The 72,089-nt window shown below is 46.4% G+C and overlaps 1 protein-coding gene and 1 pseudogene across 1 annotated transcript; one reads left to right on the top strand and one right to left on the bottom strand.

The window, feature by feature from the left end:
- The first annotated feature begins 16,677 nt into the window (after positions 1 to 16,677).
- On the top strand, positions 16,678 to 64,358 carry LOC139229888 (zinc finger protein 850-like). Its single transcript, XM_070861519.1, has 3 exons — positions 16,678 to 17,352; positions 29,645 to 31,013; positions 61,525 to 64,358. Exons 2-3 carry the CDS (start codon positions 30,007 to 30,009, stop codon positions 62,450 to 62,452), a joined length of 1,935 nt encoding a protein of 644 aa, XP_070717620.1. The 5' UTR covers positions 16,678 to 17,352; positions 29,645 to 30,006; the 3' UTR covers positions 62,453 to 64,358.
- A 3,661-nt stretch (positions 64,359 to 68,019) lies between these two features.
- Positions 68,020 to 72,089, bottom strand: part of LOC139230236 (zinc finger protein 665-like) — a 167,064-nt pseudogene continuing 162,994 nt past the window's right edge.

The raw sequence follows: 72,089 nt of genomic DNA, 5'->3' as shown, positions 1-72,089 counted from the left end.
CCTGACCAGGTGGATGCAGCGAGGCTATTTCCACTCATAGGAGAAACTAAAACTAGGAGACATAGTCTTAGAATAAGGGGCCACCCATTTAAAACTGAGATGAGGAGAAATTTCTTCTCCTATGTATGGAATTCCCTGCCCCAGAGAGCAATGGAGGCTGGGTCATTGAATATATTTTAAGTCAGAGATAGACAGATTTTTGAGCGATAAGGGAGTAAAGGGTTATGGGAAGCGGGCAGGGAACTGGAGCTGAGCCCATGTTGAGATCTGCCATGATCTTATTGAATGGCGGAGCAGGCTCGAGGGGCCAAATGGCATACTCCTGCTCCTATTTGTTATGTTCTTATGTTAACTGAACCCAGCCAGAGTCAACACCCTCTGGGATTGAGCGGGAGGGAGGGAAACCAGTGAGTGGAACTGAACCCCGCCAGAGTCAGTACCTTCAGGAGATGAGAGTGATTGGGCCCATTGAACCCAGCCAAGAGTCAGCACCTTCAGGGGAGGAGAGGGAGGGGAACCAGTGAGTGTAAAACTGACCCCAGCCAGAGTTGGTGATGAAAATTGGGAGCGGAGGACAAGCTGCCTTCAGACGTGCGATGTGTTTGAATTTCAGGACAGGGAGGGGGAAGTGTATAGGGCGGGGATTTTCAGCTTTGGAGGAACGAGAGGAGAAAGAATGTTCCACAGAATTGTCTGTTCTGAATTTCTGTCCTGTACTTGCAGTAATGATTTTTGTAAACTCCTTTTCCAGGGCATTCGAAGGGCAGGATTTGCAGACGGGAAATTCAAACCAAACATCACGTCAAGATCTGATGAAATCAGTCGATTCCTCAGGACCTGAATATCATCGGCCTTTGAATGAGGAAGGAGAAATGTTTGTCTGTTCTGTCTGCGGGAACAGATTTCAAACATCAGTGTGACTGGAAAAGCACCGAGACACACATACCCGAGTGAGAGTGTTCCAGTGCACTGACTGTGGAAAGAGCTTTAACCAGTTACACAGCCTGAAAAAACACCGCACCATTGACAGGGGGGGAGAAACCGTACACGTGTTCTGTGTGTGGACCAGGCTTCAACCTGGAGAGACACAAGGGCACCCATACCACGGAGAAACCGTGGGAATGTGGGGACTGTGGGAGGGGATTCAATTACCCGTCTGAGCTGGAAGTTCATAGGCGCAGTCACACTGGGGAGAGGCCGTTCACCTGCTCTGAATGTGGGAAGGGATTCACTCGGTCATCCATCCTGCTGACACACCAGCGAGTTCACACTGGGGAGAGGCCGTTCACCTGCTCTGAGTGTGGGAAGGGATTCACTGCCTCATCCGACCTGCTGATACACCAGCGAGTTCACACTGGCGAGAGGCCGTTCACCTGCTCGGAGTGTGGGAAGAGATTCATTCGGTCATCCCACCTGCTGCAACACCAGCGAGTTCACACTGGGGAGAGGCCATTCACTTGCTCTGAGTGTGGGAAGGGATTCACTCGGTCATCCACCCTGCTTACACACCAGCGAGTTCACACTGGGGAGAGGCCATTCACCTGCTCTGAGTGTGGGAAGGGATTCACTCAGTCATCCACCCTGCTGGAACACCAGCGAGTTCACACTGGGGAGAGGCCATTCACCTGCTCTGAGTGTGGGAAGGGATTCACTCTGTCATCCCGCTTGCTGCAACACCAGCGAGTTCACACTGGGGAGAGGCAGTTCACCTGCTCTGTGTGTGGAAAGGGATTCACTCAGTCATCCACCCTGCTGGAACACCAGCGAGTTCACACTGGGGAGAGGCCGTTCACTTGCTCAGAGTGTGGGAAGGGATTCACTCAGTCATCCACTCTGCGGAAACACCAGCGAGTTCACACCGGTGAGAGACCGTTCACCTGCTCCGAGTGTGGGAAGGGATTCATTGTATCATCCAACCTGCTGATACATCAGCGAGTTCACACTGGGGAGTGACCGTTCACCTGCTCCTTGTGTGAGAAGGGATTCACTCAGTCATCCAACCTGCTGACACACCAGCGAGTTCACAAGTAACTGCAGGGTTTGGATTCTGCTGTTGTCCCAGACTGAATTGTGTCCATTCTGACAGTTGGGCTTTATTTCTGCTGATATTGATACCCCCTATAACTGGGCTGGAGTTTAATATTCTGGATATTTGACAAATTAATCAACGGGAAAAGGCTCAGATTGAAAAATAACGCTGATTGTGTTTGCATCCTTAATTCACCCTTTAAAAAACATAAGAAATAGGAGCAGGGATAGGCCATTGGCCACTCGAACCTGCTCTGCCATTTAATAAGATCATGGCTGATCTGATCTTGGGCACAGCTCCACTTCCCTGTCCACTCCCCATAATCCTTCACTCCATTATCGTTCAAAAATCTGTCTATCTCCACCTTAAATATATTCAATGACCCAGCCTCCACAGCTCTCTGGGGTAGAGAATTCCACAGATTTACGACCCTCAGAGTAGAAATTTCTCCTCATCTCTGTTCTAAATCCTATATTCTTAAACTATGCCCCCTAGTTCTAGATTCCCCCACGAGTGGAAACATCCTCTCTGCATCTACCTTGTCGAGTCCCTCAGTATCATATGTTTCAATAAGATCACCTCTCATTCTTCTAAACTCAAACAAAAACTGACTGTAAAAGCTTCTTTAGATATGTGAAGAGACAAAGATTAGTGAAGACTAATGTAGGTCCCTTGCAGTCAGAATCAGGTGAATTCATAATGGAGAACAAGGAAATGGCAGACTATTTGAACAAATACTTTGGTTCTGTCTTCACTAAGGAAGTCACGAATAACCTTCCGGAAATACTAGGGGACCGAGGGTCTAGCGAGAAATGGGAACTGAGGGAAATCCTTATTAGTCAGGAAATGGTGTTAGGGAAATTGAAGGGACTGAAGGCCGATAAAACCCCAGGGCTTGATAGTCTGCATCCCAGAGCACTTAAGGAAGTGGCCCTAGAAATAGTAGATGCACTGATGATCATTTTCCAACATTCCATGGACACTGGTTCAGTTCCTATGAATTGGAAGGTTGCTAATGTAACCCCACTTTTTAAAAAAGGAGGGAGAGAAAACAGGGAATTATAAACCAGTTAGCCTGACATCGGTGATGGGGAAAATGCTGGAATCAATTATTAAAGATGTAATAGTAGTGCATTTGGAAAGCAGTGACAGGATTGGTCCAAGTCAGCATGGATTTATGAAAGGGAAATCATGCTTGACAAATCTTCTAGAATTTTTTGAGGATGTAACTAGTAGAGTGGATAATGGAGAACCAGTGGATGTGGTGTATTTGGACTGTCAAAACGTTTTTGACAAGGTCCCACACAAGAGATTAGTGTGCAAAATTAACGCTCATGATATTGGGGGTAATGTATTGACGTGGATAAAGAACTGGTTGGCAGACAGGAAGCAAAGAGTTGGAATAAACGGATCCTTTTCAGAATGGCAGGCAGTGACCATTGGGGTGCTGCAGGGTTCAGTGCTGGGACCCCAGCTATTTATAATATACATTTATGATTTAGACAAAGGAATTGAATGTAATATCTCCAAGTTTGCAGTTGACACTAAGCTGGTTGGCAGTGCAAGCTGCGAGGAGGATGCTAAGAGACTACAGGGGGACTTGGACAGGTTAGGTGAATGGGCAAATGTATGGCAGATGCAGTATAATGTGGATAAATGTGAGGTTATCCACTTTGGTGGCAAAAACAGGAAGGCAGATTATTATCTGAATGGTGACAGATTAGTAAAAGGGGAAGTGCAACGAGACTTGGGTGTCATGGTACATCAGTCATTGAAGGTAGGCATGCAGGTACAGCAGGCAGTAAAGAAAGCAGATGGCATACTGGCCTTCATAGCGAGGGGATTTGAGTATAGGAACAGGAAAGTCTTACTGCAGTTGTACAGGGCCTTGGTGAGACAACACCTTGAGTATTGTGCGCAGTTTTGATCTCCTAATCTGAGGAAGGACGTGCTTGCTATTGAGGGAGTGCAGCGAAGTTTCACCAGACTGATTCCCAGGATGGCAGGACTGACATATGAGGAAAGACTAGATCGGCTAGGCTTATACTCACTGGAATTTGGAAGAATGAGAGGGGATCTCATAGAAACTTATAAAATTCTGACGGGACTGGACAGGTTAGATGCAGGAAGAATGTTCATGATGTTGGGGAAGTCCAGAACCAGGGGTCACTGTCTAAAGATAAGAGGTAAACCATATAGGACTGAGATGAGGAGAAACTTTTTCACCCAGAGAGTTGTGAACCTGTAGAATTCTCTGCCACAGAACGTTGTTGAGTCCAGTCCGTTGGACATATTCAAAAGGGAGGTAGATGTGGCCTTTACGGCTAAAGGGATCAGGGGGTATGGAGAGAAGGCAGGTGTGGGGTACTGAGGTTGCATGATCAGCCATGATATTGAATGGCCTGCTCCTGCACTTTTTTCCTGTTTTCTATTTTTAATTCTTCTAAACTCCAATGAGTATAGTACCAACCTGCTCAACCTATCCCCATATGTCAACCCCTTCATCTCAGGAATCAAACTAGTGAAGCTTCTCTGAACTGTCTCCAATGCAAGTATATCCCTTCTTAAATAAGGAGACCAAAACTGTACACAGTACTCCAGGTGTGGTCTCACCAATACCCTGTACAGTTGTAGCAGGACTTCACTGCTTTTATACTCCATCCCCCTTGCAATAAAGGCCAACATTTCTATTGGCTTCATAATTACTTGCTTTACCTGCACACACAAGGACAATCAGGTCCCTCTGTACTGCAACATTTTGTAATAGCTCTCCATTTAAATAATAAATTGTATTTTTATTTTTCCTGCCAAAGTGGATAACCTCACACTTTCCCATTCACTTAGCCTGTCTACATCTATTTGCAGATTCTTTGTGTCCTCCTCCAATTTACTTTCCCATCCATCTTTGTATAATCAGCAAACTTGTCTACATTACACTCTGTTCCTTCATCCAAGTCATTAATATAGATTGTAAATAGTTGAGGCATCCCACTAGTCACCGTTTGCCTACTGGAAAATGACCCATTTATCCCGACTCTGTTTTCTGTTGGTTAGCCCATCCTCTATCCATGCTAAAATATTACCCCCAATCCTGTGAACTTTTATCTTGTGCAGAAACCTTTTATATGGCACCTTATCAAAAGCCTTCTGCAAATCCAAATACACCACATCCACTGGTTCCCCCTTATCCACCCTGCTCATTACAGCCTGAAAGAACTCCAGCAAATTTGTCAAACATGATTTCCCTTTCATAAAACCATGCTGACTCTGCCTGACTGTATTATGCTTTTCCAAATGTCCTTCTACTGTTTCCTTAATAAAGGACTCCAGCTTTTTCCCACCAAAAGATGCTGGGCCAACTGGTCTATAGTTTCCTGTTTTCTGTCTTTCTTTTTAAATAGGAGTGTTACATTTGTGGTTTTCCAAACCTCTGGGACCTCTCCACAATTCAGGGAGTTTTGAGAGATTTCAACCAATGCATCCATTTCTTTTAAGACCCTAGGATGCAGGCCATCAGGTCCAAGGAACTTATCCACCTTTGCTCAGGGGACTTGTCTACCTTTAGTCCCATTATTTTACCGAGTTCTTTTTCTTTAGTGATAGTGATTGTTTTAAGTTCCCCCTTCCCTATAGCCCCTTGATTATCTATCATTGGGATATATTTAGTATCTTCTACTGTGAAGACCGATACAAAATATCAAAAGGGTTTTATACAAATATTGAAAGTTGCAACAAATGGAGCTAAAGTTTATTAAACAATTGATAATAAAATAAATTGAATCTGCAGGTTGGTTTTGGATTTCTCTGGGATGGAGCCGGACATGATGTGCCTTGAAATACCACCGGTGTACAGTAGATACAATGTCCCTCCAATTAATTCGGACTGATTGGAGCGTGACTGCCCCTTAGAACAAGAAAAATGAGGGCAGATCCGGGTCAGACACAACATACTGCACCCCACGGAGACATCACACATTGCCCCCTCCCTGGGGCAGCTCAGGGTCAGACACTGCACCCCACGGAGACATCACACATTGCCCCCTCCCTGGGGCAGCTCAGGGTCAACACTGAACATCCTGCACCCCAAAGGGACATCACATATTGCCCCCTCCCTGGGACAGCTCAGGATCAGACACTGAACATACTGCACCCCACAGGGACATCACACACTGCCCCCTCCCTGGGACAGCTCAGGATCAGACACTGAACATACTGCACCCCACAGGGACATCACACACTGCCCCCTCCCTGGGACAGCTCAGGATCAGACACTGAACATACTGCACCCCACAGGGACATCACACACTGCCCCCTCCCTGGGACAGCTCAGGATCAGACACTGAACATACTGCACCCCACAGGGACATCACACACTGCCCCCTCCCTGGGACAGCTCAGGATCAGACACTGAACATACTGCACCCCACAGGGACATCACACACTGCCCCCTCCCTGGGGCAGCTGAGGGTCAGACACTGCACCCCACAGGGACATCACACACTGCCCCCTCCCTGGGGCAGCTGAGGGTCAGACATTGCACCCCACAGGGACATCACACACTGTACCCTCCCTGGGGCAGCTGAGGGTCAGACACTGCACCCCACAGGGACATCAACACTACACAGGGAGATTACTACCTTTAAGGTCTTGCTTTTTAATCTCTTTCCTAGCTTCCTAAAATCTGTCTCGAGAGCCTCATCCCTTTTTCTACCTACATCGTTGATACTGATGTGGACCATTACTGCCCTGTATCCATACCATGCTGTGTGTGTAGTTGTCAGAGGAGTTGTACGCTTCACTGGCCACATGCTGTATCTGAGTTCACTGTGCTTAATGAACAATTTTACAGTGAGGTTTACACAGTATCTAAACCCTGTCTACCTGCCTGGTGTGCTTTTGATGGGACAGTGTTGTGTGGGTTTTATTGTGTCTCAAACATGCTGTACCTGTCCCCATACCTGAGTGTTTGATGGGACAATGTAGTGTCGGTTTTATTGTGTCTCAGACATGTTGTACCTGTCCCCAAGTGTTTGATGGGACAGTGCTGTGCGAGTTTTACTCTGTCTAAGACATGCTGTTCCTATCCCTGAGTGTTAGTAACTATGGAAACCAAAACTGCACGCAGTATTCCAGGTGTGGCCTCACCAATACCCTGTATAACTGTAGCAAGACTTCCCTGTTTTTATAATTGCAATAAAGGCCAAGATTCCATTAGCCTTCCTGATCACTTGCTGTACCTGCATACTAACCTTTTGTGTTTCATGCACAAGTACCCCCCGGTCCCGCTGTACTGCGGCACTTTGCAATCTTTTTCCATTTAAATAATAACTTGCTCTTTGATTTTTTTCTAACAAAGTACATGACCTCACACTTTCCAACATTATACTCCATCTGCCAAATTTTTGCCCACTCACTTAGCCTGTCTATGTCCTTTTGCAGATTTTTTGTGTCCTTCTCACACATTGCTTTTCCTCCCATCTTTGTATCATCAGCAAACTTGGCTACATTACACTCGGGTCCCTTCTTCCAAGTCGTGAATATAGATTGTAAATAGTTGGGGTCCCAGTACTGATCTCTGCGGCAACCCCACTAGTTACTGATGCCAACCCAAGAATGAACCATTTATCCCGACTCTCTGTTTTCTGTTCGTTAACCAATCCTCTCTCCATGCTAATATATTACCCCCCACCCCATGAACTTTTATCTTGTGCAGTAACCTTTTATGTGGCACCTTGTCAAATCCCTTCTGGAAGTCCAAATACACCACATCCACTGGTTCCCCTTTATCCATCCTCTTCATTACATCCTCGAAGAATTCCAGCAAATTTGTCAAACATGACTCCGCCTGTCCGAATTCTGCTTTTCCAAATGTCCTGCTACTGCTTCTTCAATAATGGACTCCAACATTTTCCCAACCACAGATGTTAGGCTAACTGGTCTATAGTTTCCTGCTTTTTGTCTGTCTCCTTTTTTAAATTGGGGCGTTACATTTGCAGTTTTCCAATCTGCTGGGACCTCCCCAGAATTCAGGGAAATTTGGTAATTACAACCAGTGCATCCACTATCCCTGCCACTACTTCTCTTAAGACCCTAGGATGTAAGCCATCAGATCCAGGGGATTTATCTACCTTTTGTCCCATTATCTTACTGACAACACAATCACAATCACTAAGGAGGTGGTAAAGTTCCTCCCCACTATAGCCTCTTGACTATCCACTGTTGGGATATTGTTAGTGTCCTCTACTGTAAAGACTGATACAAAATATTAGGTCAGAGTTTCTGCCATCTCCATGTTCCCCATTACTAATTCCCTGATCTCGTCCTGTAAGGGACCAACATTTACTTTAGCCACTCTTTTCCTTTTTATATACCCATACAAACATTTGCGATATCCCGTGCTGTATCTGCCCTGGGAGTGTTTGATGGGACCGTGTAGAGGGAGCTTTACTCTATCTAACGCCATGCTGTACCTGCCCTGGGAATGTTTGATGGGATAGTGTAGAGGGAGCTTTACTCTGTATCTAATCCGTGCTATACCTGCCCTGGGAGTGTTTGATGGGACAGTGTAGAGGGAGCTTTAACTATTATTGACCATGATTCCCCTCCAACTATTGTTCATATGGCCCCAGCCATTGCTATTCCTGATAAACCCTACAATGCGCCTCTGACACCCCTTCCTTTTACTGGGGATCTCTTGGCCCACCCTGTTACGTGATCGTAGCTCGGAGATCACAACTAATGTCGTCTCAAAGGACACCGAACTTGTCGTTAAATTGACCTCCCAGTGACCTTAGCAAAACAAACAAATCGAACAGTCCTCTCCAAAGAAAACTGCATGTAGGCCCAGCCATCTGAACATGCCAACTCAATATTGAAGGCATCTCCCATTCAAAATGCGAATACTTCCAAAGGTTATTCAAGGAACACAGCGTCTATGTTCTGTGCTTCAAGAAACACACATTTAACACACCCACCAGTTTGACACAAGAGGACGGATCACAGGTTGTGAACTAATCGCATTCAATAACCATCCCACATATGTCCTGCCATGCTATGTTAAACGAGGCATTGGAGGCTGCACTGAACTGGTGCATACTAGTATTGCCGGAGTTTTCACTTCAGCAATGGGCATAGGAGAGCTAACAATCTCCGTGTCTACAAACCACCATTTGTGCAGTGACCTGACCCACCGCTCCCTCCTAATCAACATCCATCCATCCATCTCAGAGACTTTAATAGCCACCACACAACTTGGGGCTATGCAAACGCCAATTATAATGGAGAAGTCATTGTGGGCTTCACTAGAGAATAAATTCCTCCATTTTGACGCTAAAGATCGAGGTAAGTTCCATTTGCCACGGTTATAATCTGACACCCCTTCCTTTTACAGGGGTTCTCGCGTCCCACCCTGTTACATGATCTTAGAGCACAACCAATATCATCGCAAAGGACATTGAACGTCTCTGCAGATTATAACCCAGACCAATGTTTGCTCTCTCAAGACATCAAAGGAAACCCAATCACGGTCTCCAGAACCGTTCTCGATAACTTCCCCAACAGTCAACACAGGCCCTCGATCATCAATATCGGGATCGCAATTCCTGTCATTACATCAACACCAGAACTACATTGGAACTTCAAAAAAGCAGAGTGGGAAACCTTCCAAAGGTCAGTTGACACCATCAGGTGGATTCTGCCAACCACCAATGCCTTCAACTGATTAATAGGAATTATTAAAGCTGTTGCATAACGCAGTATACCTCGGGGGTTTAGGAAGACATATATTTCTTGTTAGACAGAGGAAAGTGATGCTCACTACCCAGAGTATTCACTGAACAAGAACCCAGACATATATTCCTTGTTGGACAGAAGAAAGCGATGCTCACTACCCGGAGTATTCACTGAACAAGAACCCAGACATATATTACTTGTTAGATGGAAGAAAGTGAGGCTCATTACCAGGGGTATTCACTGAACAAGAACCCAGCACATCTGCTACAATGCTGGAGTCCGTGAACTCAGCGAGATGTGAAAGGTGGAGGAGCCTTGTGGAGAAGACTAACTTCACTCACTCCGTCAGGAAAGCAAGGACTCTGCTCAGTCAGCAATGGTGGGACAAACCCCACCTATGCAAACAGGATGACCATTAGAGCGGGCACCATCCCACTCGATAGAAACATCAAAGACTCCGGTGGACAAAGACTTTCATCGGCAGATGAAGTGGCAGCTTTCAACAGACTTGACGGCAGCACCGAGATGGTCAACTATGTCTGATCCATTCAACCGGGATGCACTAAACGCAGCCCTGTCCACAACCAAATCTTTTAAGCTGCTGGTCCAGATGGTGTTTACCCTGAATGCTTTAATACACTGGGATCCAAATTGAAGAGATGGTTGACCACCTTCTCTGGCAACTGGTAAAATTCCACCTCTTGGGTGGGAGACTAAATAATTGCCCTCCTGAAGCCAGGGAAGAATGCCTGTGAAGCCTCCAGCTACCATCCGATCTCCTTACTATGTACTTGTTATAAAGTGCTGGAGAAGCTACTACTCCACAGACTAGCCCCCATCATTGAGCCAACTATTCCTAAGGAGCAAGTGGGCTTCCGGAGTGGCCTTATCTGCTGCAACCAAGTGGTAGCTTTAGTAACGCACATCGAAGCAAGTTTCCAGCGACAGCTCAATACTGCCGCAGCACTCGTGGACCTGTCAGCGGCGTATCACACAATATGAAAGCATGGACTGCTTTTCAAGCTCTGCATCATTTTACTCTGCACAACAACGATCCATCTCCTAAACTCCATGCTTAGCAACCAACGCTCCCGACTCTGGCACCCAGAAGCGCAGAGATAGGTCATTGGACAATGGACTCCCACAGAGTTCTGTTCTGGCACCCATGTTATTCAATGTTTACACCAGTGATCTGCCTGAAACAGAGTCCCGCAAATTCATATACACTGACGACATTGCCTTGGCCATGCAAAACACAAGTCTGTCCATCACCGAATGGACCCTGAGCAGTGATTTACAGAGAATGGAGGCCTACTTCCGTTGATGGCGACTCTGGCCAAATTTACAAAAGGCAGTCACCTCGGCATTCCACTTCAACACTCATCAAGCAAACCCAGCTTTGAAAGTCTCCTTTTGCAGCGCAGAGGTAAACCATGCCAAAAAACCCTCCTTTTTAGGAGTCACGCTTGATTGCACCCAGTCATATATACCAACATCTCCAGAACCTTGGGAAGTAACTAAAGAGTAGGGTCAACTTGATTCAGAAACTCGCTGGATCCACATGGGGAGCAGATGCTGAAACCCTCCGTACGTCAGCAACTCTACACCAGCAAAGACACGCCGATGTAGGCTGACTTGAACAACCTACAACCAGCCCATCTCAAATCTAGGAGGCTATATTGGACCATCGCCAAAGCCCTTCAGCGATCTCCCCTCAGCCTTGATGACAGATGGCGAAATGCTTGGAAGAATTGCAACATACGGAATGGATTCCTTATAGAAGATCCCAGAGTACAACCTGAAGGATCAAACCTTCCTCGCAAACATTGGGCAACCATCAACTGCCTGAGAACTGGTCATCATAGACCCAGCCACCTTCTCCATAGGTGGAAGATTAAAGCATCCTCATCATGTGACTGTGGAGCTCCTAATCAGATCCTGGACTAAATCAGAGGAAATTTGCAGAAAGCCTACAGGAGATCCATGCTGTTACACCAGAAGATTCGGCCTGGATATCCAAATTGGATATTGACATTTGATTTGCTTTGCTACTACCATATGAGAAAAGAAGACTGGACTCTTAACGAGCAGAAAGGAAGAAGGCGGTGGTTGTTGGAGGTCAATCATCTCAGTTCCAGGACATTGCTGTAAGAGTTCCTCAGGGCAATGTCCTAGGCCCAACACTCTTCAGCTGTATCATCAATGACCTTCGTTCATCATAAGGTCAGAAGTGGGGATGTTCGCTGATGACTGCACAGTGTTCAGTTCCGTTCGGAACCCTACAGATAATGGAGCAGTCCATGCCCGGATGCAGCAAGAGCTGGACGACATTCAGGCTTGGGCTGATAAGTGGCAAGTAACTTTCACACAAAACAAGTATCAGGCAATAACTATCTCCAAAACGTGACAGTCTACCGGCCTTTGACAGTCAATTGCATTAACAACACAGAATCTCCCACCATCAACATCCTGGGGGTCACAATTGACCAGAAACTTAACTGGACCAGCCACGTAAATACTGTGGCACAAGAGCAGGTCAGAGGCTGGGTATTCTGCGGCAAGTGTCTCACTCCTGACTCCCCAAAGCCTTTCCACCATCTACAAGGCACAAGTCAAGAGTGCAATGTAATATTCTCCAAATGCCTGCATGAGTGCAACTCCAACAACATTCAGAAAGCTCGACACCATTCAGGACATATGAACATAAGAAATAGAAGCAGGAGTAGGCCATGTGGCCCCTCGATCTTGCTCTACCATTTAATAAAATCATGGCTGATCTAATCATTGACTGAACTCCACTTCTCTGCCCGCTTCCCATATCACTTTATTCCCTTATAGCTCAAAAATCTGTATCTCTGCCTTAAATGTATTCAATGACGCAGCCTCCACAGCTCTCGGGCAGAGAATTCCATAGATTTACAATCCTCAGAGAAGAAATTCCTCATCTCAGTTTTAAATGGGCAGCCCCTTATTCTGAGACTATATCCCCTAATTTTAGTTTCTCCTATGAGTGGAAATATCCTTTCTGCATCTACCTTGTTGAGCCCACTCTTATATGTTTCAACAAGATCACCTCTCATTCTTCTGAACTCCAATGTGTATAGGCCCAACCGACTTAATCTATCTTCATAAGTCAACCCCTCATCTCCGGAATCAACCTAGTGAACCTTCTCTGAACAGCCTCCAATGTAATTTTATCCTTGCTTAAATATGAAGACCAAAACTACGCAGTACTCTAGGTGTGACCTCACCAATACCTGGTACAGTTGTAGCAGAATTCTCTGCTTTTATACTCTATCCCCCTTGCAATAAAGGCCAACATTCCATTTGTCTTCCTGATTACTTGCTGTACCTGCATGCTAACATTTTGTGCTTCATGCACAAGGAACTCCAGGTCCCTTGTTACTGCAACACGTAAGTAATTTTTCTCGATTTAAATTATAATTTGCTTTTCTACTTTTTCTGCCAAAATGGATAAGCTCACTTTTTCCAACTTTATATTCCATTTGCCAAATTTTTGCCCGCTCACTTAGCCTGTCTATATTCCGTTGCAGATTTTTTGTTCACAATTTGCTTTCTCACCCATCTTTGTTCATCAGCAAACTTGGCTACATTACACTCGATCCCCTCATCCATGTCATTAATATAGATTGTAAATAGTTGAGGCCCCAGCAACGATCCCTGCGGCAGCTCACTAGTCACTAATTGCCAACCGGAAAATGACCTATTTATCCCGACTCTCTGTTTTGTGTTAGTTAACCATTCCTCTATCCATGTTAATATATTACACCCAACCCCATGAACTTTTATCTTGTGCAGTAATCTTTTATGTGGCATCTTATCGAATGCCTTCTGGAAATCCAAATACACCACATCCACTGGACCCCCTTATCCACTCTGCTCATTACTTCCTCAAAGAACTCCTGCAAATTTGTCAAACAAGAGTTTCCTTTCATAAAACCATGCTAACTCTGCTTGATTGTATTATGCTTTTCCAAATCTCCCGCTACTGCTTCCTTATTAATGGACTCCAGCATTTTCCCTACGACAGATGTTAGGCTAATTGGTCTAAGTTTCCTGCTTTTTGTCTGCCTCCTTTTTTAAGGACAAAGCAGCCCACTTGTTTGGCCCTGCATCCACCACGTGAAACATTCACTCCCTCCACCACTGGCGCACCTTGGCTGCAGTGTGTAACATCTACAAGATGCTAGCAGCAACTCACCAAAGCTTCTTTGGCAGCACCTCCCAAACCTGCGACCTCTGCCACCTAGAAGTACAAGGGCAGCAGGCGCATGGCAACACCATCACCTGCAAGTTCCCCTCCAAGTATCTCACCATCCTGACTTCAAAATATGTCGGCTGTTCCTTCATCGTCGCTGGGTCAAAATCCTGGCACTCCCTCCCTAACAGCATTGTGGGAGCACCTTCACCAAACGGATTGCATTGGCTCAAGAAGGCGGCTCACTCCCACCTTCTCGAGAAATTAGGGATGGGCAATAAATGCTGGCCTGGACCTTGACCCGTGGGGGACCTGACCCATCCACCTCCATGGCACGAACCTGGTATTGCAGTACTTCCAGGAACGGTGCAGTGGCTCTAGGCCTTTTGGCTAAGAGCATTGGCGCAGAGTGATCCTTGGCGTGTGCAAGGTGACCTCTGGCGTTTGTGATTTGACAAAGAATTGGAACGATTGGCTACGAATTTCAAAAAAAAAAAAAAAATGCTGGCCTGGAGAGCACCGCCCACATCTGAAGAATGAATAAAGAAAGGAAACAAATTAATCAGAATGCACCAGATTAAAGTGACAATTCAGCACTTTCTGGGGAGGTGATTGGCCCAAACACTTTGGTAATGAATAGTATTTAGAAAGGTCCGGATAAAGGGCCAGGGGGAACACAGATACAAACAGAGACACAAATATAGACACACACATGCACACAGACACACATATAAGCACAGACATATATCACACACACAGGTAGAGACATCCCTCAAACACACACACAGCCCGTAAATAGACATATATCACACACACAGCCCGTACACAGACATATATCACACACAGAGCCCGTACACTGACACATATCACACACAGCCCGTACACAGACATATATCACACACACACACAGCCCGTAAACAGACATATATCTCACACACACAGCCCGTACACAGACATATATCACACACAGCCTGTACACAGACATATATCACACACACACAGGCCTTACACAGACATATATCACACACACACAGCCCGTACACAGACATATATCACACACACACAGCCCGTAAACAGATATATATCACACACACAGCCCGGACACAGACATATATCACACACACAGCCCGTACACAGACATATATCACACACACAGCCCGGACACAGACATATATCACACACACAGCCCGTACACAGACATATATCACACAGAGCCCGCGCCTGATGCCAGTTTACATGACGTCACACAGACTGCGTTGCCAGGTTACCGACGTCACACAGCTCGTTTAGCTGGGTGACGGACGTCACAGGCGCTGAGGCAGTTTACGCGTGCGGATTCAAATCAGGAACCACGTGATTGGAAGCGGCCCCGCCTCCGACTGTGGGAGTGGGCGAGGCGCTTCTGGAGCTGTGCCGGCCGCGATTGGCCACGCGAGCTGTCAATCAGCTGCTTTCACCCAATGACATCAACTTCCTGAGCGCGATCTGCGCATGTCCCGGATCCCCGGATGTTGACGGTTGGTGAAGGAAATACAAAATGGCAGAAAGTGATCGGCGGCTGAGGTTTGTGTCCCGGGGGAGAGCGAGAGGGAGGTCGAAGTCCCGGGGGGAGCGGTGAATGTCCTGGGGGGCAGAGGGGGCCGGGGGTGAGTGTCCCGGGGGGAAGGTGGAGAGGGAGCCGGGTGGGAGTGTCCCGGGGGGAAGATGGAGAGGGGTCCCGGGGGGAAGGTGGAGAGGCGTCCCGGGGGAAGATGGAGAGGGAGCCCGGGGGAAGATGGAGAGGGAGCCCGGGGGTAGATGGAGAGGGAGATGGAGAGGGTGCCGGCGGGAGAGTGTCCCGGGGGGAGATGGAGAGGGCGCTGGCGGGAGAGGGAGCTGGGGGTGAGTATCCCGGGGGGAGATGGAGAGGGAGCCGGGGGGTGAGTATCCCGGGGGGAGAGGGAGCCGGGGGGGTGAGTATCCCGGGCGAGATGGAGAGGGAGCCGGGGGGAGATGGAGAGGGAGCCGGGGGGAGAGTTTCCCGGGGGGAGATAGAGAGGGAGCCGGGGGGGTGAGTGTCCCAGAGGGAGCCGGAGGGGTGAGTGTCCCGGGGGGAAATGGAGAGGGAGCCGGGGGGGTGAGTGTCCCGGGGGGGAAATGGAGGGGTAAAGGGAGCCGGGGGCGAGTGTCCCGGGGGGAGAGGGAGCCGGGGGTGAGTGTCCCGGGGGGAGATGGAGATAGAGAGGGAGCCGGGGGTGAGTGTCCTGGGGGGAGATGGAGAGGGAGCCGGGGGTGAGTGTCCCGGGGGGAGATGGAGAGGGAGCCGGGGGTGAGTGTCCCGGGGGGAGATGGAGAGGGAGCCGGGGGTGAGTGTCCCGGGGGGAGATGGAGAGGGAGCCGGGGATGAGTGTCCCGGGGGGAGAGGGAGCCGGGGGTGAGTGTTCCGGGGGGAGAGGGCCGCTGGCAGGTGAGTGTCGTGGGGAGGGGGGGGCGGGGGGTGTATGTGTCCCAGGGGGAGGGGACCGGGGAGTGAGTGTCCCAGGGGGGGAGGGGACCAGGGGCGGGGAGGGGACCGGGGTTGAGTGTCCCAGGGTGTGGAGAGGGGGCCGAGGGTTGAGTGTCCCAGAGGGGAGCTGGGGTGGGGTGAGTGTCCCAGGAGAGGGATAGAGGGCCGGGTGTCCCGGGAAGAGGGGTGAGTGTCCCGGGAGGGGGACAGGCGCCGGGGGCTGAGAGCCGGACAGTGGAGAAAGTGCGGGGCCCAGAATGGGAGCGGATCCTCCAGCTGTACCTGCCCCGGGAGTGTTTGATGGGACTGTGTAGAGGAGCTTTACTCTGTATCTAACCCCGTGCTGTACCTGCCCTGGGAGTGTTTGATGGGACAGTGTAGAGGGATCTTCACTCTGTATCTAACCCCTGTACCTGCCCTGGGAGTGTTTGATGGGAGATTGTAGCGGGAGCTTCACTCTGTATCTAACCCCGTGCTGTACCTACCCTGGGAATGTTTGATGGGACAGCGTAGAGGAGCTTTACTCTGTATCTAACCCCCTGTACCAACCCTGGGAGTGTGTAATGGGACAGTGCAGAGGGAGCTTTATTCTGTATCTAATCGGACCTGTACCTGCCCTGTTACTGTGTATTAACCTATACCCATTGGAGTTTCGAAGAGTGAGAGGTGACCTTATTGAAACGTATCAGATTATGAGGGGGTTTGACAGGTTGGATGCAGAGAGGATGTTTCCTCTAATGGGGGAATCTAGAACTCTGGGGCATAGTTTCAGAATAATGTGTTGCCAATTTAAAATGGAACTGAAGAATTTCTTCTCTCAAGGTCGTAAATCTGTGGAATTCTCTGCCCCAGAGAGCTGTGGAGGCTGGGTCATTAAATATAATTAAGGTAAAGATAGATAATGTTTGAACGATGGGGAAGTGAAGGGTTATGGAATTGAGGCCAAGATCAGATCAACCATGATCTTAATGAATGGCGGAGCAGGCTCGAGGGGCCAGATGGCGCACTCCTGCTCCTATTTCTTATGTTCTCAGTATAACACTCCGATAAACCCTACACCCCTCACTGTAACACTGATGTACCTCACACATCGCTGTAACACTCTGATAGACCCCAAATGGATAGCTAAGTGGCCAACCCCTGTTCCTATGTCTTCTGTTATGTTCTAATCCGTGCTGTACCTGCCCTGGGAGTGCTGATGGGACAGTGCAGCGGAAGCATCATGCATTTTTCTCAGGACTCCCTCTACTCACTTTGCTCTGTTTCTCTCTACCTCACTCATTTATCTGCCTCACTGACTCAGCCTTTCTTTTATCTGCGTCTGTTTCCTTGCTTCACTCAGCCCACTTCTCTCCAACCCCAAGTTCTGCCTCTATCACTTATATCAGCTCTCTTTGCCTCATTCTCCATCTCCCCCACTCTTGGCTTTAAGTCTCTCTGTGTGTCTCACTTATTTTACTGTATGTTTCCTCTCTGCCCCTGTCTCTCCCTCTCTCTCTCTCTCTCTTCCTCCTCATTTCTCCCTTTCACACTCTGTCAAGATTGCTGCTGTAACACCAACACTTTAACACTGAGCCCAGCCCATGCTCTGTACACATTGCATGAGCTGATTACAGCTTCTGCACCCACAGTTTTAAAATGAGCTGTCCAAGGTGTGCCAGGCCCCACTAGGGGCTTGGTGCCCTGCAAGATTTTGCTGTTAATCTAGAGGGAAGCTTGCTTTTGGTTCAAACCTCTGCTGCACCTCTGCCTCCAAATCTCCTGTAGCCCATTCCTGAACTCTCTTTACTTAACGTTTCATTGTCCAGGGGCACATCCAGCCACTTATGGACGCATTGTCTCCAATGTGCTCCTTTCTGTAAATTTCTGGGGATTGTTTTTCATTATTTTTGACTGACTGCTTTAATTTTATCTATTTGCTCATCTTGTAAATTTCTAAAAAGTTTGAATAATTGTTAAGCGATTCCTGCTGATCTGAGTGTATTTCCGGAGAGGACACAGATGCCTCGGGAGCAGGGCTCCCAGTCACTTTAAAATAATGTTGAAACGGTTATTCTAGAGATTGCTAATCAGTGGAAGGAAACTGAAGGAAACAGTGGAAGCAAGACATTCTGGGGGTGTGAATGTTTAAAAAGGTATAGAGACATTGAAGTTGAGAACGTGGGAATTGTATAGGGACAGTATAAGCTAACAAAGAATTCATGGAGGAATAGCCATGACATCTCAGACTCGAGACTGCGAAATGTTACAACACTAACACATATTGAAACAAAACCCACAGCTTGCAGAAAAACCTCAAGGTCTTATTATTTGATATAATATTTTTTTGAATCCTTTTGAATCCATCTCAGTTGTTTTGCTGTGCCTTCTCTGAATGTTTTCTTTCGACAAGTAAGTGAGCATGTCAAATCCTTTTTTTTAACCACCGAGACCATGTATTTTTTCTTTTTTTTTTACTCAACAAACCTATCCTTTGTGCATTTCCTGGCTCCGTAACTTATCATCCAAATATATATAATTCAATAAGGTTCACACTCTTAAACTTCCCACATACAGGACAACACTACGAAGGGTTAAAAAAACTTTCATTCTGTTTGAAAAAGTAGGTGGAGCTAAAACAAACCACAACTCAATGTGAATGTTTAAAAATGTATAGAGACATTGAAGTTGAGAACGTGGGAATTGTATAGGGACAGTATAAGCTAACAAAGAATTCATGGAGGAATAGCCATGACATCTCAGACTTGAGACTGCGAAATGTTACAACACTAACACATATTGAAACAAAACCCACAGCTTGCAGAAAAACCTCAAGGTCTTATTAAATCATGTTATTAACCTGAAACATTAACAGAAGGTCTTTGTTTAAAATCAGACCATACTTAGGTCGGCTTATGAGTGGACAAAGGGAAATAGGGATCAAAAGAGATAGGCTGAACTAGGATGTCACTCTAGCCCTATCTTGTTATCTTTTGCCGAAAATGTATAACCGTCGTCGCTTTACAATGTAACGTCACTTTGTCCGTAGGAAGTGGGTGCATTCTATCAGAGTTGCATTCCTTCTGTCTGATAAGGTCCCCGATCAGGATTTGCTTTTTAAATAAAAGCTTGCTTTGTTTAAAACACAAACGGTATTTGTTTCAGTAATTTTGCTGAACCAGATTGAGAGAAAAGAATCTACATTTACATTTGGTGTCAGAAGTGGGATCTCAACGGACGACTGCCGAAAACTTGCGAATTAAGAGCCAGACTAGCCTTGGACGAGACGAGGGGAAAGTGGCCACTGGAGTGAGTATGATTTCAATACTGCTCCAGTTTACCCCGGTTTCAAAAGTCTGAGGAAAGTTTAGCCACTCGCTGGTTCTCAGGTAGTGTCTGAACGAGATCCAGGACAATCTGGTGAATACCTTTCAAACTTAGAATAGGGATAGAGATAGGGAAATTGCGCAGTGACGCAAACCAAGCGGCGACTTGGAAAGATAGGTTAGAATAGGTAAGTATTGCGCAGTGACGCAAACCAAGCGGCGACTTGGAAAGATAGGTTAGAATAGGTAAGTCTTGCGCGGTGACGCAAACCAAGCGGCGACTTGGAAAGATAGGTTAGAATAGGCAAGTCTGCCTGGGTTCGAGGCCCAGAGCCTGCCTGGGTTCGAGGCCCAGTGTCTGTGTGGGTTCGAGGCCCAAGTAGATCTGTGCGGCGACACGGAAAGTAGGGATAGTTAGAGCTAGATAGGGAAAGATGATCAATCATGGATCCAAAAATTAATAGGAAAGAAAAGAGACTCTTGTGAACGTCTGTTTAAATGAGAAATGCTTCTGTGATTTTTACTGTTTAAAAAAAAAAAGCCCGGGAGTTGTGGTTTGTTTTAGCTCCACCTACTTTTTCAAACAGAATGAAAGTTTTTTTTTAACCCTTCGTAGTGTTGTCCTGTATGTGGGAAGTTTAAGAGTGTGAACCTTATTGAATTACGTATATTCGGATGATAAGTTACGGAGCCAGGAAATGCACAAAGGATAGGTTTGTTGAGTTAAAAAAAAAGAAAAAAATACATGGTCCCGGTGGTTTAAAAAAAAGGATTTAACATGCTCACTTACTTGTCGAAAGAAAACATTCAGAGAAGGCACAGCAAAACAACTGAGATGGATTCAAAAGGATTCAAAAAAAATATTATATTAAATAATAAGACCTTGAGGTTTTTCTGCAAGCTGTGGGTTTTGTTTCAATATGTGTTAGTGTTGTAACATTTCACAGTCTCGAGTCTGAGATGTCATGGCTTTTCCTCCATGAATTCTTTGTTAGCTTATACTGTCCCTATACAACTCCCACGTTCTCAACTTCAATGTCTCTAAACATTTTTAAACATTCACAGGGGTAGCGGGAAAACAGCCAGCCGTCGTGGTCAATATCGGCACCAATGATATGGGTAAAAAGAGGGATGAGGTCCTGCAGGTAGAGTTTAGGGAGCTAAAAAAAAAAGAATGGCACTAACAAATAATGAGACCCCTGGATGTTAAGGGACATACAGGTACGATAAAGAAAAAAAGGGAAGCTTATGACAGATACTGAGAACTCAACACTGCAGACACTCTAGAGGAGTATAAGAAGTGCAAGGGGCAATTAAAAAAAATATCAGGAAAGCAAAGAAAGAGCATGAAAGAATGTTGGCAAGTAAAATCAGGCAAAACCCAAAGATGTTTTATAACTACATTAAGAGCAAGAGGATAACTAGAGAAAGAGTGGGGCCTTTTCGAGACCATAAAGGAAATCTGTATGTGGAGGCAGAAGATGGGTGTAGGATTCTTAATGAATACTTTGCATCTGTTTTCACAAAAGAGAGAGGCGATGCAGACTTTGCAATGAGGGAAGAGGAGTGCGAAATATTCAATGAGATTACCATAGTGAGAGAGGAAGTATTAAGGGGCTTAGCAGCTTTGAAAGTGGATAAATCATCACACCTAGATTAAATGTATCCCAGATTGTTAGGACAAGCAAAAAAGAAAAAAGCGGAGGCTCTGACCCTCATTTTCCAATCCTCTCTGGCTACAGGTATGGTGCTGGAGGACTGCTAATGTTGTACCTTTGTTTAAAAAGGGAGAATGGGACAGACCAAATAATTCAAGGCCAGTCAGCCTAACCTCAGTGGTGGAAATATTATTGGAAAAAATCCTGAGGGACAGGATAAATCTTCTTTTGGAAAGACATGGATTAATCAAGGACAGTCGGCATGGATTTGTCAAGGGAATGTTGTGTCTGATTAATTTGATTACATTTTTCAAGCAGGTAACCAGGAGGGTCGATGAGGGCAGTCCGTATGATGCAGTGTATATGGATTTTAACAAAGCTTTTGATAAGGTCCCACATGGCAGACTGGTCACAAAAGTAATAGCCCATGGGATCCAGGGCAAAGTGGCAAGTTGGATCTAAAATTGGCTCGGTGGCAGGAAGCAAAGGATAATGGTTGATGTTTTTCTGACTGGAAGGCTGTATCCAGTGGGTTCCGCAGGGCTCATTGCTGGGTGCCTTGCTTTTTATGGTCTTTGTCAGTGACTTGGAATTAAATAATGGTGGTATGATTTAAGAAGTTTGAAGATGACATTAAAATAGGTTGTGTGGTTGATAATGAAGAAAAAAGCTGCGGATTGCAGGAAGATATCAATGTACTGGTCAGGTGGGCAGAGAAGTGACAAATGGAATTCAATCCGGATAAGTGTGAGGTAATGCATTTGTGGAGGTTTAATAAGGCAACGGAATACACAGTAAAGGGTACGACACTGAAAAGTGTATAGGAACAAAGGAACCTTGGAATGCAGGTGCACAGATCCCTGAAGGTAGCAGGCCAGGTAGATAAGGTGGTTAAGAAGGCATCTGGAATAGTTGCATTTATTAGTCGAGGCATGGAATACAAGAGCAAGTAGGTTATGCTTGAACTGTATAAAATACTGGTTAGGCCATCGTTGGAGTAGTGTGTGCAGTTCTACATAGAAACATAGAAAATAGGTGCAGGAGTAGGCCATTCGGCCCTTCTAGCCTGCACCGCCATTCAATGAGTTCATGGCTGAACATGCAACTTCAGTACCCCATTCCTGCTTTCTCACCATACCCCTTGATTCCCCTAGTAGTAAGGACTCCATCTAACTCCTTTTTGAATATATTTAGTGAATTGGCCTCAACAACTTTCTGTGGTAGAGAATTCCACAGGTTCATCACTCTCTGGGTGAAGAAATTCCTCCTCATCTCGGTCCTAAATGGCTGACCCCTTATCCTTAGACTGTGTCCCCTGGTTCTGGAATTCCCCAACATTGGGAACATTCTTCCTGCATCTAACCTGTCTAACCCCGTCAGAATTTTAAATGTTTCTATGAGGTCCCCTCTCATTCTTCTGAACTCCAATGAATACAAGCCCAGTTGATCCAGTCTTTCTTGATAGGTCAGTCCCGCCATCCCGGGAATCAGTCTGGTGAACCTTCGCTGCACTCCCTCAATAGCAAGAATGTCCTTCCTCAGGTTAGGAGACCAAAACTGTACACAATACTCCAGGTGTGGCCTCACCAAGGCCCTGTACAACTGTAGCAACACCTCCCTGCCCCTGTACTCAAATCCCCTCGCTATGACAGGAACGATGTGGTTGCAGAGGAGATTTACCAAGAATGCTGCCTGGACTGGAGAATTTTGGCTATGAGGAAAGATTGGAGTTGCTGGGTCAGTTTTCTTTGGAACAGAAGAGGCTAAGGGGAGACCTGATTGAGTTGTAGAAAATTAGGACACGCTTATTTGACACGAAAAATAGCCTCCCTTTGTTTCTGATTGGTCCCCTTGGAAGATAAGCCACACCCTGAAGTTCCTCTGGAATGTGTAACTGGAACCGCCCAGCCCAAGGTCTCACTGACTTTGCAAATTGAAATTCGATCCACTTTGACTTTCAGAAGCCAGAGGATAGATCTCCCCAGAAGCCACCAAGTGCCAGCCAAAGTCCCTTACCCCATCGCAAGTATGTCCCTCCCCCAGCCAAAGTCCCTTACCCCATTGCAAGTACGTCTCTTCCCCCCCCCCCCCCCCCAACCAAAGTCCCTTACCCCATCGCAAGTACATCCCTCCCCCAACCAAAGTCCCTTACCCCATCGCAAGTACGTCCCTCCCCCAGCCAAAGTCCCTTACCCCATCGCAAGTACGTCCCTCCCCCAGCCAAAGTCCCTTACCCCATCGCAAGTATGTCCCTCCCCCAACCAAAGTCTCTTGCCACCCAGCACAAGTGCTGCCTCCCCCAACAGAAGTCCCTCCTTACACCAGTGCAAGTACATGACCTTACCCCGCCCGCCGCCCACCATAGATGGGGCATTGTGTACGGAATGTTAAGTTTTATTGGGTATGAACGGAATAGCGACAGTGTCGTGACGTCGGATTTCATCCACTCCAACGCTGTCCCTTGTAGGAGGTTGTAAGAAGGTAATCCGTCTTCCCTGAGCTCCCTCTCTCGCCTCCGATTCCTGCACCCCCTCACCCCAGGCTCTCTCTCTCCTCCTCCCCCCACCCCCCTCCCCAAGCTCTCTCTCTTTTCCCCCACCCCCCAGACTCTCCCTCCTCCCCCAACTCCCTGCCCCAGACTCTCTCTCCTCCCCCCAACCCCCCCTCCCCAGGCGCGCGCTCTCCTCCCCACCCCCCTTCCCAGGCTCTCGCTCTTTCCTACCCCCCAGGCTCCCTCTCCTCCCACCAGGCTCTCTTTTTTACCCCCCCACCCCCAGGCGCGCTCTCGCTCTTTCCCTCTTCCCCCTCTCGACCGTCCGCAGGGTCGGGGCTGCTCGGTCAGTGGCTCAGTGGGCAACGTGGTGGATGGGAATGATTGGGGTCCGGGGGGGCGCTCTTCCGCTTCAGGCGGGAGGCATCGGGGGCGGGCACTCCACAGCAAAAGCACAAATAGTCACCGATAAAATGATGAGGGTCTGGATAGAATTGATAGGAGGGACCCGTTTCCCTCGGCAGAGGGGTCAACAACCAGGGGAATAGATTTAAAGCAACTGGGGGAGGTTTAATCAAACATTATGAAATAGCGCATTTGGAAAGCAGTGACAGGATCGATCCAAGTCAGCATGGATTTATGAAAGGGAAATCATGCTTGACGAATCTTCTGGAATTGTTTGAGGATGTAACTAGCAGAGTGGACAAGGGAGAACCAGTGGATGTGGTGTATTTGGACTTTTAAAAGGCTTTTGACAAGGTCCCGCACAAGAGATTCAAAGCACATGGTATTGGGGGTAATGTACTGACGTGGATAGAGAACTGGTTGGCAGACAGGAAGCAGAAAGTCGGGATAAACAGGTCCTTTTCAGAATGGCAGGCAGAGACTAGTGGGGTGCCGCAGGGCTCAGTGCTGGGACCCCAGCTCTTTACAATATACATTAATGATTTAGATGAAGGAATTGAGGGTAATATCTCCAAGTTTGCAGATGACACTAAACTGGGTGGTGGTGTGAGCTGGACGCTAAGAGGCTGCAGGGTGACTTGGACAGATTAGGTGAGTGGGCAAATGCATGGCAGATGCAGTATAATGTGGATAAATGTGAGGTTATCCATTTTGGGGGCAAAAACACGAAGGCAGAATATTATCTGAATGGTGGCAGATTAGGAAAAGGGGAGGTGCAAAGAGACCTGGGTGTCATGGTTCATCAGTCACTGAAAGTGGGCATGCAGGTACAGCAGGCGGTAAAGAAGACAAATGGTATGTTGGCCTTCATAGCTAGGGGATTTGAGTATAGGGGCAAGGATATCTTACTGCAGTTGCACAGGGTCTTAGTGAGGCCTCACCTGGAATATTATGTTCAGTTTTGGTCTCCTAATCTGAGGAAGGACGTTCTTGCTATTAAGGGAGTGCAGCGAAGGTTCACCAGACTGATTCCAGGGATGTCTGGACTGACATATGAGGAGAGACTGGATCAACTGGACCTTTATTCACTGGAGTTTTGAAGGATGAGAGGGGATCTCATAGAAACGTATAGGATTCTGACAGGACTGGACAGGTTAGATGCGGGAAGAATGTTCCCGATGTTGGGGAAGTCCAGACCAGGGGACATAGTCTTAGGATAAGGGATAGGCCATTTAGGACTGAGATGAGGAGAAACTTCTTCACTCAGAGTTGTTGACCTGTGGAATTCCCTGCCGCAGAGAGTTGTTGATGCCAGTTCATTGGATATATTCAGAGGGAGTTAGATATGGCCCTTATGGCTAAAGAAATCAAGTGGTAGGGAGAGAAAGCAGGAAAGGGGTACTGAGGAAATGATCAGCCATGATCTTATTGAATGGCGGTGCAGGCTCGAGGGGCCGAATGGCCTGCTCCTGCACCTATTTTCTATGTTTCTATGATAGGAAGGGAAATGTCTTCACCCAGAGGGTGGTGAAGGGGCTGGAACTCACTGCCTGAAAGGGTGGTAGAGCCAGAAACCCTCACCACATTTAAAAGATACTTGGATGTGCACTTTAAGTGCCATAATCTACGGGGCTACGGACCAAGAGCTGGAAAGTAGGATTAGGCTGGATAGCTCTTGGTCGGCCGGCACGGACACGATGGGCAGAAATGGCCTTCTGTGCAATAAATTTCTATGATTCTATGAAGGGAAAATATGTAAGCAAATCTATAAAATGAGTAAAAGAAATATAATCTACACCAAATAATCTGTTAAGAAGAGGTGGGACAAGGGGATGGAGAATTCATATTGTGTTCAGGACTCCTTGCTGACCCAGTGCATAATAAACCCAACAGGAGAGGAATCACTGATGGATCTATAATGCAAAATGAACCAGAGAAGTGAGCTTGGGTGAAAATCTAGAAAATATTGATCACAACATTATAAGAATTAAGGTAATGATTGAGAAAGACAAAAGTCATCGATTGGAAAACGCTGATGTTGGGTTGATGAGAATAGAACCGGGGAAGATAAACTGAAACAGAATATTGACAATCAGAGATAGATCAGCAGTAGGAAATATTTATAAAGGTGATCAATAGAAAATAGATCAGTAGAACTATATTCCACTAAAAACAAGAAGCAATAAGGGCAAAATTGAAACTGAAGAAAAAGGCAGACACTGAGTGCAGCATCAATAAAGGAGAGGATGGCAGAAGGGAAAAGGAAGAGGTTGGGAAAGAAGTAAAAAGAAAAGGCAGGCAAAGGGGAACTATGTAATTCATTATTAAGGACTATAAAAAGAAATGGTGAAGTATTCTACATATACATGAAGAACAAAAGGTAAAACAGGATTGGGACAGGGCCACTAAAGGATGCACCTGGAAAGGTGGTAGAGGCAGAAACCCTCACCACATTTAAAAGGTGCTTGGATGGGCACTTGAAGTGTCGTAACCTGCAGGGTTACAGACCTAGAGCTGGTAAGTGGGATTAAACTGGATAACCTCTTGTTGGCCGGCGCAGATACGATGGTAAGTACTTCAGCGAATCGAATATGGCCAGAGTGGTCTCCTGGACTAGTTTTGATCGCATTGATGGGTCGGAGAGGAATTTTACCAGATTTTTTCCCCCCAATATCCTATGTTAATAAATATATCCCATACTGATAGTAATATCAGAGAATGAGAGGTACAGTGTCTATCCCATATTCAGCAGTCAATTCTACAATGACACAGAGTACCAGAGAGTGACAGTGGCCATGTCTTTCCTATATTCTCTCTCAATCTCAGACTGACACACAGTACTAGAAAGCGAGTAGCAGTGTCTGTCCTATACACACCTGTCAATCATACACTGACACACAGTACCAGTGAGTCACAGTACCTGTCCTATACACACCTGTCAATCCTACACTGCCACACAGTACCAGAGAGTGAGTGACAGTGTCTGTCCTATACACACTTGTCAATCCCACACTGACGCACAGTACCAGGAGTGAGTGGCAGTGTCTGTACTATACACACCTGTCAATCCTACACTGACACACAGTACCAGAGAGTGAGTGGCAATGTCTGTCCTAAACATACCTGACAATTTCACACTCTAGTCTACCTAACCAAGCAATTTAAAACTGTGCCATTGTACCAAAGCATGACAGAAACAATATCTATCCCTTTTCGCCAGACCAGTGAGTGTAAAACTGAACCCAGCCAGAGTTAGCACCTTCAGGGGAGGGATGGGGAGGGGGACCAGTGAGTGTAGAATTGAACCCAGCCAGAGTCAGCACCTTCAAAGGGAGTGGGACGGGAACCAGAGAGTGTGGAACTGAACCCCGCCAGAGTAAGCACCTTGAGGGAGGGGAATCAGTGAGTGTAGAACTGAACCCAGCCAGAGCCAGCACCTTCAGGGAGGAGAGGGTGGGGAATCAATGAGTGTAGAACTGAACCCAGCCAGAGTCAGCACCTTCAGGGAGAAGAGGGAGGGGAACCAGAGAGTGTGGAACTGAACCCAGCCAGAGTCAGCACCTTCAGGGGAGGGGGTACCAGTGAGCAAACATGTAGAAAGTGAGTTTGAAGGATAGAGGAAATAAGCAAGAAAAAGGGTTTAAAAAAAACCCACTTAAAAGCTCTTTGTCTAAATGTACCTAGCATTCGTAACAAAATAGTCGAGTTGATGGCATAAATAGATACAAATGGGTATGATCTGATAGCCATTACAGTGATATGGTTGCAAGATGACCAGGACAGGGAACTAAATATTCAGCGGTATTTGACAATCCGGAAGGACAGACAGAAAGGAAAAGGAGGTGGGGTAGCACTGTTGAAGGATGGGATCAGTGCGTTTGTGAGAAACGATAGTGGTTCAGAGGATCAAGATGTTGAATCAGTTTGGGTGGGATGAGGAATAATGAGAAAAAGTCACTGGTGGGCATGGTCTATAGGCCCCCTAACTGTAGCTACACTGTTGGATGGAGTATAACTCAAGAAATAATGGAGGCTTGTAATAAAGGAACGGCAATAATCATGGGTGATTTTAACCTTCATATTGATTGGACAAAGCAAATTGGCCAGGGTAGCCTTGAGGAGGAGTTCATAGCGTGTATCTGGGATACTTTCCTTGAATAGTATGTTGTGGAACCAACCAGGGAGAAAGCTATCTTACATCTAGTACTGTATAATGAGACAGGGTTAATAAATGATATCGTTGTAAAAGATCCTCTAGGAATGAGTGACCATAGTATGGTTGAATTTCACATTTATTTGGAGGGTGAGAAAGTTGGTTCTGAAACCAGGGTTCTAAGCTTAAATAAAGGAGACAACAAAGGTATGAGGACAGAGTTGGCTAAAGTGGACTGGGCAAGTAGTCTAAAGAATGGGACAGTTGATCAGTTTAAGCATTTAAGGAGATATTTCATAACTCAACAAAAATATATCCCAATGAGAAGGAAAGATTGTAAGAGAAGGGATTGCCATCCGAGGCTAACTAAGATAATAAGGGAGGGTATCAATTGAAAACAAATGCATACAATGTGGCCAAAACGAGTGGTAGGCCGGAGGATTAGGAAATTTTTAAAAGTCAGCAGAGAACGACTAAAAAATGATTGAGAGGTTACATAGATTATGAAAGTAAACTCACACGAAATATAAAAACAGTACAAAAGGAAAAGAGTGGGTAAAGTAAATGTTGGTCCCCTGGAGGATGAGACTGGAGAATTAATAATGGAGAACAGGAAAATGACAGAGATGTTGACAAACATTTTGTATCGGTCTTCATGGTAGAAGACAGTAAAAGCATTCCAATATTAGATAATCATGGGGCTATAGGTAGGGGGAACTATCACTAATGAAGTAGCACTGGATAAAATAATGAGATTAAAGGTGGACAGGTCCCCTGGACCTGATGTCTTACATCCTAGGGTCTTCAGAGATGCATTGGTTGTAATCTACCAAAATTCCCTGGATTCTGGGGCAGTCTGAACAGGTTGGAAAATCGCAAATGTAACACCCCTATTTAAAAAAAGGACCCAGAGCCAGCACCTGCAGGGGAGGAGAGGGAGGGGAACCAGTGAGTGTAAAACTGACCCCAGCCAGAGTTAGTGAAAAAAATTGGGAGGTGAAGACAAGCTTTTGAATTTCAGGACAGGGAGGGGGAAGAATGTATGGGGTGGTGATTTACAGCTTTGGAGGAACAAGAGAGGAAAGAATGTTCCATAGAATCTAGAATTATCTGTTCTGAATTTCTGTCCAGTATTTGCAGTAAGGATTTTTGTAAACTCTTTTTCCAGGGTATTCAATGGGCAGGATTTGCAGACGGGAAATTCAAACCAAACATCACGTCAAGATCTGACGGAATCACTCGATTCCTCAGGACCTGAATATCATCGGCCTTTGAATGTGGAAGGAGAAATATTTGTCTGTTCTGTCTGTGGGAACAGATTTCAATCATCAGTGTGACTGGAAAAGCACTGAGACACACACACCCGAGTGCGAGTTTTCCAGTGCACTGACTGTGGAAAGAGCTTTAACCAGTTACACAGCCTGAAAAAACATTGCACCGTTCACAGCGGGGAGAAACCATACACGTGTTGTGTGTGGACCAGGCTTTAACTGATCGTCCAACCTGGAGAGACACAAGGACACCCGCATCATGGAGAAACCGTGGGAATGTGAGGACTGTGGGAAGGGATTCAATTACCCGTCTGAGCTGGAAGTTCATTGGCACAGTCACACTGGGGAGAGGCCGTTCACCTGCTCTGACTGTGGGAAGGGATTCACTCAGTTATCCAACCTGCTGAGACACCAGCGAGTTCATACTGGGGAGAGGCCGTTCACCTGCTCAGTGTGTGGGAAGGGATTCACTGCATCATCCGACCTGCTGAGACACCAGCGAGTTCACACTGGGGAGAGACCGTTCACCTGCTCTGACTGTGGGAAGGGATTCACTCGGTCATCCCATCTTCGAATTCACCAGCGAGTTCACACTGGGGAGAAGCCATTCACCTGCTCTGACTGTGGGAATGGATTCACTGCCTCATCCTACCTGCTGAGACACCAGCGAGTTCACACTGGGGAGAGACCATTCACCTGCTCAGTGTGTGGGAAGGGATTCACTGCCTCATCCAACCTGCTGCAACACCAGCGAGTTCACACTGGGGAGAGGTCGTTCACCTGCTCAGAGTGTGGGAAGGGATTCACTCGGTCATCCCACCTTCTAACTCACCAGCGATTTCACACCGGGGAGAGGCCATTCACCTGTTCTGAGTGCGGGAAGGGATTCACTCTGTCATCCTGCCTGCTGATACATCAGCGAGTTCACACTGGGGAGAGGCCATTCACCTGCTCAGTTTGTGGGAAGGGATTCACTGTGTCATCCCACCTCACTGAACACCAGCGAGTTCACACTGGGGAGAGACCGTTCACCTGCTCAGAGTGTGGGAAGGGATTCACTCAGTCATCCCACCTGCTAAAACACCAGCGAGTTCACACTGGGGAGAGGCTGTTCACCTGCACTGTGTGTGGGAAAGGCTTCACTCAGTCATCCAACCTGCTGGCACACCAGCGAGTTCACACTGGGGAGAGGCCATTCATCTGCTCCGAATGTGGGAAGGGATTCACTCAGTCATGCGCCCTGCTGAAACACCAGCGAGTTCACAAGTGACTGCAGGGTTTTGATTCTGCTGTTATCCCATACTGAATCATGTCTATTCTGACAAGTTGGGATTGCTTTCTGCTAATATTAACTCCCCCAATAACTGGGCTGGAATTTAATATTCTGCATTTTGGACCAATTAATCATCGGGAAAATGGTCAGACAAAAATAATGCTGATTGTGTTTGCATCCATAATTCACCCTTTAAAAAACATAAATAGGAGCAGGAGTAGGCCATTGGCCACTCGAGCCTGCGCTACCATTTAATAAGATCATGGCTGATCTGATCTTGGGCACAGCTCCACTTCCCTGCCCACTCCCCATAACCCTTCACTCCATTATCGCTCAAAAATCTGTCTATCTCCACCTTAAATCTATTCAATGACCCAGCCTCCACAGCTATGTGGGGCAGAGAATTACACAGATTTACGACACTCAGAAGAAATTTCTGCTCATCAGTTCTAATTTGGCCACCTCTTAAACTATGGCCGCTAGTTCTAGATTCCCCCACTAGTGGAAACATCTTCTCTGCATCTACCTTTTCGAGCCCCCTCAGCATCATATGTTTCAATAAGATCATCTCTCATTCTTCTAAACTCCATTGAGTGTAGGCCCAACCTATCTTCATATGTCAACCCCTTCTCAATAATCAAACTAGTGAAGCTTCTCTGAACTGTCTCCAATGCAAGTATATCCTGCCTTAAATAAGATCAAAACTGTACGCAATACTCCAGGTGTGGTCTCACTAATACCCTGTACAGTTGTAGCAGGATTTCGCTGCATTTATATTCTATCCATCTTGCAACAAAGGCCAACATTTCTATTGCCATCATAATTACTTGTACCTGCATACTAACTTTTTGTGTTTCGTGCACAAGGTGTTGTAAATTTGTGGAATTCTCCACCCTAAAGAGCTGTGGAGGCCGAGTCATTGAATATACAGCACATTTTGTAATATCTCTCCATTTAAATAATAAATTATATTTTTCTTTTTCTTGCTAAAGTGGATAACCTCACACTTTCCCACATTATACTCAATCTGCCAAATTTTTGCCCACTCACATACTTGTGCAGTTTCTTTGTGTCCTTCTTACAACTTGCTTTCCCATCCATCTTTGTATCATGAGAAAACTTGGCAACATTACACTCGGTCCCTTCACCAAGTCATTAATGTAGATTGCAAATAGTTGAGGCTCCAGCACCGATCCCTGCAGCACTCCACTAGTCACTATTTGCTAACCAGAAAATGACCCATTTATCCCGACTCTCTGTCTTCTTAGTTAGCCAATCCTCTATCTATGCTAATATATTATCCCCAACCCCGTGAACTTTTATCTTGTGCAGCAACCTGTTATGTGGCACCTTATCGAATATCTTCTGGAAATCCAAATACACCACATCCACTGGTTCCCCCCCCCTTATCCACCCTGCCCATTACATCCTTAAAGAGCTCCAGCAAATTCGTCAAACATGATTTCTCTTTCATAAAACCATGCTGACTCTGCCTGACTGTATTATGATTTTCCAAATGTCCTGCTACTGGTTCCTTAATAATGGAGTTTAGCTTTTTCCCAACAACAGATGTTAGATTAACTAGTCTATAGTTTCCTGGTTTCTGTCTCCCTCCTTTTTTAAATAGCGTTGTTACATTTGTGGTTTACCAAACCGCTGGGTCCTCTCCACAATCCAGGGAGATTTCAACCAATGCATCCACTATCTCTGCAGCCACTTCTTTTAAGATCCTAGGATGCAGGCCATCAGGTCCAGGGGACTTGTCCACCTTTGGTCCCATCATTTTACCGGGTACTTTTTCTTTAGTGATAGAGATTGTTTTACGTTTTCCTTTCCCTATAGCCCCTTGATTATCTACTTTTGGGATGTATTTTGCAGATTCTAGCATAAAGAATGATACAAAATATCAGAAGGGTTTTATTCAAATACTGAAAGCTGCTACAAATGGAGCTGAAGTTTGTTAAACAATTGATAATAAAATGAATTGAATCTGCAGGTTGGTTTTCGATTTCTCTGGGATGGAGTTGTACATGATCTGCCTTGAAATACCGTCTGTGTCCAGTAGATGACTGTGTCCCTCCAATCAATTCAGACTGATTGGAGCGTGACTGCCCCCTGGAGCAGGAGGAATGAGGGCAGATCAGGGTCAGACATTGAACTTACTGCATCCCACGGGGACCTCACACACTGTCCCTTCCCTGTGACAGCTCCGGGTCAGACACTGAACTTACTGCACCTCACAGGGACATCACACACTGCCCCCTCCCTGGGGCAGCTCGGGGTCAGACACTGAACATACTGCACACTATAGGGGAGTCTCCCTGTGTCTGGGGAAGTCGCTGCTGGAGTGTCCGCAGACAAAAGGGTAACTTCGCCAAACCTTCTGGTCATGAATCCTGAGTCAGATTGATGCCAAATCCCCTCATTCTGCGCTGCAGCCTGAGATTCCACAGAGACCACGTGGGACCTCACGGACCCTGGAGAAACCCCCAGACCTCAGAGGTTTGGCCCACAGACCTGGGACACTGAGTCTCCACACGGGGGGAGCGATCCCTCTGCTCCCCCAGAACCCCCCATGTTAGCTCCACTATCACTGAGCTGCAGGGAGTTACATTTATCCACGGCAGCTCTCCTCCCCTGAAGATGCTGATTCTGGCTGGGTGCAGAAATACAAAGCAATCATCTTCAATTCCCAGCACACACTCAGGAAATGTGCCCCATTTACCGGGCACTGTACAGGGCTGGAGCAGACAACACCTCCCTCAATTGTCCTGGTCCGAGACTGACCCAGAACCAGACTCCCCTCACTCTCCCCTGTCCCAGACTGATACAGAAACCCCCTTACCCTCCCCTGTCCCAGACTGAACCAGACCCCCCTCACCCTCCCCTGTCCCAGACTGACTCAGACTCCCCTGACCCAGACCCCCCTCACCCTCCTCTGTCCCAGATTGACACAGACCCCCCTCACCCTCCCCTGTCCCAGACTGACCCAGATTCCCCTCATCCTCCCCTGTCCCAGACTGACTCAGACCCCCCTCACCCTCCCCTGACCCAGACCCCCCTCACCCTCCTCTGTCCCAGATTTACCCAGAACCCCCTCACCCTCCACTGGCCCAGACCCCCCTCACCCTCCCCTGAACCATACCCCCTCACCCTCCACTGTCCCAGATGATCCCATACCGCACACTCTTCCCTGATCCAGACCCCCACTCACCCTGTCCCAGACAGAACCAGAGCCCAGCCCCCTCACCCAGAGAACCAGACCCCTCTCACCCTCCTGTCCCAGACTGACCCATACCACTCCCCTCCACACTCTCCCCTGAACCAGGCCCTCCCCTGTCCTAGACTGAACCAGACCCCTCTCACCCTCCCGTGTCTCAGACCCCCTCACCCTCCCCTGTCCCAGAACCCACCCCTCCTCATCCTTACCTTTCCCAAACTGACCCAGACCCCCCTCACCCTCCCATGTCCCAGACGGACCCATACCGCCCCCTCCCTCCCCACACACTCTCCCCTGTCCCAGACTGAACCAGGCCCCCCCTCCCCTCACTCTTCCCTGTCCCAGACTGACACAGACCCCCCTCACCCTCCCCTGTACCAGACTTTGAAAGTTTTCGGTAAGGTCCAACACAAGGGACTGCTCTATCAGATCAAGGCCTAGAACATAAGAAATAGGAGCAGGAGTCAGCTATTTGGCCCTTTCGCACCTGCTCTGCCATTTACTAAGATCATGGATGATCACATCATGGACTCAGCTCCACTTCCCTGCCCGCTCCCCATACCCCTTATCGCTCAAAAGTCTGTGTCTCCGTCTTAAATGTATTCAATGACCCAACCTCCACAGCTCTCTGGGGCAGAGAATTCCATAGATTTACAATACTTTGAGAAGAAATTTCTCCTCATCTCAGTTTTGAATGGACGGCCCTTATTCTGAGACTCTGCCCCCTAGTTCTAGTTTCCCCTAAATATCCTGTCTGCATCGAGCTTGGCGAGACCTCACATTATCTTGTATGTTTTGATAAGATCACCTCTCATTCTTCTGAACTCCAATGAGTACAGGCCCAACCTACTTAACCTATCTTCATAAGTCAACCCCCACATCTCCAGAATCAACTGAGTGAACATTCTCTGAACTGCCTCCAATGCAAGTATATCCTTCCTTAAATACAGAGACAAACTGAATGCAGTACTCCAGGTGTGGCCTCACTAATACCCTGTACAGTTAAAGCAGGACTTCTCTGCTTTTATACTCTATCCCCCTTGCAATAAAGGCCAACATTCCATTTGCCTTCCTGATTACTTGCTGTACCTGCATACTAACTTCTTGTGCTTCATGCTCAAGGATCCCCAGATCCCTCTGTACTGCAGCATTTTGCAATTTTTCTCCATTAAAGTAATAATTTGCTTTACTATTTTTTCTGCCAAAGTAGGTAAACTCACATTTTCCCAAATTATACTCCATCTGCCAACATTTTGCCCACTCACTTAGCCTGTCTATATCCCGTTTTTGCAGATTGTGTGTGTCCAGCTCACAATTTACTTTCCATCTCTCTTTTTATCATCAGCAGACTTGGCTAAATTACACTTGATCCCTTCATTCAAGTCATTAATATAGACTGGTAATAGTTGAGACCCCACTAGTTACTTTTTGCCAACCGGAAAATGACCTATTTATCCCGACTCTGTTTTCTGTTATTTAGCCAATCCTCTATCCGTGCTAATATATTACTCCCAACCATGTGTGGTTTTACCTTGTGCAGTACCCTCTTATGCAGCACCTTATCGAATGCCATCTGCTCCACAAATCAATAAGATCATGGCTGAACAGTCAAAAATCCAGGCGGTGCTTCTGACAAAGAAATCCAATGCAGGACCCAGCAAGAGCAAGTAAAGTGGATTATATTTAATCTAATAACACGTTGGTTCTTTTCAGAACCACCCACTCTATCTGTGAAAGGGCTGCCTACTGTCTGAAGAAACTTATCTATAGATCACAATCTTATCAGCTGTGCTTCAGTTGGTAGCACTCTCGTTTGAGTCAAAGTTTGTGGGTTCAAGTCCCACTCCAGGGACTTGAACACAAAAATCTAGGCTGACACACCAGTGCAGTAATGAGGGAGTGCTGCACTGCCTGAGGTGCCATTTATAGGAAGAGACATTAAACCGAGGCCACTTCTGCTCTCTCAGGTGGACGTAAAGGATCCCATGACCACTATTTTGAAGGAAGAAAGGTCAGTATACCCAGTGCCCTGGCCAATACTTAATCCCCTGATCAACATAACACAACAGCATATCTGGTCATTATCACATTGCTGTTTGTGGGAGCTTGCTGTGTGCAAAATGTCTGCCGCCTTTCCTACATTACTATAGTGTCTACACTTCAAAATGTACTTCATTGGCTGCGAAGCACGTTCAGAAGTCCGATGGCTTGCAGCTAGCTGTCTGCAACAACAAGGAGCTCAACAAGCTGCTGGTAGGGATGGCCATCGCTCAGGCCAGGGTGCTATCTAATACCATACAGGAGGATGGGTATCACTACACCCCTGTAGACCATGTACAACAGACACCTCAAATCACTAGAGAAATACCACCAAAAACGTATCCACAAGATCCTGCAAATCCCCTGGGAGGACCAACATACCAAAGTTAGTGTCCTTGACCAGGCCAATATCCCCAGCATCGAAGAACTGACCACACTCGACCAGCTCCAGTGGGCAGGTCACGTTTGCATGCCTGACACAAGACTCCCAAACCAAGCATTCTATCTGAACTCCTGCACGGCAAGCGAGCTCAAGGTGGGCAGAGGAAATGTTTCAAGGACGCCCTCAAAGCCTCCCTGATAAAATGTGACATCCCCAGCGGCACCTGTAGTGGACTGTCCTAAGTGGAGGAAGTGCATCCGGGAGGGCACTGAGCACCACAAGTCTCATCGCCGAGAGCATGCAGAAATGAAGCGCAGGCAGCGGAAGGAGCGTGCGGCAAACCAATCCCACCCACCCTTTTTTCAAAGACTTCCGTCCCATCTCTGACAGAAACTGTAAATCCTGTATTAGACTGTTCAGTCACCTAAGAATTCATTTTTAGATTAGAAGCAAGTCTTCCTCGATTTTGAGGGACTGCCTATGATGATGATGCTGCCTAATATCCAGGCTGTGCTGCTGCCCATGAAAACCACCAGTGTGTCCAAGAACAAGTGAAGTGCACAAGATTTAATCTAATAACGTAAAGGCTCTTTTCAGAGCCACTCACACTATCTGTGAAAGGGCTGGTTAATGTTCTATGGATCACAATTGTCCCAGTTCTAAATTAACATTGAATCTCTGCAATTAAGCTGTTAGTTTCCTGATCAGAAGTGACCCTCAGACATTCTTGGTTATCAACTAATCACCGTCGACAGACAGTGCCCTGGGTTTGCTGTTATAAAATCCTGTTGTAAGGTACCATAAATCAATCTCTCTCTATATTGAATCACTGATCCGAATATCCGCTAACAGCAAACCTGCGGCAGTGTTTGGTGATCTAGATTTCTACATGTTAGACAGAGATCAGGAAACACCCAGCTTAATTGCATAGATTCAATATATTAAACTAGATCTGGGATAATTATGATCCACAGATCCACGGACGAATGTGATCCATAGAACAGTAACCAGCCCTTTCAGATACTGTGAGTGGCTCTGAAAAGAGCCTTTGGGTTATTAGATTAAATCCTGTCCGCTTTTTACTTGCACTTGGTGGTTTTCTTGGGCAGCAGCACGGCCTGGATATTAGGCAGCACCCCGCCCTGAGCGATGGTCACTTTTCCAGCAGCTTGTTGAGCTCCTCGTCGTTGCGGACGGCCAGCTGCAGGTGTCTGGGGATGATGCGGGTTTTTTTGTTGTCGGCCAGCTCCAGGATTTCAGCGGTCAGATACTCGAGCACAGCAGCCATGTAGACCGGGGCTTCGGCGCACACACACGCTCAATATAGTTCCCCTTCCACAGGATCCTGTGAACACGGCCCACAGGGAACTGCAGTCTGGCCCGGGAGGACAGACTTGGCCTTGGCCCGAGCTTTACCGCCGCTTTTTCTTCTTCCAAACATTTCCACAATCCACACGTTCAGAGAAAGAATGAGAAACTCCTTCCACATCTGCCCTTCTTATTATACCTTCTGTAGGAATGCAGGGAGCGAACTTGTGATTGGTCTTTTCTGATGTCCAATCACAGTCTGGTTAGCCCGCCAATGAATCCAGGGCGGAAATTATTGTCCTCAAAAGTCAGTCCTCAAACGATTTAGAAATTCAAAAATTGCGCCAATAATTGTTAAAATTGCGGATTATGATAGTAACTTCAACATTAGCCAAATATTTCCAAATACGTTTTGTTTCCTTTTATCATATTCCATATTTCTCTAGCAAATTCCAGTCTGTTACAATCAGGATTAAATTCAGGTTCAGTTTTAAACTGAATCCCCGCTGATTCTGTAACGGCACACATTCCAGCTCAAGCTTTGTAAAACTGCCGATTCCTAGATTATAGAGGATTGACTGTTTTCTGTTAGTTAGAGAGTCTGGATAAATGGTTCATTCTCGGGTTGGCAATCAGTAAATCATGGGGTGCCACAGGGATCAGTGCTGGAACCCCCATTATTTGCAATCTATATTAACGACATGGAAGAAGGGACTGAGTGTAACGTAGCCAAGTTTGCTGATGATACAAAGATGGGAGGAAAAGAAATGTGTGAGGAGGACACAAAGAATCTGCAAAAGGAAATAGACAGGTTAAGCGAGTGGGCAAAAATTTGGCAGATGCAGTATAATGTTGGAAAGTGTGAGTTCATGCACTTTGGCAAAAAAATCAAAGAGCAAGTTATTATTTAAATGCAGAAAGATTGCAAAGTGCCGCAATACAGCGAGATCTGGGGGTACTTCTGCATGAAACACCAATGTAACCCCACTTTTTAAAAAAGGAGGGAGAGAGAAAACAGGGAATTATAGACCGGTCAGCCTGACATCAGTAGTGGGTAAAATGATGGAATCAATTATTAAGGATGTCATAGCAGCGCATTTGGAAAGAGGTGACATGATAGGTCCAAGTCAGCATGGATTTGTGAAAGGGAAATCATGCTTAACAAACCACCTGGAATTTTTTGAGCATGTTTCCAGTAGAGTGGACAAGGGAGAACCAGTTGATGTGGTATATTTGGACTTTCAGAAATGGGAGGGAGAACAGCCAGTTGTCATGGTGCACATTGGTACCAACGACATAGGTAAAAAAAGGGATGAGGTCCTACGAAACGAATTTAAGGAGCTAGGAGCTAAATTAAAAAGTAGGACCTCAAAAGTAGTAATCTCCGGATTGCTACCAGTGCCACGTGATAGTCAGAGTAGGAATCGCAGGATAGCGCAGATGAATATGTGGCATGAACAGTGGTGCAGCAGGGAGGGATTCAAATTCCTGGGGCATTGGGACCGGTTCTGGGGGAGGTGGGACCAGTACAAACTGGACGGTCTGCACCTGGGCAGGACCGGAACCAATGTCCTAGGGGGAGTGTTTGCTAGTGCTGTTGGGGAGGATTTAAACTAATATGGCAGGGGGATGGGAACCAATGCAGGGAGACAGAGGGAAACAAAAAGGAGGCAAAAGCAAAAGACAGAAAGGAGTTGAGAAAAAGTGGAGGGCAGAGAAACCCCAGGCAAAGAACAAAAAGGGCCACTGTACAGCAAAATTCTAAAAGGACAAAGGGTGTTAAAAAAACAAGCCTGAAGGCTTTGTGTCTTAACGCAAGGAGTATCCGCAATAAGGTGGATGAATTAACTGTGCAAATAGATGTTAACAAATATGATGTGATTGGGATTACGGAGACGTGGCTCCAGGATGATCAGGGCTGGGAACTCAACATCCAGGGGTATTCAACATTCAGGAAGAATAGAATAAAAGGAAAAGGAGGTGGTGTAGCATTGCTGGTTAAAGAGGAGATTAATGCAATAGTTAGGAAAGACATTAGCTTGGATGATGTGGAATCCATATGGGGAGAGCTGCAGAACACCAAAGGGCAAAAACGTTAGTAGGAGTTGTGTACAGACCACCAAACAGTAGTAGGGATGTTGGGGAGGGCATCAAACAGGAAATTAGGGGTGCATGCAACAAAGGTGTAGCAGTTATAATGGGTGACTTTAATATGCCCATAAATTGGGCTAGCCAAACTGGAAGCAATACAGTGGAGGAGGATTTCCTGGAGTGCAAAGGGATGGTTTTCTAGACCAATATGTCGAGGAACCAACTAGGGGGGAGGCCATCTTAGACTGGGTGTTGTGTAATGAGAGAGGATTACTTAGCAATCTCATTGTGCGAGGCCCCTTGGGGAAGAGTGACCATAATATGGTGGAATTCTGCATTAGGATGGAGAATGAAACAGTTAATTCAGAGACCATGGTCCAGAACTTAAAGAAGGATAACTTTGAAGGTATGAGGCGTGAATTGGCTAGGATAGATTGGCGAATGATACTTAGGGGGTTGACTGTGGATGGGCAATGGCAGACATTTAGAGACCGCATGGATGAATTACAACAATTGTACATTCCTGTCTGGCGTAAAAATAAAAAAGGGAAGGTGGCTCAACCATGGCTATCTAGGGAAATCAGGGATAGTATTAAAGCCAAGGAAGTGGCATACAAATTGGCCAGAAATAGCAGCGAACCCGGGGACTGGGAGAAATTTAGAACTCAGCAGAGGAGGACATAGGGTTTGATTAGGGCAGGGAAAATGGAGTACGAGAAGAAGCTTGCAGGGAACATTAAGGCGGATTGCAAAAGTTTCTATAGGTATGTAAAGAGAAAAAGGTTAGTAAAGACAAACGTAGGTCCCCTGCAGTCAGAATCAGGGGAAGTCATAACGGGGAACAAAGAAATGGCAGACCAATTGAACAAGTACTTTGGTTCGGTATTCACTAAGGAGGACACAAACAACCTTCCGGATATAAAAGGAGTCAGAGGGTCTAGTAAGGAGGGGGAACTGAGGGAAATCTTTATTAGTCGGGAAATTGTGTTGGGGAAATTGATGGGATTGAAGGCCGATAAATCCCCAGGGCCTGATGGACTGCATCCCAGAGTACTTAAGGAGGTGGCCTTGGAAATAGCGGATGCATTGACAGTCATTTTCCAACATTCCATTGACTCTGGATCAGTTCCTATCGAGTGGAGGGTAGCCAATGTAACCCCACTTTTTAAAAAAGGAGGGAGAGAGAGGAAACAGGGAATTATAGATCGGTCAGCCTGACCTCAGTAGTGGGTAAAATGATGGAATCAATTATTAAGGATGTCATAGCAGCGCATTTGGAAAAAGGTGACATGATAGGTCCAAGTCAGCATCGATTTGTGAAAGGGAAATCATGCTTGACAAATCTTCTCGAATTTTTTGAGGATGTTTCCAGTAAAGTGGACAAAGGAGAACCAGTTGATGTGGTATATTTGGACTTTCAGATGGCTTTCGACAAGGTCCCATACAAGAGATTAATGTGCAAAGTTAAAGCACATGGGATTGGGGGTAGTGTGCTGACATGGATTGAGAACTGGTTGTCAGACAGGAAGCAAAGAGTAGGAATAAACGGGTACTTTTCAGAATGGCAGGCAGTGACTAGTGGGGTGCCGCAAGGTTCAGTGCTGGGGCCCCAGCTGTTTACATTGTACATTAATGATTTGGACGAGGGGATTAAATGCAGTATCTCCAAATTTGCGGATGACACTAAGTTGGGTGGCAGTGTGAGCTGCGAGGAGGATGCTATTAGGCTGCAGAGTGACTTGGATAGGTTAGGTGAGTGGGCAAATGCATGGCAGATGAAGTATAATGTGGATAAATGTGAGGTTATCCACTTTGGTGGTAAAAACAGAGAGACAGACTATTATCTAAATGGTGACAGATTAGGAAAAGGGAAGGTGCAACGAGACCTGGGTGTCATGGTACATCAGTCATTGAAGGTTGGCATGCAGGTACAGCAGGCGGTTAAGAAAGCAAATGGCATGTTGTCCTTCATAGCGAGGGGATTTGAGTACAGGGGCAGGGAAGTGTTGCTACAGTTGTACAGGGCCTTGGTGAGGCCACACCTGGAGTATTTTGTACAGTTTTGGTCTCCTAACTTGAGGAAGGCCATTCTTGCTATTGAGGGAGTGCAGCGAAGATTCACCAGACTGATTCCCGGGATGGTGGGACTGACCTATCAAGAAAGACTGGATCAACTGGGCTTGTATTCACTGGAGTTCAGAAGAATGAGAGGGGACCTCATGGAAATGTTTAAAATTCTGACGGGTTTAGACAGGTTAGATGCAGGAAGAATGTTCCCAATGTTGGGGAAGTCCAGAATCAGGGGTCACAGTCTGAGGATAAGGGGTAAGCCATTTAGGACCGAGATGAGGAGAAACTTCTTCACCCAGAGAGTGGTGAACCTGTGGAATTCTCTACCACAGAAAGTAGTTGAGGCCAATTCATTAAATATATTCAAAAGGGAGTGAGATGAAGTCCTTACTACTCGGGGGATCAAGGGTTATGGCGAGAAAGCCGGAAGGGGGTACTGAAGTTTCATGTTCAGCCATGAACTCATTGAATGGTGGTGCAGGCTAGAAGGGCTGAATGGCCTGCTCCTGGACCTATTTTCTATGTTTCTATGTTTCTAGACAAGGTCCCACACAAGAGATTAATGTGCAAAGTTAAAGCACATGGGATTGGGGGTAATGTGCTGACATGGATTGAGAACTGGTTGTCAGACAGGAAGCAAAGAGTAGAAGTAAATGGGTACTTTTCAGAATGGCAGGCAGTGACTCGTGGGGTACCGCAAGGTTCTGTGCTGGGGCCCCTGCTGTTTACATTGTACATTAATGATTTGGACGAGGGGATTAAATGTAATATCTCCAAATTTGCGGATGACACTAAGTTGGGTGGCAGTGTGAGCTGTGAGGAGGATGCTATGAGGCTGGAGAGTGACTTGGATAGGTTAGGTGAGTGGGCAAATGCATGGCAGATGAAGTATAATGTGGATAAATGTGAGGTTATCCACTTTGGTGGTAAAAACAGAGAGACAGACTATTATCTGAATGGTGACAGATTAGGAAAAGGGGAGGTGCAACGAGACCTGGGTGTCATGGTACATCAGTCAATGAAGGTTGGCATGCAGGTACAGCAGACAGTTAAGAAAGCAAATGGCATATTGGCCTTCAAAGCGAGGGGATTTGAGTACAGGGGCAGGGAGATGTTGCTACAGTTGTACAGGGCCTTGATGAGGCCACACCTGGAGTATTGTGTACAGTTTTGGTCTCCTAACTTGAGGAAGGCCATTCTTGCTATTGAGGGAGTACAGCGAAGGTTCACAAGACTGATTCCCGGGATGGCAGGACTGACATATCAAGAAAGACTGGATCAACTGGGCTTGTATTCACTGGAGTTCAGAAGAATGAGAGGAGATCTCATAGAAACGCTTAAAATTCTGACGGGTTTAGACAGGTTAGATGCAGGAAGAATGTTCCCAATGTTGGGGAAGTCCAGAACCAGGGGTCACAGTCTAAGGATAAGGGGTAAGCCATTTAGGACCGAGATGAGGAGAAACTTCTTCACCCAGAGAGTGGTGAACCTGTGGAATTCTCTACCACAGAAAGTTGTTGAGGCCAATTCACTAAATATATTCAAAAGGGAGTGAGATGAAGTCCTTACTACTCGGGGGATCAAGGGTTATGGCGAGAAAGCCGGAAGGGGGTACTGAAGTTTCATGTTCAGCCATGAACTCATTGAATGGTGGTGCAGGCTAGAAGGGCTGAATGGCCTGCTCCTGGACCTATTTTCTATGTTTCTATGTTTCGACAAGGTCCCACACAAGAGATTAATGTGCAAAGTTAAAGCACATGGGATTGGGGGTAATGTGCTGACATGGATTGAGAACTGGTTGTCAGACAGGAAGCAAAGAGTAGAAGTAAATGGGTACTTTTCAGAATGGCAGGCAGTGACTCGTGGGGTACCGCAAGGTTCTGTGCTGGGGCCCCTGCTGTTTACATTGTACATTAATGATTTGGACGAGGGGATTAAATGTAATATCTCCAAATTTGCGGATGACACTAAGTTGGGTGGCAGTGTGAGCTGTAAGGAGGATGCTATGAGGCTGGAGAGTGACTTGGATAGGTTAGGTGAGTGGGCAAATGCATGGCAGATGAAGTATAATGTGGATAAATGTGAGGTTATCCACTTTGGTGGTAAAAACAGAGAGACAGACTATTATCTGAATGGTGACAGATTAGGAAAAGGGGAGGTGCAACGAGACCTGGGTGTCATGGTACATCAGTCATTGAAGGTTGGCATGCAGGTACAGCAGACAGTTAAGAAAGCAAATGGCATATTGGCCTTCAAAGCGAGGGGATTTGAGTACAGGGGCAGGGAGATGTTGCTACAGTTGTACAGGGCCTTGATGAGGCCACACCTGGAGTATTGTGTACAGTTTTGGTCTCCTAACTTGAGGAAGGCCATTCTTGCTATTGAGGGAGTACAGCGAAGGTTCACAAGACTGATTCCCGGGATGGCAGGACTGACATATCAAGAAAGACTGGATCAACTGGGCTTGTATTCACTGGAGTTCAGAAGAATGAGAGGAGATCTCATAGAAACGCTTAAAATTCTGACGGGTTTAGACAGGTTAGATGCAGGAAGAATGTTCCCAATGTTGGGGAAGTCCAGAACCAGGGGTCACAGTCTAAGGATAAGGGGTAAGCCATTTAGGACCGAGATGAGGAGAAACTTCTTCACCCAGAGAGTGGTGAACCTGTGGAATTCTCTACCACAGAAAGTTGTTGAGGCCAATTCACTAAATATATTCAAAAAGGAGTTAGATATAGTCCTTACTACTCGGGGGATCAAGGGATATGGCGAGAAAGTAGGAATGGGGTACTGAAGTTTCATGTTCAGCCATGAACTCATTGAATGGCGGTGCAGGCTCGAAGGGCCGAATAGCCTACTCCTGCACCTATTTTCTATGTTTCTAAAAGGATAGTATGCAGATACAGCAAGTGATCAGGAAGGCCAGTGGTATCTTGGCCTTTATTGCAAAGGGGATGGAGTATAAAAGCTGGGAAGTCTTGCTACAGCTATACAGGTTATTAGTGAGGCCACACCTGGAATACTGCGTGCAGTTTTACTTTCCATATTTATGAAAGGTTACACTTGCTTTGGAGGCAGTTCAGAGAAGGATCACTAGGTTGATTCCGGAGATGAGGGGGGTTGACATGAGGAAAGGTAGAATAGGTTGGGTCTCTACTCACTGAAATTCAAAAGAATGAGAGGTGATCTTATCGAAATGTATAAGATTTTGAGGGGACTTGACAAGGTGGATGCAGGGAGGATGTTTCCACTGATGGGAGAGACTAGAACTAGAGGGCATGATCTTAGAATAAGGGGCTGCCCATTTAAAACAGAGATGAGGAGACATTTCTTCTCTCGGAGGGTTGTAAATCTGTGGAAATCTCTGTCTCAAAGAGCTGTGGAAGCTGGGACATTGAATAAATTTAAGACCTAAATAGACAGTTTCTTAAACAATAAGGGGATGAGGGGTTATGGCGAGCGGGCGGGGAAGTGGACCTGAGTCCATGATCACATCAGCCATGATCGTATTGAATGGCAGAGCAGGCTTGAGGGGCCATATGGCCTATTCCTTCTCCTATTTCTTATGTTCTTATTATTGATTGATCCCCCGCAAAGGTGGGAGTGAGACCAGAACTGGGAGTCTTTCTATGAAAAGAGAAGAGGGACAGAGTGTTCAAACTGCCCCCGTTTTGCTCTCTGTAAGAACTCCCACTCTGGGTTGTTACACTCAGACTCTCGGGTTAATAAACGATTTGACCTCTAACTAGAATTTTTTTTTCAATTAAAAAGGCTGTGAAAGGGAATGAGGTGGCTAATTTCTGAGTCTCACCCCTAAAACAAGCTCTTAATTTGTTGGCAGGCGCTGTAAATGAATGGGTGAGAGCAAAGGGAAAGAGTGACCAGGGACTATGTTTATAGTTTGGCGGGAAGTTGAAAAGTGAGGTTGAACTGGACATTGAAACTGCTTATCTGAGAATTTAAAACTAAATCTACAGCTGGAACCTCAAAGGTAGTCAGGAAATAATTATAGTAAGCACAAAAAGTTAGTATGCAGGTACAGCAAGTAATCAGAAAGGCAAATGGAATGTTAGCCTGTATTGCAAGGGGGATAGAGTATAAAAGCAGGGAAGTCCTGCTGCAACTGGACAGGGTATTAGTGAGGCCACACCTGGAGTACTGCGTACAATTTTGTTCTCCGTATTTAAGGAAGGATATGCTTGCATTGGCGGCTGTTCAGAGAAGGTTCACTAGGTTGATTCCAGAGATGAGGGGGTTGACATGAAGATAGGTTGAGTAGGTTGGGTCTATACACAGTGGAGTTCAGAAGAATGAGAGATGATCTTATTGAAAATTATGATAATGAGGGGGCTCAACAAGGTGGATGCAGAAAGGATCTTTCCACTCATAGGGGAAACTAAAACTACGGGATATAGTCTCAGAATAAGAGCCGCCATTTAAAACTGAGATGAGGAGAAATTTCTTCTCTCAGAGGGTTGTAAATCTATGGAATTCTCTGCCTAGAGAGCTGTGGAGGCTGGGCCATTGAATATATTTTAAGGTGGAGATGGACAGATTTTTGAGTGATAAAGGAGTATAGGGTTATGAGGAGCGGGCAGGGAAGTGGAGTTGTGTTCATGATCAGATCAGCCATAATGTTATTGAATGGCAGAGCAGGCTCGTGTGGCCAAATGGCCTACTTCTGCTCCAAATCTTAAATGATGATGGGTTTGTGCAGCTCTTTCAGAGAGGTTGTGGCTGGCGCTTAAAAGAGCCGTTGTGTTTGGGTTTGTTCTCTCAGGACAGAGCGCAGTTTTACTTGGAGCTGGTGTACTTTGTCACCGGCTTTGTCCCTTCCGACATGACATGCTTGGCCAGCTCCCCGGGCAGCAGCAGGTGCACGGTGGTCTGGATCTCCCGGGAGCTGATGGTGCGGCGCTTGTTGTAATGGGCCAGGCGGGAAGCCTCACCCGCGATGCGCTCGAAAATATTGTTCACAAGCGAGTTCATGATGCCCAAGGCCTTGGAGGAGATGCCGGTGTCGGGATGAACCTGCTTCATCACTTTTAGATGTAGATGGAGTAACTCTCCTTCCTCGACTTTCTGCACTCCGTGCCGCCATTTGCTTGGAGTTTAGTGACCCTTTTCTTCGCAGCTTTCTTGGCAGTAACGGGGGAGGCGTGCTCAGTGGCCGCCATCTTAATCAAGACAGGTATCATGGCGCATGTGCGGCCTTTTGGGCAGGGACAAATGTTAGGCGGGGCTTCAGGATGTCTGTCAGTTTGATTGGTCACATGTTTGTGCCCACGTCAGTGGCCCCTGAAAGGGAGCCTTTTTGTGCTGATTTTTGTGTGGTGACCCTGGGCCAGCACAGGGTCACCCTATTGGGCCAGCCCAGTCCAAGCTAACCCTATTGGGCCAGCCCAGGCTCACCCTATTGTGCTAGCCAGGGCTCACCCTGTTGGGCCAGCCCGGATCACCTCATTGGGCTGGCCCAGGCTCACCCTATCGGGCCAGCACAGACTCATCCTACTGGGCCAGCGCGGGGGCATCCTATTGGGCCAGCACAGGCTCACCCTATCGGGCCAGCGCAGGCTCACCCTATCGAGCCAGCAAGGCTTACCCTATTGGACCAGCATGGCTCAACCTATTGGACCAGCACAGACTCACCCTATTGGGCCAGCACAGGCTCACCCTATTGGGCCGGCACAAAAGGCACAGTGACCAGCAGAGAAAATCAGCATCTCATTGATTTTATTCTCACTCTGCGCACAGCAGGTGCAGAACCGAACCCAACCATGTAAGCTGGAAATGATGCACATCATTGGCCTTTGAATGTGGAAGGAGCAATGTTTGTCTGTTCTGTCTGTGGAAACAGATTTCAAACATCAGTGTGACCCTATTGGGCCAGCCCGGACTCACCCTATTGGACTGACTGCTTCATTTTGTGCCTTTTCTCCTTTCTAACTCTAGATTGTTTCAGTTCTGATGCCTTTGGTTACTCGCAGGGACAAGTCCCAGTTCCCCATACCTTCCAGATTACGGCTCTTTGCCATGGTGTCCAGGGTAGGAATAGGTAACATGCCCGGGATCACTAAACACAAAACCCAGTCTGTTAATCACTTTAAGTCACAGGAATTTGCGTGTGCCCACATCATCTCTCTCACCTTCGATGTGTGAATAGAGCATCATGCCTACAAAGCTGGTTTCAATTTAAATTTATTCCACTCAGTAAATGTATCTTTTTTTAAATATTTACAAGTAAACCGATCACATCAAATTATTGGCAAAGGTTTACAGTCAACAAGATAAACAAGTAAAAACATCATGGCACAATAACACAGCTCTATATTCACAGAAGAAAGTCTGTTATCTATATCCTTGAATGTCAGTTGGTGAGATGAGAGACTGAATCTCTTCCACACTCAGGTGGTAAATGGGCGCTCCCTGATGTGTTTCCACCCAACGCGCATCTGCATCCATTCCTACAGTCCCCACATTTACAGTGTTGAGTCAGCTGAGCACACGAGTCTCACAGACTAGACGATTGGTTGAAGGTGCATCCACACACAGAACATGTGTCCTGTTCCTCCCGCTGTGATTGGTGTTTTTCCAAAGGCTGATGATAAGGTGATCCTGATGAATCTGGTGAATCTCTCAAATCTTGACCTGATGTTTGATTTGAGTTTTCCAGCTGTACCATGTCCATAGTTGAGTACAAATACAGGGTCATTGACTTCAATATCACATGACAAGTTTGCATGAACATGATACATGCTTTGTTGATGCTGTCTGCCCTCGACGTGATCATGGAGATCGGGGTAGACAAGAGAGAGTCTTGTTTTGAGCATCCTTTTCATGAGCAGCTCGGCTGGGGGAACTCCGGTGAGTGAGTGGGGTCTGATGCAGTAGCTGAGCAGGACTCAGTCGGGTCTGCAGGGAGCCTTCTGACACACTTTTCAAGCTTTGCTTGATGGTTTGAACTGCCTGTTTTGCCTGGCCATTGGATGCCGGCTTGAAGGGGGCAGACGTGATGTGCTTGATCCCATTGCGGGTCATGAATTCCTTGAATTCGGCACTGGTGAAACACGGCCCATTGTCGCTGACAAGGACATCCGGCAGGCCATGTTTGGCAAACATGGCTCATAGGCTTTTGATGGTGGCGGTGAACGTGCTTACAGACATTATTACACATTCAATCCATTTTGAATAAGCATCCACAACAACCAAGAACATTTTGCCTAGAAATGGGCCCGCAAAGTCAACGTGGATCCTAGAACACGGTTTGGAGGGTCAAGACCACAAACTTAGTGGTGCCTCTCTGGGTGCATTGCTCTGTTGAGAGCAAGTGTTGCATTGGCGCATGCATGACTCCAAATCTGAGTCGATGCCGGGCCACTACACATGTGATTTGGCTATGGCTTTCATCATTACTTTGCCTGGGTAGGTACCTTGTAGGATGCGTATGAATATTTCCCTGCCTTTCTTGGGCAAGACCATGCGATTACCCCACAAAAGACAATCCGCCTGTAAGGACATTTCATCTTTGCACCTCTGGAATGCCTTGATCTCTTCCTGCGACTCCGCTGGGATGCTGTACCAGCTCCCATGGAGGACACAGTTTTTTTTTAAAACCAGGGGCAGTAAAGGATCCTGGCTGGTCCAGGTCCTGATCTGGCGGGTTGTAACAGGCGACTTTTCGTTTTCGAATGTGTCCATCACCAAGGGCAAGTCTGCAGCCTGTGCCATTTCCATCCCGGTGGTGGGCAATGGTAGCTAACTGAGAGTACCAGCACAGGTCTCTGTGCCTGGTCTGTGCTGACAGCGTGAGCTCCCATCTTTGGATGTAGGCAGAGGCATTGGTGTTAATCCTTTTGCTCTGAGAAAGCGATATGAGGGACTTATGGTCGGTTTCTAGCTCAAACTTGAGACCAAACAGATACTGGTGCATTTTTTTCACCCCGTAAACACACGCCACAGCTTCTTTTTCAATCAAGCTGTAAGCCCTTGGACAGACTCCTGGACGCATAGGCGACTGGTTGCAATATTCCCGATTCGTTAGCCTGTTGTAACACACACCCAACTCCATAAGACAATGCATCGCAAGCTAGCACTAATCATTTACATGGGTTATACAGAACAAGCAGTTTGTTTGAACATAATAGATTTCTGGCTTTCTCAAAAGAAGCCTCTTATGAATTCCCCCATACCCAGTCGTCTCCCTTGTGCATTAGCACATGTAGGGGTTCTAGCAAGGTGTTTAACTGGGGTAGGAAATTACCAAAATAGTTGAGGAGTCCCAGGAACGACCGCAGCTCTGTCATGTTCTGTGGTCTCGACGCATTCTTGATGGCCTCCACCTTGGCATCGGTGGGTCTGATGCTGTCTGCTGCGATTCTTCTTCCTAAGAACTCGACCTCTGGTGCCAGGAAAACACACTTTGAGCATTTCAACCTGAGTCCTACGCGATCTAGCTGACTTAGAACCTCTTCCAGATTCTTCAAGTGTTCGATGATGTCCCGACCTGTGACCAGTATATCGTCCTGAAAAACCACGGAACTGACTTTAGCAGGCTTTCCATGTTCCATTGGAAAATTGCCATGGCCAAACAAATCCCAAACAGGCATCTGTTATAGATGAACAGACCTATGTGCATGTTGATGCAGGTGAGGCCTTTCGAAGATTCCTCCAGCTCCTGCATCATGTAGGCCAAGGTCAGTTCCAACTTGGTGAACGTTTGTCCTCCAGCCAGGATCGAAAATAGGTCATCTACCTTGGGTAGCGGGTATTGGTCCTGTAGTGAAAAACGGTTCATCATTACTTTATAGTTCCCTTAAATTCTGACCGTCCCGTCGCCTTTGAGACCCGAGACAATTGGACTGGCCCACTCATTGAACTCCACCGGCGTGATGATGCCTTCTCGCTGCAGCCTGTCCAGCTCAATTTCCACTTTCTCTTGCATCGTATACGGTACTGCCCGTGCATTGTGGTGGATGAAACGTGTACCAGGAACCAAGTGGATCTGCACCTTCACATCCGAAAAACTTCCAATACGTGGCTCAAACAACGACAGGAACTTGCTCAGAATCTGGGCACATGAGGCATCGTTGATGGATGAAAGCGCTCAGATGTTGTCCCAGTTCCAGCGGATTTTTCCCAGCCAGCTTCTGCCGAACAGTGTGGGGCCATCCCCTGGCACAATCCATAGTGGGAGTTCATGCACTGCTCCATCATAGGAGACCTTTACATCTGCGCTGCCAGTTACAAGGATCAGCTCTTTGGTGTAAGTTCTTAGCTTGGTGTGAATGGGGCTGAGCTTGGGCCTGTGTGCCTTGTTGCTCCACAGCCTGTCAAAAGTATTTCTGCTCATTATTGACTGACTCGCAACCGTGTCCAGTTCCATGGATACTGGAATTCCATTCAGTTCAACTTTTAACATGAGCGGTGAACATTTTGTGGTGAAGGTGTGTATCCCGTACACTTCTGCCTCCTCGGTTCGAGTCTCTATTTCAGCCTGATCCACCATGGATCGATCTTCCTCTGCAACGTGGTGGTTTGCGGGGTTTGCAGCTCGTCTGCACATTCGCTGGAGGTGTCCCATTATTCTGTAGCCTTTGCATGCATAGATGGGTCTGATGATCACGTCCACAGTGCCAACAAGGTGTTAACTGCCTCGCATTAATGATTGATACTGGACTCTGGGTGATCTGAGGACGTGCAGCAGCCAGCGTGTATGTTCTGCCATATGCATTCCTGCTTGAAAACGATGTTACTTTCTGTACAGTACTAGCCAAAACCTCTTTATGCTGTGAAATGTGTTTGGTGTTATCGCTGGTGGACATAAATGCCTGGGCTATCGTTATGCCTTTGCTCGGGTTCGGTGTTTCAACAGTCAATAGTTTGCAAAGGATAACCTCATGGCCAATGCCAAGCACAAAAAAGTCCCTTAGCATTTGTTCAAGGAATCCATCAAATTCGCAATGTCCTGTAAGGTGCATTAGAACGGTGACATAGCTCGCCACTTCCTGGCCTTCTGACTGTTGACACGTGTAGAACCGATACCTCACCATCAAAATGCTTTCCTTTGGATTTAGGTGCTCCCGGACCAGCGTACACAATTCTTCATAGTATTTGGTTGTTGGTTTCACCGGAGCTAGAAGATTTTTCATGAGGCCATAGGTTGTTGCCCCACAGACGGTAAGGATGATTGCCCTTCGTTGGCCAGCGTTCTCGTCCCCTTACAGCTCATTGGCCTTGAAGTATTGGTCAAGTCGCTCCATGAAGGCCTGCCAATCATCCCCTTCTGAGAATTTCTCCAGGATAGCAACAGTTCTTTGCATTTTCGCATGGTTGTTCATTACTTCATCGCCAATTGTTATGCTCATAATAAAGCATACAACTGAGTATTATATGCAATGAGTAAGTGTGACCTTAGCTCCTTTAATTAAACTGCAGAGTATTGGTACAGCGTGGGAGGCCTACTTATATATGCTGGGATCCCTTGGGACTCCAACAGGTAGGCCCTCTGGTGGTGGTGTGATACAGGTTGCCAAGGGTTACATACATAACAGATATGATGGTGGAATCAGACAGTGACTGGTGGGGCCTGGTGACAGATTATTGCCAGAAGCCCTTTTCAGGCAGGTTGATGATTAGATGTAACCAGCACAACAACTGTAGCCGTCTGTTATTGTCCAAAATCCCCAAATCTAATGTCACTAATTTATTTTTCTGTGAGTAATGTAGCGGTATGAAAGAAGGGATGAAATGAGGCTTGTGCAGGAAAGAAGGTTCCTTGAATGAACACATTGTGAGCCTGTTTTATGACTCATCATTGTGAGGTTAAAAACATGACATGGAAAAGGGCATGTCCAGTGACACTTATATTGCCAATAGTGCTTTCTAAGTTAATCACTATATCCTAACCCTGATATAATATTGACCACACCAACCGCTAATCCCAATCCTAACAAATAACCAGAAACCACAAGCACTAGCCCCTAAACCTATAACTAAACACAGCCAATAACCAAGGCTAAGAAGATAGGAAACAGGAGCAGAAGTAGGCCATCTAGCCCCTTGAGCCCACTCTGCTATTCAGTAAGATCTGATCTTGGCCACAATTCCACTTCCCTGCCCTCACCCATAACCCTTGATTCCTCTAACTTTCAAAAATCAGTCTATCACCAACTTAAATATATTCAATGATCCAGCCTCCACTGCTCTCAGGGGTAGATAATTTCAAAGACTCACGACTCTCTGAGAGAATAAATTTCTCCTCATTTCCGTTTTAAATGGGCGACTCCTTATTCTCAGACGATGCCACCTCGTTATAGATACCCCGCACAAAAGGAAACAGAGATCAGTGGAGGAGCTAAAGACCTGATAAAGGAAGTATTTAAACAATTATTTTGATGCAAGAAATACTGCAAAATATGTTAGTAACAAGTAATTGTAATCAGCTAACCCATCAAAATTAGCAAAGACAATTACAAAGATCAGAACATTTCAAAGATCAGAACATGCAGTATGTGTGGAATTTTACTAACTGCATTCAAAAATGGTTAAACAATACACAAACTAACAGATTTCCAGTCTTAAGCAAGATAGTTTTTTCAAGGCTTGGTTGAAAGGAACGTCAAATGAGTGTAAAGTGAGACATTCTGGTTCAGTCTATGACACCCACAAGTTGTATACTCAAACGAAACAAGCTTGGGATTTGATGTGGTAAAAGATGAACTGCGGGAGAAGTGAAATAATCTAGAGTAAGAAAAGGCCCAAAATGGAAGGGAAGGAAACATTAATTAGTCTCCTCTCATTATGGAGAAATCAAATATTCGACACACGATGTTTGAAACAAGCTGATGTATTCAATATTTATACAGACCATTAATCTCCAGCTCAGGTATAGGTGTAATTAAGAGCAGCAGAAAGAAAGTCTAACTGCCAAAATGAACATGGTTCAGTGCCCAATGCAATCACAGTTAATCCTGTTCCATTCACTAACGGGCCTTTCGATGGCGGCACATTTACCTAGCATTCCCCGCGAAGGACAATTTGCCGAACCCAGACTACAGGGTCATAGTGCGCAGGCGCGGGACCTGGATGTGTTTGGAACATGCACAGTGCAGGTAATGGTGGAGCGTGTATGGTGAACATGTGCTCCGCAAAAGCGCCCATTTCAGCGGGGCGGAGGGGAGTAATGGACCAGCGGGTAGCTAGGCAGTCTTCATGAACAACTCGTGCCTGCCAGAAGCCCGGAATAATACCCTGAATATCAGCGACTGCAGCTTCGAGGCTTTCTCCCGGTCACAGGCCCAGGATAACGGCGGCCATCTTTGTACAGGAAGGCAAGTTCAGTGCTCCGCTACCTTGATTCAGTGAGCAGGAAAGCGCATGCGTGGCCATCTTGGTGCAGGAGCTACGTGAGGTGCGTTAGTATCTGTTTCCAAGCAGTCCTCGTGTGTAAAGCAATAACTTATTTTATTTTCACTCTCAACACCTCGGATTTCTCACCATCTCTCCTAAAGGCGCTGCTCAGTGCTAAACTTACGGTTTACGTCCAGACAATTGTAACAGGAAAACCCCAGAGCGGTTCACTCCCAGGGGTAGAATCCCCATGTATAGTCCCAGGGTTATTATCTTATAAGAAAGAGGAGCAGGAGTAGGCCATTTGGCCCCTCGAGCCTGCTCCCCCATTCAGTAAGGAGGAAGTGCATCTGGGAGGGCGCTGAGCGCCTCGAGTCTCATCATCAAGTGCAATCAGAAAACAAGCGCAGGCAGCAGAAAGAACGTGCAGCAAACCAATCCCATCCTCCCTTATTCTCAACGACTGTCTGTCCCACCTGTGGCAGGGTCTGTGGCTCTCTTATTGGATTGTTCAGTCATGTAAGGACTCAGTCTAAGAGTGGAAGCAAGTCTTCCTCAATTCCGAGGGACCGCCTATGATGATGAATAAGATCATGGCTGATCTGATCATGGATTCAGCTCAACTTCCCTGCCCGCTCAAAAATCTGTCTCTCTCTGCCTTAACTATATTCAATGACCACGCCTCCAAACAGTTTTCTGGGGCAGAGAATTCCATAGATTTACAACCCTCTGAGAGAAGAAATTTTTCCTCATCTCAGTTTGAAATGGGTGGCCCCTTGTTCTGAGACTATGCCCCCTGGTTTTAGTTTCTCCTATGAGTGAAAATATCCTCTCTGCATTCACATTGTCAAGCCCCCTCGTTATCTTATATGTTTCAACAAGATCACCTCTCAGTCATCTGAACTCCAATGTGTATAGGCCCAACCTACTCAACCTATCCTCATAAGACAACCCCCTCATCTCCGGAATCATCCTCTAAACAGCCTCCAATGCAATTCCTTAAATACGGAGATCAAAACTGCATGCAAGCAATACTCCAGGTGTGGCCTCACCAATATCCTGTACAGTTGTAGCTTACTTCCCTGCTTTTATACTCTATCCCCCTTGCAATAACGGCCAAAATTCCATTTGCCTTCCTGATTACTTGCTGTACCTGCTTACTAACTTTTTATGTTTTATGCACAAGGACTCCCAGATCTTTCTGTACTGCGGCACTTTGCAATTTTTCTCCATTTAAATTATAATTTGCTTGTCTATTATTTCTGCCAAAGTGAATAAGCTCACATTTTCCCACATTTTTCTACATCTGCCAATGAAGCCATGCTGACTCTGATTGATTTAATCAGGCTTTTCCAAATGTCCCGCTACTGCTTCCTTAATAATGGACTCCAGCATTTTCCCAACCACAGATGTTAGGCTAACTGGTCTATACTTTTCCTGCTTTTTGTCTGCCTCCTTTTTTAAATAGAGGCATTACATTTGTGGTTTTCCAATCAGCTTCATGAAAGGGAAATCATGTTTGACAAATTTGCTGGAGTTCTTTGAGGATGTAATGAGTAGGGTGGATAAGGGGGAACCAGTGGAAGTGGTGTATTTGGATTTCCAGAAGGCTTTCGATAAGGTGCCACATAAGAGGTTACTGCACCAGATAAAAGCTCACGGGGCTGGGGGTTAGTATATTAGCATGGATAGAGGATTGGTGGGACCGCCCCAGAATCCAGAGAATTTTGGTAGATTACAACCAACGGATTCACTATCTTTGCAGCCACTTCTCTTAAGACCCCAGGATGTAAGCCATCAGGTCCAGAGGACTTGTCCGCCTTTAGTCCTATTATTCTACTGAGTACTACTTCATTAGTGATAGTGATTGTATGAAGTTCCTCCCTCCCTATACACTTTTGATTATCCACGTCAGTATTACTCTCAGTGACTGAGTCTTTTACTCTAATTAAACTGATCTCGGACTGTTTCTGTCAGATATTAACTCATGTACGGTCCCAGCAAACACTCCCACTCCGTCATCCGGCCAATGTTTCTGCAGGGTTGCTTTGTGAAGACGGGCTGATGGGGAGAAACTCCCTGCACGGAATGATCCCAAATTGAGCAATTCCAAGCAACAAGATTCCCAGCTTTAATCATTCTCTGTCCTTTACCCCCAGGTCCAGATCCTTTGCTCAGATTCAGATAAAAGTAAATTGGGAAAAGTGCACTTTGATTTTTACAGGCTGAATTTATGCAGAGAGCTGCGCGTGCGTGGTTCAGCCCCGCCCTCTGTTTCAATTCCCAGTGAGCAGAAGAGCGCATGTGCCCTCCCCTCCCCCAGCTCTGCCTGTGATCGCCATTAACTTAGTGAGCAGAAGAAGATGGCTTAAAACAGCCAGGAATGGAGACACCGCGGCCCCGGGGTAAGGCAGCGAGCAGCAGCCTCCTTACAGCAGCGCAGCGCTTTGGGAGCGTGGGCTCAGAAATCGGCATTGAGTCCAGGGGAAGTCGGGGGCTGTGTGTAAGAGGCAGAGTGGAGCAAGAACCAGTGTCAGTGCGTGGTGTGAGTGGGAGAAGAGAGCGGCCATTCTCAGGCAGTGTAAGGTAACAGAGAAAGTAAATCACCTCACTCTTTCAAATCATTGCTGCTTTCTTTCCCCAAATCAGTAGTGAAGGTTCTTGATTCAGTTCCAATTTCACCGTGTCTGTTGTTCTTGGACAGTGAGCAGTGGAAACACAGCCTGACAGTGAGGATGTGAGGAGTTTCACACAGTGCATCTATTGCAGGCACCAGGAGAGGAGTGTGGGAGAAGGTATTTTAAAAACCGGTTTATATTGTTTTGGTGAGCTGAGTGATCGACAGATACATCGTCGCTCCCTCATGTATCATAGTCTCCCCCGCATCCATATCTTAGAACTAATAATGGTCTCATGTTATTATTCTCAGAGCAAAATTCTTTAACCAGCCAGAACAAATGTGATCTTTCCTCCACCCGGAACACAAGGAACAATGCAGGCAGCTCCTTCTCACACACAGTAAGTAGATTATCACTCAGACTGCAGAGACACAGGCCTTAATCCTATAATCACAGGCAGCAGAAACTGTCAGTCCCACAGTGATCTGAAGTGGCAGAGTTACATTGTGAATCTTACAGCCACTTGGAGCAGTAGAATCAGATGCTGTTTCACCATTGAAACAGATCACACTGACGGGTACATTAAACACCCACACTCACTTGCCAGAAACTGGCAGGTAGAGAATAAAACAATCATTTATCTGAAAAAATGTCGAACAGCTAGTATAAACCACAGTCACATATCAGGAGCTGACGGGTACAGAGCAAAAGCCATATTCACGTTTCAGAATCTGATGGATTCAGTATTTAACCCACCGAACATACCAGAAGATGACAGGTGCAGAATAAAACCCACATTCCAGTACTATAGACTGACAGATACAGTATACAACACACACCCACATATATGAAAGTGACAGTAACAGAATAAAATTCACACTTGCATACCAGAGAGTGACAGGTAAAGTGTAAATCCCATCTGCACATATCGGAAAACTGAAAGGCAGTAAGTAAAATTGTTACTTGCATAACAGAAACTGATAGGGGCAGAGTAAAACCTACACGCACACATCAGAAAAATGACAGGTAGAAGGCAAAATCTTCACTCACATATTAGAGAAATACAGATTAAAAAGTAAAATTGATTCTCAAGTTCACATAGCAGAGACTGGCAGATAGAGTACCTTCCACAATCATATAAAGCAGGAACTGACAGGTACAGTCTAAAACGCACAATCAAGTAGCAGGAACAAATAGGTACAGATTAAACCCAGACTAACAGCAGAAACTGAGAGGCACAGATTAAACCTCAATACACATACCAAAACCTGACAGGTACAGAAAAATACACACACTTGAATAATCAGAGTCTGAGAGATACAGTATAAAACCCACACTCGCACATCAGAGGCCGACATATTAAAATCCATAATCCCATAACATAAATGGACATACAGTGACATGCCCATACTCACTTACCAGAAACTGACAGGTACAAAGGAAAGCCCACTCTCCATTAAGCAGAAACAGGCATGTATAGAGTAAGACCCACACTCACATATCAGAACTTGACAGGTACAGAATAAAACCCAGACTCCCATAACAAAAATGGAGAGATACAGAGAAAGGCCCACACTCACATACCAGACACAGATAGATAAAGAGTGAAACTCAGACTCATTTACCAGGGACCGAAAGATTCAACATAAACACTCGCCACCATAACAAACATTGACAGAAAGCAAAACGAATACTCTATCAGGAATTGGTGGTACAGAGTAAAACAATACTAACATACTGGAGAATGACGGGTATGGAGTAGAGCTCACATTCACATAACAGAGATGGACAGATACAGCTCAAAACACACTCACACACCAGAAATGGAAAGATACAGAATGAAACCCACAGGCAATTACCAGAAATTGACACGTACAGGATAAAACCCACGCTCTTGTATCAGAAACTGACATACAGAGTAAAATCCTCACCACATACCAGAGATGGACAGATACAGAGTAAAATCCACACTCCCATACTAGACACCCTCAATATAAGAAAATAAGAACATAAGAAATAGGAGCAGCAGTAGGCCATACGGCCCCTCGAGCCTGCTCCATCATTTAATACAATCATGGCTGATCCGATCGTGGACTCAGGTCCACTTCCCTATCTGCTCCCCATAATCACTTATTCCCTATCAGTTAAGAAACTATCTATCTCTGTCTTAAATTTATTCAATGTCCCAGCTTCCACAGCTCTCTGAGGCAGCGAATTCCACAGGTTTACAACCCTCAGAGAGAAGAAATTCCTCCTCATCTCAGTTTTAAATGGACGGCCACTTATTCTAAGATTATGCCCCCTAGTTCTAGTCTCCCCTATCAGTGGAAACATCCTCTCTGCATCCACCTTGTCAAGCCCCCTCATAATCTTATACGTTTCAATAGATCACCTTTCATTCATTCTTCTGAATTCCAATGAGTAGAGGCCCAACCTCATAAGTCAACCCCCTCATTTCTGGAATCAACCTAGTGAACTTTGTCTGAACTAGCTCCAAAGCAAGTATATCCTTTCGTAAATATGGAAACCAAAACTGCATGCAGTATTCCAGATGTGGCCTCACCAATAATCTGTATAACTGTAGCAAGACTTCCCTGCTTTTATACTCCATCCCCTTTGCAATAAAGGCCAAGATTCCATCGGCCTTCCTGATCACTTGCTGTACCCGCATACTAACCTTTTGTGTTTCATGCACAAGTATCCCCAGGTCCCGCTGTACTGCAGCACTTTGCAATCTTTCTCCATTTAAATAATAACTTGCTCTTTGATTTTTTTCTGCCAAAGTGTATGGCCTCACACGTTCCAACATTATACTCCATCTGCCAAATTTTTGCCAATTCACTTCACGTATCTATGTCCTTTTGCAGATTGTTTGTGTCCTGCTCACCCATTGCTTTTCCTCCCATCTTTGTATCAACAAACTTGGCTACATTACACTCAGTCCCTTCTTCCAAGTCGTTAATATAGATTGTAAATAGTTGGGATTCCAGCACTGATCCCTGTGGTACCCCACTAATTACTGATTGCCAACCAGAAAATGACCCATTTATCCCAACTCTCTGTTTTCAGTTAGTTATCCAATCCTCTATCCATGCTAATATATTACCCCCAACCCCGTGAACTTTTATCTTGTGCAGTAACCTTTTATGTGGCACCTTGTCAAATCCTTCTGGAAGTCCAAATACACCATATCCACTTTATCCACCCTGTTCGTTACATGCTCAAAGAATTCAAGCAAATTTGTCAAACTTAACTTCCCCTTCGTAAATCCATGCTGACTCTGCCTGACCGAATTACCTTTTCCAAACGTCCTGCAACTGCTTCTTTAATAATGGACTCCAACATTTTCCCAATCACAGATGTTAGGCTAACTGGTCTATAGTTTCCTGCTTTTTCTCTGCCTCCTTTTTTACCGCATGCAGCGCTCAGGCCCCGGGCAACACCGAGTGTAGCTCTCGGGCCCCGGGCAACACCGAGTGCAGCTCTCGGGCCCCGGGCAACACCGAGTGCAGCTCTCGGGCCCCGGGCAACGGCGAGTGCGGCTCTCGGGCCCCGTGCAATGGCGAGTGCGGCTCTCGGGCCCCGGGCAACGGCGAGTGCGGCTGTCGGGGCCCCGGGCAACACCGAGTGCAGCTCTCCGGCCCCGGGCAACACCGGAGGCCTCGGGCAACACCGAGTGCAGCTCTCAGGCCCCGGGAAACACCGAGTGCGGCTCCCGGGCCCGGGGCCACACCGAGTGTGGCTCCCAGGCCCCGGGCCACACCGAGTGCGGCTCCCGGGCCCTGGGCCACACCGAATGCGGCTCCCGAGCCCTGAGTCAGAGCCGCCGGGCCCGGCACCAAAAAACCCCGGGGACATCGCCTCCCCCACACCAGAAAAACAACAACTCGCATTTATACAGCAAGCCCAGCAATTCCCAGCCGCTTTGTGTCAGGGTGGGCGCTGGATGTGGAAGTCGCTCCCTGGCCTCCTGTGTGGGTCTGTTTGTTGCATCAGTTTGAGTTGGGGTGGAGAGCGAGGAGAAGCTGCTGGGTTTCACCCCCAGTGCTTCTGGGCCCAGTGGGACCAACAATTTCCCATGTGCGACTGTCAAGGGAGGTGGATTCCCTTCCCTGAAGGACAGTAGTGACCCAGATGTGTCTTTACAACAATCCGGCAGCTTTCATGGTCACTTTTTTCTAGTGCTAACCCCACAAATGATCAGATTCATTAAGCTCAATTTCACAACCTGCCTTTGTGTTTTTGTGGGTTCTCTCTCTCACTCCCTTTTTCCTGTTTGAAATTCACTTTACAGGGTGTTAAAAGGGGAGGATTTGTAGACTGGAAGCGCAAACCAAATATCACCTCAAGATCTGACAGTCACTCGATACATCGGGACTGGAATATCATCAGCTTTTGACCATGGAAGCAGAAGACACCGTTCACAGTGGGGAGAAACGGTACACGTGCTCTGTGTGTGGACAAGGCTTTAGCCGATCATCAAACCTGGAGAGACACAAGTGCAGTCACACTGGGCAGAAACCATGTAAATGTGGGGACTGTGGGAAACGTTTCAACTACCCGTCCCAGCTGGAAACACATCGGCGAGGTCACACTGGGGAGAGGCCGTTCACCTGCTCCAACTGTGGGAAGGGATTCACTACATCATCCTACTTGCTGATACACCAGCGAGTTCACACTGGGGAGAGGCCATTCACCTGCTCCGACTGTGGGAAGGGATTCACTCTGTCATCTCACCTGCTGACACACCAGCGAGTTCACACTGGGGAGAGGCCGTTCACCTGCTCCGACTGTGGGAAGGGATTTGCTCAGTCATCCCACCTGCTGATACACGAGCGAGGTCACACTGGGGAGAGACCGTTCACCTGCTCCGTGTGTGGGAAGGGATTCACTACATCATCCCAACTGCTGACACACCAGCGAGTTCACACTGGGGAGAGGCCATTTACCTGCTCTGAGTGTGGGCAGGGATTCCCTCAGTCATCCAACCTGCTGAGACACCAGCGAATTCACACTGGGGAGAGACCTTTTAAATGTTCCGACTGTGAGAAGAGTTTTAAAAGCAAACAGCACCTCCTGACACACCAGCAAGTTCACACTGGGGAGAGACCTTTTAAATGTTCTGACTGTGAGAAGAGTTTTAAAAGCAAACAGCACCTACTGAGACACCAGCGAGTTCACACTGGGGAGAGGCCGTTCACCTGCTTCGACTGTGGGAAGGGATTCACTCTGTCATCCTACCTGCTGAGACACCAGCGAGTTCACACTGGGGAGAGACCGTTCAGCTGCTCTGAATGTGGTAAGGGATTCACTCGGTTATCGCACCTGCTGACACACCAGCGAGTTCACAAGTGACTACAGGGTTTGGATTCTGTTGTTATTGCTGTTGTTAATCACATCCTGTTCATTGCTATGGATTTTTGTCTTTGCCACCTGAGTGTTTAGCATCACCTGGCTGGAGCTGAGAAAGGATAATCTTTTGGGGGGAGGATCATTCAGGGGGAACAGAACTTCAGCCTGGATACAGTCCTTAAGGGCCACACTAAGATCACCTCATTCTTCTGAACTCCAATGTGTATAAGTCCAACCTACTCAACCTATCGTCGTATCAACCCCCTCATCTCTGGAATCAACTCCAGAATCTGTAGCAGACATGAGCAAGGACCTGAGGCTTATTAAAAGACACATATTTCATTACCAACAAGGTTACACTGGGAGAAATGTTCAGTTAGAACATAAGAAAAAAGAGCAGGAGTCGGCCATTTTGCCTCTCGGGCCTGCTCCATCTTTCAATAAGATCATGGCTGATCTGATCATGGACTCAGTTCCACTTCCCTGCCCACTCCCCATAACCCTTTACTCCCTTATTGTTCATAAATCTCTCTATATCCGCCTTAAATATATTCAAAGACCTACTCAATCTATCTTCATAAATCAATCCCGTCATCTCCGGAATCAACCCAGTGAACCTTCTCTGAACAGCCTCCAATGCAAGTATATCTTTCCTTAAATACGGAGACCAAAATACGGAGTCCATTACAGGCAAAATGCCGAGCAAACCAGCAACACACTGGCACCTTAACAGTGTCTCATCGGCCTACACGCGTTACTTAAATAGATTTGCTGAGTGGATATAAACTTAAACCAGGTTTGCAGGCTTGATGCTCTATTCACATATTGAAGGTAGAAGAGATACTGTGGTGTACAAGCTAAGTCCAGTAGCTGAAAGTGATTAACAGACTGGGTTTTGTGTTTAGTGATTCCGGGCGTGTTACCAATCACAGCAAAATCGAAGCCCATGGAATAACGGGGACAGTGGCAGCATGGATATGAAAGTGGCTAAGTGACACACACAGAGTAGTGGTGAAGGGTTGTTTTTCAGACTGGAGGAAGTGGTGTTTCCCAGGGATCGGTAGTAGGGCCACTGCTTTTCTTGATCTATATTAATGACTTGGACTTGGGTGTACAGGGCACAATTTACATATTTACATCTCACACAAAACTTGGAAGGATAGTGAACAGTGAGGAGGATAGTGATAGATGTTAGAAAGATATAGACAGGCTGGTGGAATGGGTGGACATGTTGCAGATGAAATTTAACGTATAAAAGTCACTCCATTCATCAGGGCCCCAATATCATCGGCCTTTGAATGTGAAAGGAGAAACATTTGTCTGTTCTGTCTGTGGGAAAAGATTTTAAACATCAGTGTGACTGGAAAAGCACTCAGACACGCACACACACCCGAGTGAGAGTGTTCCAGTGCACTGCCTGTGGAAAGAGTTTTTGCCAGTTACACAGCCTGAATAAACATCTCACCGTTCACAGCGGGGAGAAACCGTACGCGTGTTCTGTGTGTGAACGAGGCTTCAACTGATCGTCCAACCTGGAGAGACACAACAACCGCACCACGGAGAAACCGTGGAAATATGGGAACTGGGAAGAGATTCTCTGAACAGCCTCCAATGCAAGTATATCCTTCCTTAAATACGGAGACCAAAACTGTACGCAGTACTCTAGGTGTATCCTCATCAATACCCTGTACAGTTGTAGCAGAATTTCTCTGCTTTTATGAGGACAGATTGGATAGGCTGGGTTTGTTCTCATTGGAACAGAGTAGGTTGAGAGGAGACCTCATTGAGGTGCACAAAATATTGAGGGGCCTGGATATAGTGGATAGTAAGGGTCTATTTCCATTAGTGGAGTGAGCTATTACGAGGGGGCATAGTTTTAAGGTGTTTGATGGAAGGTTTAGAGGGGATTTGAGGGGGGGGTCTTCTTTACGCAGATGGTTGTAGGGATCTGGAACTCACTGCTTAGAGGAGTAGTGGATGCAGAAACCCTCACCACTTTTAAGAGATGGCTGGATGGGCACTTAAAGTGCCGTAACCTGCAGGGTTACGGACCTAGAGCTGGTAATTGGGATTAGACTAGATGACCTTTTTTTGGATGGCGCAGATATAATGGTAACTACTGTAGGGAATACAATACGGCCAGGGTGATCTCCTGGACTAGTTTCGATCACCTGGAAGGGTCGGACAGGAATTTTCCCAGATTTTTTCTCCCTAAATTGGCCTGGATTTTTATCTGGTTTTTGCCTCTCCCAGGAGATCACATGGCTCCGGTTGGGATGGAGTGTAAATGTTTTTAGTATAAAGGGTATTGCAGTGGTGTGGGGTGGACTGGTTGGGCTGGGTGCTATTTGTCTTTCCGTCATTGTTCATAGGTTTCTATGTAACATTTAGGCTGCTGACCAAGGGCCGTGCAGCTCTTTGTTGGCTGGCGCAGAAACGATAGGCCGAAATGGCCTCCTTTTGCACTGTAAATTTCTATGTTTCTATACTCCATCCCCTTGCAATAAAGGCCAATATTCCATTTGCCTTCCTGATTACTTGCTGGACCTGCATACTAACTTTTTGTGTTTCATGCACAAGGATTCCCAGGTCCCTCTGAACTGCAGCACTTAGCAATTTTTCTCCATTTAAATTATAATTTTCTTTTCTATTTTCCAAAGTGAATCAACTCTCACTTTCCCACATTATATTTCATCTGCCAAATATTTGCCCACTCACTTGACCTGTCTATATCCCTTTGCAGATTTTGTGTGTCCTCCTCACAATTTGCTTTCCCATCCATCTTTGTATCATCAGCAAACTTGGCTACATTACACTCGGTCCCTTCATCCAAGTCATTAATACAGATTTTAAATAGTTTGAGGACCCAGCACCGATCCCTGCGGCACCCCACTAGTCACTGTTTGCCAACCGGAAATGACCCATTGTTTTCTGTTAGTTAGCCAATCCTCTATCCATGCTAATATATTACTGCCAACCCCGTTGTAGTAGAACAAATTAATCAGGGGAAAAAATTAATTTAGTAAAATTAACAAGTAAGGCTGAAAAAAGGCATACATGTGTTCCTGGAAGAATTCTAACTGCTGAATGACTTATTGAACTCATAATCTTGGAACAGAATGTGTCTTGCTGTTACCAAAAGCTAGAACAAAGAAGAGGTTATAAAATCCAACTGATTGCGTTATTAGAACGAGTTGAGACTGAAGTCAAAGGAGACAGCACTGTATAAAACCAGATGGAAAAAAATACACGCCAAGGCTAGATCACATGGGGTGGTAAGAGATTACGTGTAATTAAGTCCGATTGAAAAATATATATCAATTGATTAAAAGCAGTGAGGCTAAGAGGTAACTTATCAGATAAACGGTGCACAGGGGAGGTGACAAAATTTGCTATCAATATAATTGTATTAACCAATCAAGGACATTCTTAAGGACATCTTGCTATTGAGGGAGTGCAGCGAAGGTTCACCAGACTGATTCCAGGGATGGCTGGACTGTAATATGAGGAGAGACTGGGCCTTTATTCACTGGAGTTTAGAAGAATGAGAGGGGACCTCATAGAAACGTATACGATTCTGATGGGACTGGACAGGTTAGATGTGGGAAGAATGTTCCTGATGTTGGGGAAGTCCAGAACCAGGGGATATAGTCTTAGGATAAGGGGTAGGCCATTTAGGTCTGAGATGAAGAGAAATTTCTTCACTCAGGGAGTTGTTAACATATGGAATTCCCTGCCGCAGAGAGTTGTTGATGCCAGTTCATTGGATATATTCAAGAGGGAGTTAGATATGGCCCTTACGGCTAAGGGGATCAAGGGGTATGGAGAGAAAGCAGGAAAGGGGTACTGAGGGAATGATCAGCCATGATCTTATTGAATGGCGTTGCAGGCTCGAAGGGCCAAATGGCCTACTCCTGCACCTATTTTCTATGTTTCTATGTCTATGTTTCTAATTATAAGTTGTTAGGCGAAAAGTTTGTGACGCGGCAGGGAAAAAACAAATCGAAAGCCTCCACATGGAATTTCATGATCTTGTATGTATTTTGACTGTATAAAAACAAATAATACAAGATTGTTCGGAGAGAATGGCTGGTTTGGGTCACTGAGTTATTGAATTCATGGAGAAGATGTTTCTCCCTCGATCGAGTACTTTATAATAAACAATTATTTTCTCCAAAACAGACTTGTGTTGAGTATCTTTGTAATACTCCACGACATGTTGACGCTGCAAGCAGGGTACAATGGTAAGCCGACAGACGAATGTTGCAGAGGCATCACGAGTGAGTATATTTAAACTACCACTCATAATCCAATGTACGCTGTTACAAAACGTGTCTATTGCCTGGGGTACCTGAATCTGTGAAGGGTCTGTTATGGTGTAAAAGACTTGGGGGAATTAGGAAGTCACAATAGACATGATCAAAAGGTATCAATGGGATTGTTGACTCTAGGTTCAAGTGGAACCGAGTAGAGGGACAATCAGTATCTTAGAATACAGATAAATTGATGGGGTATCGATGGGATTGCAGGCTCGAAGGTTAGGAGAAACCAATTAGAGGGACAATCAGTATCTAAGAATACCATTTAAATCGATAAAACAATCGGTGAGACTGTAGATGCTGGGTTTAAGTGAAACCAAGTAGGGGGACGGTTAATATCTGAGAATACAGTATAACCGATATGGGGATAGACATACCAAACTGAGTATGGCGTGTAAAGATATGCTGGACTGGGGGCAAGGTGACTCCATTAGTAGATATTTTTCAGACGACCATAAGAAACTGATAGTGACTATGTTGCGTGACGGAGGGGATCGCAAAGAAGACCCAACCAAACAAAAAGAATGTGAGAGAAACAAAAACACCAAAAAGCCACTAAGGCAGGATTGATAGTATAAAGCAATGGCCAGGCCACAATTGGAAGAATTGCGCAAATTAAGAGTAGAAGTAAGTAGTTTAAAAAAGACACACGGGCAATTTGGACCCCAGGACAATGAGGACACAAAAGTAAGCCGTGAGGTAAAGGACACATGGGACAAGGATATCCCCCCGCCGCCGTACGACCCAGTGTCCACCACGGCGCCCGATCAGTCCGACTGGCCCAACAGTGAGGAGGCTTCCATGGCTCCACTGACAGCGTCAGTGGGCGGGCGAGGCAATACCCAAATAGTTAAGTATAAAAGTTTTACTCCTATTAAAAAAAAAACAGGACATATTAAGATCTCTAGGTACCTTAAAACCCCGGAATAAAAATATAGAATTTTGGAAGTGTTTACAGGAGATGTACGACATACATGACATGCACGAGTGGGATGTGCACCAACTAGTAAGGGCGAAATGTCCACGGGATAAATGGAACCATCTACAAAATTATTTTACAACAGGAGTCTGCTTCCCAGGGATAACTGTCACCCGGGCCGTCAGACAAACGGCCTATGACCGGTTCCAGACGCTGTCCAGACTGCTTTGGGGGACAGCCAGCCCAACTGGGGATTAATTATGTTAGTAAAATAGCACAAAGGCGAGAATAGTAGCGATTATGGGGAACGATTGTGGACAGCATATCAGGAATCATCGGGACAGCCCAATCCGCAGCGATACAATATCCTCTTTTGCAGGATGTTTAAGGATGGGTTGACTGCCGAGCACCAGAAGAGCCTCAAAATGGGGGTCATAGCTGCCAATAATTATAATGACATAGTAAGGTGGGCGTGAGAGGTTGACCACGTAACTGAAACCGTGGGTAAACAGATTAAAACTGAAGTAGCAGCCGCAACAGGAACATCACAAATGGTCTGGAATGCTATAAATGTGGGAAGAAGGGACATAGAAAGTCCGAGTGTCGGTCAACCGCACCGCTGTGTCGGAATTGCCATAAAGCTGGACACACGAGAGAACGGTGCTGGACGAAGAGGGAAAGGGACCAGGAAAGGGAACCGGGAGGACCGGAGCGGACAACTGGACAAAAGAGCAGCTGCTTCAGGCCTTAAAACACCTGGCAGCAAAATGAAGTCCGGCGGCCCCCCCTGCAAGCAAGAGACGACCCGTGTATCCATGTGATGGCGGTGTTAGGGGGCCGGCAGTACGATATGTTAGTTGATATGGGGGACATCAGTCTCTATTACCGACCTCCCCCTACCCACCACATGACACACTATGTTGATGAGGGGAGTAGGAGGCTCAGTCACAGTAGCCAAATTAAGCAAAGTTATTTTGTTAGAAGTAGCTGGGATCCTACTACCGGCCCAATTTTATGTAATGCCCAACAACGAGGGCACAATATTAGGGATAGAGTTATTGGATCAACTAGGAGCATTAGTAGACCCCACGGAAAAGAAGATAGTATGGATAAAGGCAAATGGTCAGAAAACTAATATCTTCGGGGAGAAGAGTAATTTTGATGGGAATGCTAACATGGGAAGCGCGTAACTTCTTGAAAGGGACTGGGGGGGGGATACTGGACAAGTAGGGAGCTATCTGTGAAAGTGTAAAAGGAGTTTGGGCTACCTCAAAACAGGACTGCAGGCTGGTAAAATGCGAACCTGTGGTGATCCCAGGACCTGAATATACTTCCCACCGCCAATACCCAATAAAACCAAAAGTCATACAGGCTGTGAGACAGATGGGGGGGATTTCCCTGTTTGACCCATGTGAAAGCTGGACGGATCGTACCGGGTAACAATTGATTTATGCCGCCCTCAATAAGGTGACTCCCCATCTACATCCTATCGTGGCCAGCCCGGCCACAATATTTAACGGATTAAAACCAGAACTCAAGGTATTTACCATATTAGAGATAGCCAATGGATTCTGGTCCATACCCCTGGCAAAAAGGTAAATTCGCCTTCACAGTCAGTGACCATCAGTACACCTGGACACGGTTCCCACAATAGCCCGGCTATATTTCACCGGACTATGACTTGAGCCACAGAAAAGGTGGACGTAACCTCGTATAGGGGTACTATACTACAATACATAGATGACCGACTGATAGCATCCGAGGATGATAGGGGGCACACAGGAGCACTTATAGAGATCCTGGAAGTCCTGCAGGATGTAGGATTCAAAGTAAATCCCAAAAAGGCACAAATCGGACAAGCCGTGGTACAGTACCTGGGACACGAAATATCCCAAGGAATTGGGAACATGTCCAATGATAGGAAGGAGGCCATTAGGATCATGCCCTGACCTAAAACAGTCTGAGGGGTGCATAAAGTACTGGGGCTCTTTAACTATTGCAGGAATTTTGTACCTAACTTCACAGCAATCGCAGAATCAATACAGCGGCTAGTGAAAGAGGGAAGACCATCCTTTGAAACCATAGAGTGGGGCTCCGAACAAGAAGCGGCATCTGAAGGAAGCCCTAATGTCAGCTCCAGGGCTGGGACTCCTGAACATGGATCTCCCATTCCATATATATTGTGAGAACCAGGGAGGCTTCTATGGAGCCGTGATGACACAAATGCATGGGGATAGGATGAGACCTGCAGCTTACTACTTGACACAGCAATCACCAGTGGTTGCCGGCCTGTCCAGATGCATGGCCGCACTGGGTTGTGCCACATGAGCAGTCAAAGTTAACAAACCCGTCATCATGACAAGAGAAATAATACTGCACACAAAACACACACTGGTGGAAATGTTAAACACAGGGAAGCCCCGAGCCGTCACCAACATCCACCGGGAAGAATGGGAGGCAGTCCTATTACCACACGATGAGTCAGTGAAGATAGTTAGGGACACTGGGGAAAATCCCGCAGAAGGAATTTTGTCGGGGGGAGCCCACGAGTGTGACGCACTCGAATGGGAAGACTCTCTGGGGAATCTGAGTGAAGTAGCTCTCAAAGACACGGACCTTACATTCTACGTAGACGGGTCTCAACGGTATATAAATGGTCATCCCCGTGCGGGATGGGCAGTGGTGGATCAGAACCTACAGGTGGTGATGCAAGGAGCACTGGACGGAGGTCTCTCTGCTCAGGTAGCCAAATTAACCGCATTAACCGAAGCCCTGTTATTAGCTGAAGGAAAGACAGTGAACATATACACAGACAGTAGATATGCCTTTGGGGTGGTGCACAACTATATGGTCGCCTGGGGAAGATGAGGATTTGTCACCTCACGAAGCGAGGCCATCAAACATGACTGCCAGATAAAATGATTAGATAATTGGATGCTGCTAGTAAACCCGTTAAAGCAGCTGTAATCAAGGTAAAAGCCCACCAACGAGTGGCAGAGGAGGTTCAGCGGGGAAATGAAGCTGCTCACAATGCTGCCTGAGAGGCAGCTACGTCTGCTGAAGTAGAAATGGAACCAGTTTGCAGCTTTACTACAGAGGAAGACACAAATATAGTAGTTACATACAGATGTAAGTGATAGAGAAAAGAAAGAATGGAAAAGGAAGGGAGGAATACTAGGTACGGATTCAGTATGGAGGAAGGACGGAAAGGTGATTGCCCCGTCCTGTATAAGGAAAATGCTCATGGAACTGCATCACAGCATCAACCATGCCGGGCGCAGGGCCATGATAAATAGCACCTCCCGAGACTGGTGGTGGCCAAGTATGGGGCGCGACATTGCAAAGTATTGTCAGCAATGTATCACATGCACAAAGCACAACCCAGGAAGGGCTGTAAAAATAAAGATGGCCCACTAACCACGGCCCCGGGAGCCATGGAAAAACATACAGATAGATTTCACGGGGCCACTGCCAAATTCTCGAGGATGAAAATACTGTTTGGTAATCATAGATTTGTTTACTTGATGGGTGGAAGCCTTCGCAACTCAGACCTGCACAGCCATCACCAGTATAGCACGGATCCTAGCAGAGAAGGCAATTGCCCGCTGGAGGATACCCACCCAAATTGACTCGGATCAAGGAACTCATTTCACGGGTCAAGTAATGAAAGAAACTTGTAGAATATTCGGTATTAAGCAGAAGTTTTACATTGCATATCATCCTCAAAGTTCAGGGATGGTAGAAAGAATGAATTGGACCCTTAAAACCACCTTGAGCAAGGCAGTACAGGAAACCGGGCAGGCATGGTCTGAACTCCTGCCGACAATATTAATGAGGCTGCGTGCCACACCAAACAGAACCACGGGATTAACCCCATATGAACTAATGACCGCGCACACAATGAGGTTACCAGAAGGACTAGTGACAGGAGGAGCTGAATTGGGCCCCCTACGAGACAGAATCAGAAAGTATGTGAGGGAATTGAGTAAACAGCTGAAAGATATGCGACAGGAGGTCCAAGAAAGGCAGAAGGAGGAGGTGAAGGTGATGAAACAACTGTCTCAGCTATAATCCCCGAAGTAGGGGCAAAGGTAATGGCTAAGGAAGTGGCAGTTAAACCAGGATTGGCACCTAGGTGGAGCGGACCATATGAGGTATTAATTAGTAGAGATACATGCGCTTGCGTGACTATGAAAGGTAGGGGCCGGTGGAAACACTTGTCCCAGCTGAAAGAATACAAGGGTACAGTAGATGGCGGAACGTAGGGTAATCCCAGTAATACACTCCTTAAAATACACTTTAGAGTATAAGGAGTGGAAGGACGAACTGACAGATGGACTTTTCAGGGGATTAGGATTTATATTTGCAATATTATAGGTATTGGCCATCATAAAATGTATCT

The sequence above is a fragment of the Pristiophorus japonicus genome, chromosome 19, assembly GCF_044704955.1.
Source record: "Pristiophorus japonicus isolate sPriJap1 chromosome 19, sPriJap1.hap1, whole genome shotgun sequence".
NCBI classification, from domain to species: Eukaryota; Metazoa; Chordata; class Chondrichthyes; family Pristiophoridae; genus Pristiophorus; species Pristiophorus japonicus.
This window is presented reverse-complemented; position numbering and strand designations above follow the sequence as displayed.

Bases quoted from the DNA above. Each gene is read 5' to 3' on its own strand.
- LOC139229888 (XM_070861519.1), top strand. From the start codon at position 30,007: ATGGAGAAACCGTGGGAATGTGAGGACTGTGGGAAGGGATTCAATTAC. The intron at 31,014-61,524 runs GTGACTGCAGGG...CACCGTTCACAG, and splicing joins AAACACCAGCGAGTTCACAA to TGGGGAGAAACGGTACACGT.